At 45.1% G+C, this 61,171-nt stretch overlaps 1 protein-coding gene across 2 annotated transcripts; it reads left to right on the top strand.

The window, feature by feature from the left end:
- The first annotated feature begins 5,827 nt into the window (after positions 1–5,827).
- parp3 (poly (ADP-ribose) polymerase family, member 3) lies at positions 5,828–39,850 on the top strand. Of its 2 annotated transcripts, none has more exons than XM_060835775.1 (11): positions 5,828–5,896; positions 12,339–12,517; positions 12,677–12,802; positions 17,049–17,234; positions 17,934–18,069; positions 23,405–23,628; positions 24,384–24,542; positions 27,876–27,962; positions 32,918–33,095; positions 35,496–35,642; positions 37,754–39,850. In XM_060835775.1, the coding sequence occupies exons 2-11, from the start codon at positions 12,341–12,343 to the stop codon at positions 37,915–37,917; spliced, it is 1,584 nt and encodes a 527-aa protein (XP_060691758.1). In that variant the 5' UTR covers positions 5,828–5,896; positions 12,339–12,340; the 3' UTR covers positions 37,918–39,850. The 2 variants fall into 2 exon arrangements, with proteins under 2 accessions (XP_060691758.1, XP_060691757.1); XM_060835774.1 differs by lacking the exon at positions 5,828–5,896 and adding an exon at positions 7,249–7,366.
- Positions 39,851–61,171: the final 21,321 nt, after the last annotated feature.

Genomic DNA, 61,171 nt, shown 5'->3' with positions numbered 1-61,171 from the left:
GCCAATCAGCGTCGCATACCCGGTTCCGAGATTCGTCCGCGTGTTTCCCTGCGGCGGATGTTGGTGTTCGGACAGTTTTAGTGCCGGTGGAAGGTAATAACCGCAATATTGGTTCCGGGCTCCAGAGCCAAACTCAAAAACCTGCTCAGGGCTTCTGATACCATTCAACTAAGTTTAACAAGTTTGTCTGAAACTGTCTTCAGGGGCATTAGTTGCTGCCAGTATTGAAAAGAGAATGTTTGCATTTAATTTGCAATAACACTGCAGAGGAATTCAATTGTGGGCACATTTGGGCTAGTTGCTCAGAAAATTGATGGAAACCATTCAGTTCAGATTCCTGATTCCAAGAGGCATCAATGAGTCAAGTGATGAAGAAATACTGGGAAGGAGAAAGTGAGGACTGCAGATGCTGGAGATCAGAGTAGAGAGTGTGAAGCTGGAAAAGCACAGCATCTGAGGAGCAGGAGAATCAACATTTTGGGCAAAAGCACTTCATCAGGAATGCTGGGAGGGCCAACATAACATTCATTTCAGGGGGGATGAAATGGGGAGAAACATGAGAGATACTTTGTCCTGGTAACACTAGCTTAAAGAGACAGGCAGGAGGCTGGTAGAACACAGCATGCCAGGCAGCATCAGGAGGTGGAGAAGTCGACATTTCGAGTGTAACCCTTCTTCAGGACTGGCGGTGGGTGGAGGGGGAGCTGCAGATAAAGTGGGTGGTGAAGTGGGGATATGTGAAGACAGGCAATGGGAGGAATGAATTTCGTAGGTGGCAGGGAAGGGTAGAAAGAAGGCAGAAGGGTTGGGAAGAGAGTTGGGGAATGGAAAGGGATCTTATTTAAAATTGGAGAACTTTGTTGAGTCCTCCAGACTGTAGACTGCCCAGGCAAACGATGAAGTGTTGATCCTCCAATAGGAGCTGTGGTTTGTTTTGGCAATGGAGGAGGCCAAGGATGATCATGTTGGAAAGGGACTGATTGGGCAAATTGAAATGGGCAGTGACTGGGAGTTCCGGTCGGCCCTTGTGGACTCAGACGCGATGCTCGGTGGACCATTCCCTGATTTGGTCTCCCCAATGTAGAGAGGACCAGATCGGGAGCAGCTAATGCAGTAAACTAGGTTGGAAGAGAAGCAGGTGAACCTCTGTCTCACCTGGAAGGACTGTTTGGGGCCCTGGATGGAGGTGAGGGGGTTTGTGTACCAGCAGGTTTTGCATCTTTTCCGGTTGCAGGGGAAGGTACCTGGAGGTTCGTGGGGGTTAATGGGGAGAGTGGCGCAAACTAAGGACTGTCGAAGGGAACGATCTTGTGGAAGGCAGAGAGGGGTGGGGAGGGGAAGATGTTCTTGGTGGTGGGGTCGAGCTGCAGTTGACGGAAGTGTTTAAGAATGATGTGTTGGATGCGGAGACTGGTGGAGTGCTAGGTGAGGACAAGGAGGACTGTCTTCATTGCGTTGACTGGGGTTTAAGAGCAATGGAATAGGGAATGGGGAGGTGGTGCAGTAGAGAGCTGTCTGGACAGAGAGAGGAAAAGCACGTTGTTCAAAGTAGTTGGACATTTTGACTGCTCGCGAGTGGAATGTCTCCTTTTCTGAGCAGATACAGCAGAGGCTGAGGCATAGGGAGAACAGGATGGAGTTCTTGCAGGATGCTGGGTGGGAGGAGGTGTGGTCCAGGTAGATGTGGAAGTCCGTAGGTGTGTAATAAACATTCACTGTAGACTGTTGCCAGAAATGGAAATGGTGAGGTCAAGAAAAGGGAGGAAAGTATCCGAGATGGACCAAATGAATTTAAGGGCGGTGTGGAAGTCGTGGGTGAAGTGCATGAACTGCTCCAGTTCAGCCTTGTTGCAGGTCACTGCACCGATGCAGTCATCGCTGTAATGATGGAAGAGTTGGGACACAGTGATTGTGTAGCTACTGAAGAGGGATTGTTCGATATCACCAACAAGAAGGCAGGTGCAGCTGGGGCCCATCCAGATGCCCATGGCACGCCTTTGATTTGGAGGAAATGGAAGAAGTTAAACAAAAGGTTATTGAGTGTGAGGACCAGTTTGGCAAGGCGGAAGAGAGTTTTGGTGGAGGGGGACTGGATAGGTCTGTTGGAGAGGATGAAGCTGAAGGCCATCCTTGTCAGGTATGGACGTCTATAAGGACTACACGTCCATAATGAAGGTAAAACGCTGGGGGCCAGGGAACAGGAAGTTACTGAAGAGATGGAGGGCATGGTTGGTGTCATGGATGTAGGTGGGAAGTGCCTGAACTAAGGGGGAGAGGTTGGAGCTGAGGTAGGGTGAGATGAGCTCGGTGGGGCAGAAGCATGCCAATGCAATAAGTCAGCCAGGGTTGGGCTTGTGGATCTTGGGGAGCTGGTAGAACCAGGCAGTACAGGGCTGGAGGACTATGCATTGGAGGCAGTGGAGGGGTGATCACCAGAGGCAATGAGGGCATGGACAGTGAGTTTGAGTTTGGCCTGATGGGTCACGGTGGGGCGGTGGGGAAGGCGGAGGTAGAATGTGGTGTCAGAAAGTTGTCATTCGGCCTCTGCGACATAGAGGTCTGTTCTCCAGACTACCACCGTCCCACCTTTGTCAGCGGGTTTGATGGTGAACCAGGGTTGGTGTGGAGGAAGTGGAATGCTGCACATTCAGATGGGGTGAGGTTGGAGTGGGTGAGGGGGTGGAAAAATTGAGGCAGCCGATGTCACGTTGGCAGTCAGCAATGAAGAGGTTGAGGGTGGATACAAGACCGGCAGGGGGTGACCAAGTGTAGGAGGAAGGTTGGAGGCAGGAGAAGGGGTCCTCACAGGGAGGTTGGGAGTTTTTTTTTCAAAGCAGAAGGCACGGAGGTGGAGGCAGCGGAAGAGGAGCTCCACATCGTGGCCAGTCCGGAATTCGTTGCAACGGGGATGGAGGGGTACGAACAGACCATTCGGCCTCAGAGAGTTCGAGGTTGGGGAGGGATAGAGAATGTGTGACCAGATTTGGTGGTGAGGTTCTGGAGAGTCCCCAGGTGGTTGATGTGAGGGGAGGGGGCAAGTGTAATGGGATGTGGTATGGTGGGGGGGAGTGGGTGTGGGAGAGAAAGGAGATTGGGAGGGGGGCGTGGGGTGGGGGTCTAGGAAGGGATGCAGGGGGTGAAGTGAATAGGGAGAGGTGGAGGGTAAGGTGCATTGTGGGGGTGGATAGGTGAGGAGGGAGAGCTGATGTGCTGGTTGACTGTAAGTTGGCAGAAGGACCCAGGAATGACCCTGGGAAATGTAGTCCGAGACTGACTTGCAGAGTGGGCGGAGCCAGAGGTGGAGGCAGAAGCTGGAGGAAAGTCGACACCGGTCCGAGTGCTGTCATTGGCAGAATCTGGGGCAGCGTTGTAGAGGCTGCTTGAACACCCACCCCCAGTCCTGAAGAAGGGTTACACCCGAAACATCGACCTCTCCACTTCCTGATGCTGCCTGGCTTGCTGTGTTCTTCCAGCATCCTACCTTTCTACTTTGGATTCCAGCATCTGCAGTTTTTTTTTTGTCTCTAACCAAGTCATAGAGTCGTAGAGATGTACAGCACAGAAACAGACCCTTTGGTCCAACCTGTCCATGCTGACCAGATACCTCAACCCAATCTAGTCCCACCTGTTTGCACCCGACCCTTATCCCTCCAAGCCCTTATTCATATACCCATCCAGATGCCTTTTAAATGTTGTAATTGTACCAGCCTCCACCACTTACTCTAGCAGCTCATTCCATACACCTACCAACCTCTGCGTGAAAAAGTTGCCCCTTAGGTCCCTTTTATGCCTTTCCCTCTCACCCTAAAACCATGCCCTCTCGTTTTGGACTCCCCTACTGCAGGGAAGAGACTTTGTCTATTTATCCTATCCATGCACCTCATGATTTTATAAACCTCCATAACATCACCCCTCAGCCTGTGATGCTCCAGGGAAAATAGCCCTAACCTATTCAACCTCTCCCTGTAGCTCATATCCTCCAACCTTGGCAGCATCCTTATAAATCTTTTCTGAACCCTTTCAAGTTTCACAACATCCTTCCGTTAGGAAGGAGACCGGAATTGCATGCAATATTCCAAAAGTGGCCTAACCAATGTCCTGTACAGCTGCAACTTGACCTCCCAACACCTGTATTCAATACTCTGACCAATAATGGAAAGCATACCAAATGCCTTCTTCACTATCCTGTCTACCTGCGACTCTACTTTCAAGGAGCTATGAATCTGCACTCCAAGGTCTCTTTGTTCAACAACATTCCGTGCTAAGATTTGCTTTCCCAAAATGCAGCACCTCACATTTATCTAAATTAAACTCCACCTGCCACTTCTCAGCCCATTGGCCCATCTGATTAAGATCCTGTTGTAATCCGAGGTAACCTTCTTTGCTGTCCACTACACCTCCAATTTTGGTGTCATCTGCAAATGTACCTTGAAGAGACAGGCTCGTGATATCGTCACTATTGGATCATGGCTTGTGACCTGAAAGTGTTAAGGTCTCAGACTCCATCTTATCTGGAGCCTCTTGAAGCATGGATGCTGCTCTGTTGTCAACCGTAGCTTAGTATTAGCCGAGACACTTTTGTACCTGATAAATGTAATGTGTGGACATAATTGTTCATTCTAATCTCTGTTGAATGTTTAAATACTGTTATATCTATGTTCAAATTCTTATGTGACCATAAACATTGCTGTACCAGGTAAAACATTTGTTGGAGGCAGACTCACACCAGCTTCAATGAAATCACTGCTCATTCTTCTCTACACCAATGAGTTAAAGCCCTCATAAGACAATCCCTTCATTCCAAAACTTAGCCTAAATGTACCTTTCTTTGAATGGTTTCCCAGGGAGAAGTATATCCTTGTTATGGAAGGTGTCCAGAACTGTACATAACTGGAGATGACACAGTGATAACGTCACTTGACTGAAAATCAAGAGACTAGTCTCAGCAATGGTAAACATTAGAAAGATCACATCAGACTCAAAACATTAACTTTGTTTCTCTTTGCAGATGCTACCACAACTGCTGAGTTTCTCCAACTTTTTTTTATTATTACATGTGAACCTATCATCAAATTTGTGTAAAACCCACCCAATTCACTAATGCCAAATCCTCCACTCCACCCAGGTCACCTAAACTGAACTAGGCCCATTTACCTGTGTTTGACTCGTATCCCTCTAAACTTTTCCTATTTGTGTACCTGTCCAAAAGTCTTTCAGAAGTTGTAATTGTACCCACTTTCACCACTTCCTCTGGCAGTTCGTTATATGCATGCACCACCCTCTGTGTTAAAAGGTTGCCCCTTGGGTCCCTTTTAAATTTCTCCCCTCTCTCCTTAAGCCTATGCTCTCTAGTTTTGGATTCCCCTACCCTGGGGAAATGAGTTTGCTATTCGCATTATCTATGCCCTTCCTTAAGGTCACTTTAAATATTTTACAAGATATCAGTCGTTCTCTCCTGTGACCTGACCAACATTAATCAGTCATGAACACATCAAGACAGATAATCCAGCCATTCATATTATGAAGTTGAAGGCATATACTATATCTTTAAGAGAGAGTGAATGCTGTTCTGAACTGAGAGATTACAAGCACCTGAGTATATGACTAGATGGCTGTCCAAGAGTGTACTGGCAAATTGAAAATGTAATATTTGTCTGTGAAATGGATAGCTGAGTTTTGGTTCCTGTTTTGACAACAATTCGAATGTAACCAATCAGTTTAAATTATGGCCCAGGATACTTAAAGCCAATGGAGTCTGGATTTATCGTTTTGCCAACATTAACCAATGAGACAATCCCATGTTGGAGATATAAAACTGTGGACATTTTGAAAATTGGAGAGAGAGCAACTGCCATCGAGATAGATCCAAGAAATTATTGAACACTCTCTGTTGAAGGTACCTTTTTCATATGAAACACACTCGCAGTAAAAAGAAAGAAGACGACTCAGGGAATCCAGCGGCTGTATGGTTTAGAAATTAAGTTGATGCAATTTTAATAAGTTACTTATTGTTATGAAGCTGGAGGCAAGTAATAAACAGTTAAGAGAAAGGGAGATTAGACTCATGAATAGTTGTTGTTTAATGTTCACTTTTAGAATAAAAAACATTGATGTTATTTTCTTTAAGTAGTGAAATTTGGAAGTTCTGTCATTCATATTTTAACAGATTATGAGATGAGGTGAGCGTTTCTGCATGTTTGGTTTAATTAACAGAGGGCTTCACCGCTGCGTTGTAACATTAAGTCGCTGATTACTGTTTTGTGGGATCTCTCTGCAAAAATGGTTGTGATTCCTACATTGCAACAGTGACTATGCTGAAAAAAATTTAGTTGGGTATGAAGGATTTTCATGTTCCCTGAAAGGTGCTATGGAAATGCAGGTTCTCTCACTTCCTTATCAACCATAAAGGTCTGAGTGTGCTGTAGAGGCACGTTTTATTCTGCCGATCCTCTAAAGTCTGCTGCCATGGTGATGGGAGCCGCAGCAGTAGGAAGTAAAGAAATTTAGAGAAACACTCAGCAGCTCAGGCACCATCTGTGGAGGAACAGAATGTAGTCGTGAGATGCTTTGGCTGTAAAGTTCTCCCTCAGAGCTCTGTGATTCTGTCAGTTTGCAAGTGACAATGTTTATCCCAATTTTTACTTTAAGAAGTGGCTCTTTGTGCAGATGAGTTCAGTTCAGTGTTTCCCAATGAGTAGATAAGTTTTCAGTGCATTGTTTAAACATTGAGGCACTGGTCCCTGTGTTGAGATAAACACAGGGCTGCCCAGAGTGGATGAGGGGGCTACTCCAGGCGGTGATAACAGGGAGCATTGAAACTGGGAGCATGAGTAGGCCATTCGAGTCTGCGCCACATTTCTCTACCATCCCCTATCTTAATGTGATATTCCTGTTTTGTTCCTGTTCGTCTTGATATCTTTAATGTCTGAAAATGTGTCAGACTCTTTTTGGTTGAGGAGAATTGTCAATCTCAAACAGAATTTGCAATCCAAATAGGCAAGGCAGCCACAAATATCAGGAGAGGGGTTATTCCTCACATCAAACTGGGCAGTTCAATCTCTCAGCATCCCCCCCCCCCCCCCCCCCCCCCACCCCCACACCCCTATTCCGGGAATGATCGTGCAGAATTCCTCGGAATGCTGAGAATGGAGCTGAGCTCTCAGCTGGAGGAAGGCCTGGACAGGGTTAAGTGGGCTGTCAGGAGGAAGCTTTCTCCGTTCCTGATTGGAACGGTGTTTGCTGTGGGTGAGGCCACTTCCTTCAACTGCTGATCCTGCCTTTGCAGAGTCTCTTCTTCAGCACAAACTCTTGGAGTTCCTTCCCACAGCTCTCAGCCTAGGTAGCAGCCCAGGAACTGACCACTTCAGTAAGTATCAGGCTGGCCTTTTCAGGATGTGGGTGTTTGTGGCTGTGCCAGTATTCCTCCCCATTCCTAGTTATCCCGGATCTAAGTGGGGAGCTTAGACACTTTAGAGAGCAGGTCATTAACCCTGTCAGGTTATAGGCCACTTTTGGTAAAAACAGCAATTTTCCTTCTCTAAAGAATATTAGTGAATCAGTTGAAAAGAAAAGCTTGCATTTATATCAAATCTTGCATGGCCGTTGGAGGTCTCAGACTAGGTTTTAACTGCAGGGTAGTTTACTGTTGTTGGTTTAAATTACACTCCTAGCAGCTTCCTGGTTATTCTTTCTGTTGCGAGCTTTGCAATTTTTAAAACTGGATTTCAATTCCCCACTGACAGTGGTGAGGCTTGCAATCGTGTTGAAGTGTTTTCGATGAGTAGGTTAAATCTGTTTGCCTGAGATCTCTGAGCTTAAAATGCATGCACTGCTCTCCCCATGTCAAAAACCATTCCTCAGCCCCTTAGTCTTTCAATGGTTGAGCCTTGTTCTCTCCCAGACATCTCTATCCCTCTGATCTCCTCTAGAGCCACAACTCTGCTTTCCTCTAATTCCAGTATCTTGGAAGTCCCTGACTTTAACCTTTGCACCTTTGGCAGGCTGTGTTCAAACTCTCTAATCTAAGAAATTACCTCCCTCCATCTGTCTGCCCTTCGCCCCTTCTTTCAGTCAGTGTAGCACTGGCTCAGTTGGTTCCGTTCAGGTGTCAGAGTCTCAGATTTTGAGGTTTAAATCCCACTCCAGACCCTGAGCACTAAAGGCAAGGCTGACCTTCCAGTGCATAATGTGGGAGTGCAGCTCTGTCCTAGTCTGCTGGCTCAGGTGGGCATCCAGCTGTTTGGAAAAAGATGACCATGGGGCAATTTTCCCCAGATATGTTTTTCCCTCATTTGACACCCGTTGAAACCGATGACCGGGCCATTATCACTTTCCCGTTGGTAGGTGTTTGCTATGTGCAAATTAGCTATTATGTTTCTGAAACTACAGCAATAACTACATTGCAAAACCCACCCTTCATTGTCTCTGATAGAAACAGGAAGTGCCAGAGAAACTTAGCAGCACCTGTGGAGAGAGGAACAAAGATAATGTTTTCATTTTTTCTTCAGAGTTTACATCGGTGGTGAGATGTTCCTTCCTCAAAAAAAACCACAATATAAATACAAGTTTTTTTCCTTAAAGAAGATTTTTCTCTGACCCCTACCCTTCTCTGAAGATGAAGGTTCTGGGAAGTTGGGTGACAAACCATGTCTGTTAGAGTTGTGGTGAAATAATCTTCAGATGTGTTAGAATGTTAAAGACACTATACAAATGTGGACAGGCTTGTTCTCTCTCCTGTAGTCACCTCAGTAGCTTACTGCTAGTATCAGAAATGACCATGTTGTGATCGTGTGGGAGATTCTCAGAAATCTTTTGCCCCCTAAGGATGAAATGCCTACAGTGAGGAAACAGGCCATTTGGCCTAACAAGTCCACACCAATCTTCCAAAGAGTATCTCACCCAGACCCATTCACCTACCCCTATTACTCTACATTTCTCCTGACTAATGAACCTAGGCTACACATCCCTGAACACTATGGGTAATTTAACATGGCCAATTCACCCTAACCTACACATCCATGAACACTATGAGCAATTTAGCAAGGCCAATTCACCTAGCTTGCACATCTTTGGACTGCGGGAGGGCACTGGAGCACCTGGACGAAATTCACGCAGACACATGGAGAATGTGCAAATTCCACGCAGACAGTTGCCCATGGCTGGAATTGAACCCAGGTCTCTGGGCACTGTGAGGCAGCAGTGCTAACCACTGAGCCACTCCTGCTGATAGATTGAGGATTTTTGATCAGAGGTCACCAGCTGGGCTTTATCACAGATTGTCACCCAGAAGAATGAACTGACTCTTAACCTGTGATGTTTGTCCCGGGGAGATAGCGGGTGAAGCATTGAAAGGGACTTTGCATGTGTGACTCTGTAAATAATCACACAGGAAGCAATGAGCGTGTGCGCTATTTCTCATTGTAGTGATATGACATGCAAATGATGCGGTCATTCCATTCCCACCTCAGGACAGCACTGTCAGAGGGTCACTACTGAGGGAGTGCCACACTGTCAAAGTGGCACTACTGAGGGAGTGCAGCACTGCCCAAGATAGTGCCTTTTGGCTGTGATATTAAAACAAGACGAAAGTGAGGCCTGCAGATGCTGGAGATTAGAGTCAAGATTAGAGTGGTGCTGGAAAAGCACAGCAGGTCAGGCAGTATCCGAGGAGCAGGAAAATCGACGTTTTGGGCAGGAGCCCTTCATCAGGGCAGCGTTCGGTTGCCCTGAGCCATTACTGATGCAGGTTCAAAGCATGGGACTGATTATTTATTGTTTAAGTGGGTAAAACAAGGCCTCACTTGCCCTCTCAGCTAGATTTTAAAAAATGGTTAGAAGTCCTTCATTGACTCTGAGGCCCTTTGCGAAATTGTGAAAGGCTCTAAAACAGCCACATTTCCATTGCTATGTTTTTGCAAACAACATAATAACAGAAATTTTCAACTGTCACTGCTGAACTGAACATGTTTTTCAGTTATTGAAAGCTGTTTATTTGTTGAGTTAAACCTGTGCATTTATTTCTCCTCCATTCAGAATCCTCTTTTGTCTCCTTCCCTGTGATTGGCTGACTGGCACCCACACCCCTGAATATGATTGGTTGGTGCTTATAATTCTGGCTGTGATTAAGTCCAGTGCCCATACACCTGTAAGTCCTGGCTGAGTTTGGCAGTGATTGGATCCCAGATCCCACAGACCTGCCTGTGATTGGGTCCCAGTACTTACAATCCTGGCTGTGATAGGATTCCAGTGCCATCAGGCCTGCCTGTGATTGGTTCCCAGACCCCACAATCCTGGCTGTGATTGGCTGATTGGTTGTTGATCCTGAATATAAACAGAAAACACTGGGAAAACTCAGCAATGTTTGTGGAGAGAAAGCTGAGTTAACATTCCAGGTTGAGAGCCTTGATTTTTGGGGTATTTTATTGTTTCTCCCTTGGCTGCTGAACTGGATTTACAGCTTTTAGTTACCCTGAGCTATTAGTGATGCAGGCTCAAAGCATGGAACTGATTATTGATTGTTTAAGTGGGTAAAACCAGAGTCTCGCCTTTGCTTCTGAACGATGAAGAGAACCATGTATTGAGATGTTTCGGTGCGAGTGGAAGGGGGCAATGGTTGTGTAACAGCAGGAGGTGCAGTAACTTGGAAGCCTAAGGCTGAGTAAACATGGGGCCAAGGCTGCGTCAGTGCACCCTCTTTGAGGCTTGGTTGCTAAGATTGACAATCTCCTACATTTTATCTTCAGTGAACCAGCATTCCCTTTGATTGAAATCCATGGAGGTGGCAAAAGCTTTGCCTTTAATGGGAGGCTCATTTCAGGATGCCTTTGCATTTGACGTCAAGCCTCATTTCAGGCAAAAAGGCGGCTCTGAGATCCGCTAAATTTTCAATGAGTCTTCTCGAGATGTCCCACTTAACCATTCAAGATCGTTCATTTCAGATCAGGATTCCCATTCGAATAAAAGAGCCTTAACGATGTTTTGTTGGCCCAAGCTGTTTATTTTGAAATGTGCTGAGGGGTCTAAGTTTTCCTTTTTTGTTGCTGATGACTGCACTTCTAAAGCAAATGTTTCTGCCATGTACACTTGCCTTGTAGAATTGAATGTTGCTACCAAATCTGAGCTGGGCCAGGGTGTGGGTCACTGGAGGCTCATTGCCCAGAAAGGAGTCAGATGGTAAGTCTGGCCTGGACTAACACTGCTGATTCTGTCAGATCCTGTGTCCCGGGGCCCAGAGACAGGGTTTTTAGGACAATATGTATTGTTCGAGGCACCAGGAGCTGGATGGCTTCCTGTTGGTGCTGTCAGCCCACCCCACAGGTTTATGCCTTGACATCATTTTCACTGTGTGGGATACGTTGAAAATTAAACTTTATTTTTAAAAGAAAAGGAATCTGGTTTTTCCTGAATCCTTAAGTCATTTTTTTTTTTGCCCCTGGGATAGGTGTAGACACTCCATTCACATCAAGGTTTCAGTGAAGCTGAAATGGCCGTTAAAGCTGTGGTTCCTGGATAATCAGGGACCGTCTGTATTCATGAACCATCCAGTATGTCTCCCCCAGCCTCTTACACCCCAGCTCCTCCTTTTAACCATCCCATGTAGCCCAACTCACTGCGGAGTCAGGAAGGTGTCTGTTTGCGTTATGTGAAACAAACCATTGAATGTTTTCAAGAAGGACTTAAGTATCATTCCTTTGGGCTAAGAATGTAGATAAAGTGGAAACAGGGTTTTGAATTGGATGGTCTGGCATCATCCCCGGAGAGAAATCAGAGTTAATGTTCTGAGAAAGGGTCAGATGACCCTTATCTCCACAGATGCTGCCAGACCTGCTGAGCTTTTCCAGCAATTTCAGGTTTTTTTTCTGAAGTACAGCATCCACAGGGTTTTTAGAGTTGGATGGGAGTGCCTGAGGCTGTAGACTGTGAGAAAGATGGATACCCAGCTTCGCTCACTGTCCATTAACACTTCAGCAAGAATCCAATGGACCTGACTAATGAGAGACACCCTGAGCTGGAATCCAAGGTAGCTGGAAACATGAGGCTGTAGAAGGTGATTGCCTGAGCACCCGGGGTGTGCGACTGTGAGGATTAGGAGGGCAGTGGGTTGGGGGAGAGGAGTGAAGCAGCACATAAAAGTTTAGTTCAAAAGAGGCACTGGACATGATGCCTTTTTTTTTCCCAGAAAGTCCAGTTTCTCTTGCTCTTGCTGTCTCTCTCTCCCTCTCTCGTGCTCTCTCTCCCATAAACAAACCAGCCTTACCATGACCTCTTTCTCCCCATTCCTCGTCCAAACTCCGTGTTTCCCTCCCTCCCTTTAACCTGTCTGGCTCTCTGTTTTCCAGCCATGCCACCAAAAAGGAAGTCGGCGGCCACCAAATCAAATGCTAAGCAGAGAAAGGTCAAAGTTGAGCCGGAGGAAGATAATGTCAAATCCACTATCGAAGCTCTAAAAGCTGCTCCCACCGTCAAGGCCAAAGCCAAGATAGACGAGCACTGTCCACTGAGCAACACATCGGCTGAGGTAGGTGCCCCACACCCTCCTGCTAGGGTCACCCCATATTACCCAATTCACTTGTCTCTAAAATACAGTTAAGGCCAGACACAGATCTTTCCTGTGTGTATGACAGCAGTGAGGGCTTTTCCTATTACATAGGTCCTAATGCACAGCTTCCTGTTACAGATTCATGAGGACTATGACTGCATGTTGAACCAAACCAACATCGGAAACAATAACAACAAGTTCTACATCATTCAGCTGATCGAGCTCAATGGCTCGTATTACTGCTGGAACCGCTGGGGGAGAGTGGTAAGTCGCTTTGGCACTGAAACCTTTCCCCATCTCACCTGCCACCCGAATCCAGCCCAGAGGAACACCAGGTATGGAGGGGCTCCCTAATGAGAAGAGGTTGAGTTTAGACTTTAGTAGAATGGGAGACGTCTCTGTTGAAGTATCCAAGATTCTTAGGAGATGTGATGGGTCAAAGGGGAGAGATTGTTTCTCCTGTCTGGGAGAGTCCAGGACCAGAGGGTATTATCTCAGACGGAGGTGAGGAACTTTTTCTGTCAGAAAGGAAGTGATTTTTTTACAGTAGAAAGCTAGGTCGCTGAGTATATTCAAAGCTGACCTCAATTTTTAAATGAAGGGAATTCAGAGTGGTGGGGAAAAGGCAGGAAAGTAGAGCTGACATTTATCCAAACATTGATGAGCTCATTGAATGGTGGATAAGCCGCAAGGTCTGTCTCCCTGTCTTATCTTCACACTTAAACACTCTGCCTGCTTCCTGAACAGGGAGCAAATGCCTTTCTGATTATACCACTCGAGAAGGGCCTGGGATGGGGGACAGGGTGACAGAACAGGGTCTGGCCCAATAGTGGAGGTGGGGAAGAGTAGAAGCATGTAGTTAAATGGAGTGCTAGAGCTGTGCAGCACGGAAATAACCTTTGGTCCAACTTGTCCATGCTAACTAGATATCCTAAACTGATTTGGTACCATTTGTCAACATTTGGCCCATATCCCTCTAAATGTTTCCTATTCATGTCCCCATCTAGGTGCCTTTCGAATGTTGTTATTGTATTTACTTCTATCATTTTCTCTGGCAGCTAATTCCATACACGCACCACCCTCTGTGAAAAGTAGCTTGTTAGGTCCCTTTTAAATCTTTTTCCTCTCATTTTAAACCTATGGCCTCTAGGTGTGGAATTCCCCTAGCCTGGGGAAAAGACTTTGGTTATTCGCCCTATCTGTGCCGCTCATGATTTTATAAACCTAAGCCTCCCAAACTCGAGGGAAAATAGCTCCAGCCTATTCAACCTCTCCCTATAGCTCAAACCCTCCAACCTCGGCAATGGATTGGGTCAAGCTTTACTGAACCCTTTCAAGTTTCACGACATCCTTCCTACAGCAGGGAGACCAGAACTGAATGCAGTATTCCAAAACCGGCCCAACAAATATCCTGTACATGATCTCACAACCCGACATATTCCTGTTACTCCATTAATGGATGTATCTCACAGATTTCACAAAAATAACAGATTGTTGTTGTTTTTTTGGTCTCTTCATTCTGTTCCCTTGGAGAATATTGTGGAGAGGATTGTCAGGGTAGTTAACAATCTGACAAGCTGACATGGTTGTTTCTTTTATCTTCACACTCTCTTCATGTGCATTAGTGAGAGGGACTCCAGAATGATAGAGACAACCTGAAGTGAACGACCCTTGCTGTGACCATCATTATCCCAGTGCTTTGTCCTGCGCAGTGGCTGTGTGTATGTGCTGCTGTACCCAGAGGAAACGAGTATCCCATGTAATGTAAAATTCCCAGGTGGAATTACGGCCTCTGCTGTCTGGAACCTTCCAGAATGCGAATTGAATCATTCACGTTATGACTCGAATGTAGCACTGGATATGAAATCTGATTATTTGGGACCCAATGATCCGCTTGTGAATCCCTAGAAACACAGAGTAGGAGCAGGAGCAGATCGTTCAGCCCTTCGAGCCTACTCCGCCATTCAGTATGATCATAACGATCATCCAACTCAACACCCTGTTCCTACTTTCTTCCCATACCTTTTGATCCCTTCAGCCTCAAGAATTGTATCTCACTCCTTCTTGAAAACTGGACTGGGAGAATGCATATTCATTGCTTTACTTCTAGGCTGCTATATCCAGAAAGCACTGCAGAGGTTGGAGATCATCATCAGACCCAGCAATGGGATCTAACTGTCCCTTTGAGAAATGCTGTTATGCTCTCAGTTGATACTAGTCGGATCTCGGACTGAAATCTGGTTTGGGTACTTATATAAAATGTGCTGATCTTTTATTGAGAAACAAACAAGGTTGCAGATTTGGTTTCAGCAATAAAACACGAGTGATTTTGATGCAAATAGAATTAATATAAAATATAATGAGCCATAATATATCATTATTTTAAAGACTTTGAAACATGGTGAATTGCAATATTTCAACTATTCCAACAACACCCTTTTACACAAGCAAACATCAGAAAATATTCCTCTCTATCAAATCTATAGGGGTTGACTTAATTATTGCCGTCAATTCCTGGTCACGAGAGTTGATAGTATCTTCCCTGATTATTCATAGATTGGACTTAGACCTTCTCAGCTTCACAAACAGTCCAAAACTCTCATCTTTCTTCAGCAGAAACTGCTTTATACATCTAACAGTCACCAGGACTCCGTGAATTGAAACATTTAAAGCTTTCCAAGCAATATGTGCTTCCCCGAAACCAAACAAATTCTAATTCCATTAAGCTAAAAGCAGCCTGATGATTTCAATGTTTACTTTGCTCATAAAATCTCTCCACCACTCTCTGGGTGAAGATATTTCACCCCCCCCACCCCCTAAATGGACTACCCTGTATCCTTAAGTAAAAAATGAGGTCTGCAGATGCTGGAGATCACAGCTGCAAATGTGTTGCTGGTCAAAGCACAGCAGGCCAGGCAGCATCTCCGGAATAGAGAATTCGACGTTTCGAGCATAAGCCCTTCATCAGGAATAAGAGAGAGAGCCAAGCAGGCTAAGATAAAAGGTAGGGAGGAGGGACTAGGGGGAGGGGCGATGGAGGTGGGATAGGTGGAAGGAGGTCAAGGTGAGGGTGATAGGCCGGAGTGGGGTGGGGGCGGAGAGGTCAGGAAGAGGATTGCAGGTTAGGAGGGCGGTGCTGAGTTGAGGGAACCGACTGAGACAAGGTGGGGGGAGGGGAAATGAGGAAGCTGGAGAAACCCTGTATCCTTAAACTGTGACCCCTGATTCTGGACTCAGTCATCAGGAATAACCTTCCTATGCTTACTCTGTGTTGTCCTGTTAGAATATTATAGGTTTCTATGAGATTCCCCTTTATTCTGCTAATCTCTAGTGAATAGTCCAAGCAGATCCAATCTCCCAAATGTACCACTCCCTGTTTAAGAAGGGAGGGACTCCGAAGACAGGAACTTGTAGGCTGTTAGCCTGACCTCAATTGTTGGTAAGATTCAGAGTCCATTAGTAAAGATGAGATTGCGGAGTACTTGGAAGTGCCTGGTAAATAGGACTGAGTCAAGGGGAGGTAATGCCTGACAAATCTGATAGCATTCTTTGAGGAGCTAACAAGCAAGTTATACAAAGACAAGCCAATGGATTTGATCCAATTGGATTTCCAGAAGGCCTTTGACAAGCTGCTGCACAGCAGGCTGCTAAATATGGTAAGAGCCATTCGTGTTAGGGCAAGGTTCTGGCATGGATAGAGACTGGCAGAAGGCAGAGAATGGGGATAAAGGGGTCTTTTTCAGGATGGCAGTTGGTGACTAGTGGAGTTCTGCAGGGGTTAGTGTTGGAACCACAATTATCCACATTAAACATTAATATTCTGAAAGAAGGAATTGAAAGCGTTGTTGCTAAGTTTGCAGATGACAAAAAAAATACGTGTCAAGACAGATAGTGTTGAAGAAACAGGGAGCCTGCTAGGGAAGTGGACAAAGAAGTGACAGATGGAATATAATGTGGGAAAGTATGAGGTCATGCACTTTGGTAGGAAGAACAGAAAATAGTGAAGACTGCAGATGCTGGAGAAGTTTGAGCTGATAAAATGTGGTGCTGGAAAAAGCAGGTCAGGCAGCATTGTGGGAAAAGCACGGCAGGTCAGATAGAAGTGTAGATTATTTTCAATAGGGGGGAAAGGTTTCGGAAATCTGAAGCACAAAGAGACTTGGGAGACGTAGTTCAGGATCTCTAGAGGTTAACATGCAGATTCAGGTGGCGGTTAGGAAGGCAATTGCAATGCTAGTATTTGTTTTGAAAGGGCTAGAATACAAAAGCAGGGATATACTGCTGAGGCTGTTTAAGGTTCCCTCTCCTGATTCCCAATGAACCGTTTATGTGTGAGCAATAGTGTGAAAGGGAAGAATAGCACACCAGTTATAATTCCATAATAAAAACACAGCCAGTTGGAAACATAGTTGAAGACTGCCCTGAAAGCTTGGGACAGGCTTCCTGCAGCTTTGAGTGCCAAGTGAACTCTTAGTGTGCCTTGTTTAGTCTGCCTTTACCTTCTGGACAGGGAGAAGTTGGCCAAAGCAAACTGGGTTCTCCGGTCGCCCTGAACGTCGCTGTGAAAGATTTTGAAAAGAAGTTCAAAGACAAGACCAAGAATGACTGGGCAAACAAAGACTCTTTCGTGGCTCATCCTGGAAAATACACCATGATTGAAGTCCAGCAGGGCTACGAGGAAGCAACGATTGTAAAGGTAGGTCCATCTCGGTATGGCATTCACTTTTGACCTATTTTACTTTGTCAGATGCTGTGACAGTCTCCAATCTGCCAGAGTTAGCAGTGTGTTTGTTTTGTCCATGGAATCTAGTGATGTGTTTGACAGTGATCCTTGTTGAGGGAGGAGAGAGTCAGCAGCAGAGGAAAAGGTCTACCTGTGACAGAGCTCACCTCATGAATTTCCACAAAAGGCTGCATTGTTTTAAGTGGAGACTTTTGGATGGAAGTTGGATGTAGGCAAGGGAGCAGGGCTTCGAGAAAATGTGGCATATCAAAAAGTTTTGATCCCAAACAAATGGAGGATTGCGCGAGGGTTGGGTGAAGGTTCAAAACCTGTGGAAAGGTTGGGCTAATCTGGTCATGTGGAATTTATTATATTGAGAATGGAGGCAAACTGTGATATTTGAAACTTTAAGAGTAACCGGAGAAGTTTTTTTTAAAGAGAAGGGATGAGATGGTGCTAAAGAGGTATGAGATGGTTGAAATGGTGTATGTGAGAGTTAGGGATGAGACGGAAACTTGTCGGGGGGTGGGGGGTGGGGTGGGAGGGAGGTCAAGGCTAGGGTAGGAAGATTCCAAAAGGCAGGACTAGGTGAGGAAGAGCAGAGGACACTGTCCTTTTGGACTGAGTGCATAATGGGACAATCCTTATGCTATTTGGTTTGTTTGATTGCAGAACGACACTGTGGACGGAGGCACAATTGTAAATAAGAAAGTCAAACATTGCACTTTAGACAAACCAACCCAGGAGCTGGTCACTCTTCTCTTTAGCCACGATATGTTCAAGGAGCAGATGCAAACTATGAATCTTGGTAAGTTCGTCCTCTGAGTTCACATTCCACCCAGCAAGCTGAGGTGGTGGCTGCAGCTTGATAGACCAGAGGCTGAAGCTTCAGTTTCAAGAGAGTTCAAGATTGGAACCATTAGGCTTACTCCCTGCTTATGGTATTGGTGATGGAGCTGCCCAGATGGTATGGCTATCCACTCTGTACCTGCTGGGATGTCGTTCTTTCCCAAACTATAGCTTTGTAAAGGTATAATTTCACCCTTGGAGATTTAGATTTATTGTCACATCTATATAAAAATACAATGAGAAGTGTTTTCACGTGTGTTGTATACAAAGTGTCACGCTCTGGCACCATCTTGAGTATAATGCAAGATTTTACTGCAGCCGTTTATCTTTCTCTCCTCTTCTTGTTCCTCCTCTGCTGCTACTCCAGTCACTGCTTGACATCATCCTGAATCTCTGTAATGGGCTCTGGGAGTGTCAGTTACAGGCCTCTGCACCTGCTGCCACAATCACAGTTATTGTGTTTGAGCTGGAGCCAAGGGCCTGGGGAGGAGTGGGTTCCCCACCTCCTGTTTCCCCCATCCAGCGCTCCTCCAGACGCTGTCGCTGGTCATCGGTTGTCAGGTTCCTCTGCTGTCCCTTCCGCCCTCACTTCTGCTCCTCAGGGGCTGTGGCCTAGCCGTGGGCCTCCAGCCTCAGCTCGGCCTACCAGTCCTGGCCGGGTGGGACCTACTCCTCACTCGCCGGCGGAGCCCCGGCGAGGGTGGCTGGTTCATCCTGACGTTGCTGCAGCTGGACGCCTCCTCCTTCACCCACAACTCTACAGATTTTAAAGGAAGAAGAGAGAGGAAAAAAAAGAAAATAGCAAAAACCGAGGGAAAAAAGGAAAGAAGACAGATGGAAGTGGACGAGTCCCAGGCTCAGCCCTGTTGCTCAGCCCGCCATCCTGCAGGAAGGTTCCACTCTGCCCCAACCATGACACACTGAATGTAAGCCATGTTTCTGAGGCCTGTTCTCCTACCAGACATTCACAGGCATCCCACCTCCAGCATTAGTGGCGAGACCTGTTTATCATGTGACAGTTAGGTTGTGTATGTCATTTGGACTGGCTTAGATTGAGCACTGGTCACCAGCCCGTTGGGAGGTTGGCTCAGTCGGCAGTGCTGGTGCCAGTGAGGCTGGGCCTCAATCCAGAGACTCTGAACCGATAAAGTATTGAGGGAATGCCCTCACTGCCGGCCTCTCTTAGATGAGAAACTAAATGGAGGCCCTGCTCAGTTTAATGTAAAAGACTTCACAATCTGAAAGTGGAGTGGGATTGACTTTTTCTCTGTCCATAAGACCATAAGGTATAGGAGCATAATTAGGCCATTCAGCCCATCAAGTCTGTTACACCTTTCGATCATGGCTGATCTGTTTCTCAACTCCATTCTTTGACCTTCTGCTGATCCCCTTGCCAATCAAGAACCTATCTTATCTTTGTCTCAAATACAAACATTGCCACAGGAGGTTGTGGAGGCCAAGTCAATGAGTTCCACAGATTCACCACCCTCTGGCTGAAGAAATTCCTCCTCACCTCGGTTCTAAAGGGTTGTCCCTTCACTCTGAGGCTGTGTCCTCCAGGTCCTATTCTCTCCTAACACCAGAAATGTCTTCTCCATGTCCACTATATCCAGGCCTCTCAATATTCTGTAAGTTTCAATCAGATCCCCTATCATCCTTTTAGACTCCATTGAGTACAGAGCCAGACTCTTCAGCCACTCTTCATATGACAAGCCCTTCATCCCCAGGATTTTCCTTGTAAACCTCCTGTGGACATTCCAATGCCAGCATATACTCACTTAGATAAGGGACCTAAAACTGCCACAATATTTCCAAATGCTGTCTGACCAGACCCTTCTATAGCCTCAGGAGTATGTATCTGTGCTTGTTTTCTAGCCCCTTTGAATGAGAGCTAACATTGCAGTTGCCTTCCTAACCACCAACTGAACCTGTGTGTTAACCTTGAGAGCCCTGAACTGGGACTCCCAACTCCCTTTGTGCTTCAATTTTCTGAAGCCTCTCCCCATTTAGAAAATAGTCTACATCTCTGTTTGTCCAACCAATATTTGTAATGCCACATTTTCCTATATTGTATTCCATCTGTCATTTCTTTTCCCACTCTCCTAGCAGGTTCAAGTCCTTCTATAGGCACCCTGCTCCCTCAACACTACCTGTCCCACCACCTATCTTTGTGTCACGTATAAACTAAACAATAATACCCTCAGTACCTTTGTCCAGATTGTTAATGTATAATGTGAACAGTTGTGATTCCAACACTAACCCCTGTGGAGCTCCACTAGTCACTAACCGGCCTATAGTTTCCTGTCTTCTGTCTCACTGCCTTCTTAAACAGTGATGTTACATTTACTCACTAGCAATGCTTCCACAATTTCCTCAGTTTATCTTCTTCAGAACTCTGGAGTGTAGTCCATCTGATCTGGATGTTTTATCCATTTTCACATCTTTCAGGTTTCCCAGCACCTCCTCCTTAGTGGTGCCCATTATTCTCACCTTTGCCACTGACTCTTGAAGTTCTGTATGATCAGTGTCTTCCACTGTGAAAACTGATGTAAAGTGTCTACTCACTTCCTCTGTTATTTCTTTGTTCCCCATTCTACTTCTCTAGCCTCATTTTCCAGTGGTATAATGTCCACTCCTGCCTCTCCCTCTCTTACCTTTTTTAGATATCTAAAAGAAACTTTTGCAATCTTCTTTTATATTACTAGCTAGCTTCCATTCAGATTTCATCTTCTCCCCACTTATTACTTTTCATTTTAGTTATCATCTGGTTTTTGAAAGGCTTCCCAATCTAATATTCATCATTCCACCACAAGCAGTGAGCAGATGCTCTGATATTTATCAAAAGAAAGTTCCAGCCTCTCCTCATAACTGAAAATGTACGGACAGATTGGGTCCTGCATTTCTTGCATTGTGATGGTGATTACAATTCAAAGCTGCTACCTTGTCTGTAAAGTGGCCATATGAAAGATGCTATAGAAATACAGATTCTGCCTATTTTCTGGTGTAAATGAATATGCAGAATGCATGACTGATATAGTATAGAGTCATAGAGTCATACTGCACAGAAGCACACCCTTCGGTCCAACCAGTCCAACCACAATCCCAAACTAATCTAGTCCCATTTGTCTGCATTTGGCCCATATCCCTCCAAACATTTGTTATTCATGTAATTATTCAAATTTCTTTTAAACGTTGTAATCAGACCCGCATTCACTACTTTCTCTGGAAGTCCATTCCACCCACTACCCACTCCATATATATTTTAAAAAAGTAACCCCCATGTCTTTTTAAAATCTTTCTCCTCTCCTTAAAAAATGCCCCTATTTTTTGAAATTGCTATTCACGTTATCTATATCTCTCATGATTTTGTACACCTCGATAAGGTCACTTCTCAATCTGAGAAAACATTCCAGTGAAAACGTTCCAGCCTATCCAGGCTCTCCTAGTAAGTCAAACTCTCCATCCCTAGTAACATCCTGGTAAATTGTTTCTGAACCCTCTCCAGCATAATAATGTCCTTCCTGTAACAGAGACCAAAACTGGACACAGTACTCCAGAAGAGGCCTCCCTAATGTCCTATACAACCTCAATATGACACTTTGATCCCTATACTCAGTATTTGGATGCTGATGTTTGTTACGACACAGGGTAAAACCCCCTTTCCCTCTCCCCGTTTAATGTAAACCAGCAACACAGAAAGTATTTATCCCGTGCATTAATCTGTGAAAATTTGAGAGGCCAAGAACTATCCCAAAGATCACTATTTAAAGTAAAAATTAACAACTTCATTTCTTAAAATGTAACAGAGACTAATTAACTAACAACTATTTACAACTGTTTTGTCTGACCTATCTTTTACCTTCCCTCTTTTCCAATGCTAGTCCGATAAAACCCCTGATTAAGATTTACCAAAAATTCAAATTTCAAAACCAGCCAGCTTTCAAATCTTCTCTTTGTATCTCCCTCTGTCACATTTTCTTCTTTATACGGATTATGTTTTACAGGTCACTGATTGATAAAGGTACCTTTAAGAGAGCTATTCTGAGAGCAGTCTGCACATGCTGGTGGCTTGGCAGTTCTCCCCCAATGTTTAACTTTTCCCAGTCTTATACCTTCAAAGCATAGGATTATGTCATTGGCTTTTAATATTGTCAATACACTAAATTCAAACTTTATTGGAGTTTGGTATTTTTCGGGCATAATTTAAACTGATTGGCCTAATGTGATTTTTTTTTTGTCTCCAGGCAACCAGCTACACTAGCTGTTGGACCAAAAGGTTACATTATATCTTACTCAGAACACTTGGTGCTGTCAGGTAGTTCTGCTAGCTTTTAACTCTCTTAAAGGTACATTACACCCACATCTTCATAACACCTTGACCTCTGGGATGTAGGTTAATATTTAGCCTCTTATTCAGGTTAAACATCTGAGGCCTCTTAGCTCCCAAGTTAAGGGTGTTTAGACAGCTCCAGCATGTACAACACACTGTTATCCTAAGTTCAACACCATGGAACTTTTGAACACCAAATTAAAGTGAAGTCTCGTATGTGAAAGATCACACTGCATTATTCTGAATGGGAACGAGGGAGTTCTTCTCTATGTCTTGGTCGATATTTATTCTTCCGCCCACATTACAAAAACAAAATATTTGGTCATCTCACCCTCAAACAGAAGTGAAAAGCTGCAGCTGCTGGAAATCGGAAATAAATCTGAGAAAGCTGACTATACTCCAGCCTGTCAAGCAGTATCTGTGGAGAGAGAACTAGAGTGAATGTTTCTCCCTACTCCTCTCAGTGACCACTAGAACCTGCAGTTGCTGACTTCCTGGCCAGTGAAGTTGTTTGTCCTCTTTTTTTTTCTCTTTATTGCAAGCCCTCCACCAAATCTCCTCTGACGCTTCAAGAAGAAATGTTTTATCCCACTCAATTTGTTTTTCCAAAAGGCTTGGAATGTCATCTTCACTGGCATCAGTGACAATGAAAGTGGAATTGTGGAGCCCTAGAATGTCCTACGTTTGTTTCCTATCCCGTGCTCATCTGAGCTGAGGCACTCAGTGCTCCAAAGTAGAGAACAAACCTTTCAGTCAGAGTTTCTACCTTGCTCACTGCCTATTGCTCTTGTTATTTGGCAAGATATGTTTTAGTGAGGGTGCAATTATTCTTACTGCTGCTTCCTGGGAGTGAGCACGTAGAGAGATCAGTTGGAGAGAGTAGTGGATCAGGGTAAACCCTCTTGGGAGATGCTTCATGATGGGCTGTATAAATGATACATCTCTCTGCTGTTGGTCTGATCAGATGTGAAGAAGATGCCTCTTGGAAAGTTGAGTAAGCAGCAAATTGCCAAGGGTTTTGATGCACTGGATGAGATTGAGGCAGCCTTGAAGCCATCACCCAACAGAAAGCAGCTGGAGGAGCTGTCCTCAAAGTTCTACACCATCATCCCTCACTACTTTGGACGCAATAGACCCCCAGTGATTGATACTTCGGAAGTGATCCAAGCCAAAAGAGACATGCTGCTGGTAATTGTCCTTGAAAGTAGTCAAAGATTTGTTTGGTCAGAGCATGCTTGATGCTAGTGCAGACTCTAAACAAATATCTTGTTCTTATCCTCCCCAAAACAGGCACCCATTCCGTCGCCATGTTTTACCAGCCAATATTACTTGCCTAATATCTTGCTGCTGTGCCTAGGTTGTCCAGAGACAATCATCAGAAGCACAAATCCTTTTAAGTGTCCCAATACTATTGTTTAACCTGGTCCTTACCTCACCTAATGGCTTGATCCAACCTTCTCCCTATATCCCCTAATCAGGATACATAGCCTCTACTCAGTAACACCATTACAATGTGTAAAAATAGCTAGAAACTGAAGCTACACAGTGTGGGGAAGTCAGTGACATTCCCAGTGACTTCTTCAATAACCTCTTCTTGACATTCCCAATGTGCTTTCATTTAACATTTCAAGTGATTTCTCAATGGCATTCCCAGTGTGAGTGTAAAGAACATGGAGCCTATAGTCCAATGCAGAAATGATAAATTAATGTAAGACATTAGTCTCTGACTTCTTAGTCACTGCCATAGACACCCCGTCCCATCTCTCTCCTTCTCTGCACCCCCCCGCCCCCACTACAACCTCTTACAGGTTAAATAAAAAGATGGGTCAGTGTGGCGGAACTGAAAGAGAGAGTAATCTCGGGAAGGTGAAGAAAAGAGCATAGATTTCTGAAGACTCCATAGTATTCTGAGTTAAACTGCCGATGTCTGTCTGAATTGTTAGGTGCTTGCTGATATCGAGCTCGCCCAGAGTCTTCAAGCTGAGAAGGAGCAGAAAATCAAGACTGAAGTGATTGAGGAGGTTCCCCATCCTCTGGATGAAGATTATAACGTGCTGAAGTGTGACTTGCAATTGTTGGCACCCAATTCTGAAGAATTCCAGGTAAAACTAGGACTCTATCTTCTTTCTGGTCCATCACCTCCCAGCTCCCTCTGGTAGACTCCTCTCCGCTCCACTCGACCTCCCCTCCTGTACAGTTCCCTCGCACCTCTCTTCAGTACACCCTCCCTCGAGCACAGCCCCCTCCCAGCTCTCTGTGTACCTGACTACACGCCTCACTGCAGGGACCTCAACCTCCCTCTGCGTACCCTGCTTCCCCTCGCCTCACCTCCCCTCAATGCACCATTCCTCTTCTCTCCCTTAACTTCCCTCATCCTTCCTTTATCTACCCTACCACCCCTCCCCAACCCAATCTCTCCCTACCCAGCCCCTTCATCTTCCCCTCAGCCTCTGCTTACATCACCCTTACCTTCGCCCTCCATCCAGAACCCCCCCCCCCCCCCCCCCCCCCCCGTAACCCTCCCTGCCCATTGCCCTCCTCCAGCCCCCCTCCAGTAAATACTTGAGCAGCCTCTTTCAAGCAGGGACAGAAACAATAAATCCAAATCATTGAGAAACTTGCCTGTGTTATGAAATACAATGTCGTTGGACCAGCTCCGGATTACGAGATGATTTGTATACTTTCTAACCACTTGCCATTAAATGGTCTCCTGCTTTGAAACAAAGTCCTCAGAGGCTGGCAATGAATTTGCACATGCCCAGTGCTAGCAGAATGGTTAAACCTCAATATCGCAACTTGTTATTGTGAATAGCAGCTTCTAAAGTTATAAACACCTCCAATGTCGAAGTTCAGGGTTCAAATCCTATTTTAGGATACAAGCATAAAAATCAAGGCAGAGATTCCTGTGTTGTACAGAGGGAGCACTACATTGTCAGAAGGTGCTGTCTTATACCTGAATTGTTACATCAACTGACAAGCAAGGGACAAGATTAGGCCATTCAGCCCTTTGAGCCTGCTCCACTATTCAATAAGATCATGGCTGATCTGGTTTTAACCTTAACTCTACATTCTGATCATCCTTCATCCCCTTGGCCATCAAGAATCTATCTACCTCTGCCTTAAGAATATTTAAAGATTTTACATTCATCGCCTCTTAGTATAAAAATATATCTCTGTTTTAAATGGGGGCACACTTATTTTTAAATAATGACCCCTGGTTCTAGATTCTCCTAAAAAAGGAAACCCCCTTTCAACATTCATCTGGTCTACTCCCTGTAGGATGTTGTATGTTTAAATTAACTCACCTTTGATTTTTTCTAACCTGCAGAGGATATAGACCTTGTCTATCTTGGCTTTCCTCATAAGGCAAGCTGCACATTCCAGGCACTAGTCTAGCAAACCTTCTCTGAACTATGTCTAACACATTAACATCCTTCCATAAGAATGCGCTTCAGGTGCAGTCTTACCAATGCCCTTTATAACCAAAGGAATACACATATTCAATTCTCCTTGTAATAAATCACGAAGGTTTATGAGCTGAGTTGATTACTTGCTGTACCTGCATCCTAACCTGTCTGATTCATTAACTAGAATATCCAGATCTCTTTGTGCCTCGGAGCTCTGCAACCTCTCACCATTCAGATAACATACTTTTCTTTCTGCCAAATGGACAATTTCACACTTTCTTACAATTTACTCCATTTGCCACATCTTTGTCCACTTGCGTAACCTTCTTATATCTATTATGGGCTCCTTATGTGTGCTCCACAACTTGTTTTCCCAACAATTTTTGTTAAAAATCACACAACACCAGTCCAACATGTTTATTTGGAAGTACTAGCTTTTGGAGCGCTGCACCTTCATCAGGTAGCTGTGGAGCAGGATCATAACACATAGAATTTATAGCAAAAGATTATTTTGTCTAGCCCAGTCTAATACCGGCACCTCCACATCGTGGTAACAATCTTTGTGTCATTCACAACTTTAGCTACCATACCTTCTTTCCCTTCATCCAAATAAAGAGTTAAGGACCCAGCACCATTCCATGTAGCAGATCACTTGTGTCATCCTACCAGCCTGAGAAAAGACCCACTTATTTCTACTGTTGGCTTCCTGTTTACAAGCCAATCTTCTATCCATGCCGACATTTAAATAATAACTCTGAACATTTTCTCTCTGACAGATGTTAAGCTATCTGCCCTGTAGTTTCCTGTTGTCTGCCTCCCACCCTATTTGAATAAATGGGCTATTTTCCAAACTAAAAGAACCTTCCCTGAATCCAAAGAGTTTTAGAATAATAAATAAACAGAGATAGTGTCTGTCCTCCCAAGTGCCGATAAAGGATGATCTGGCACTATTTTAAAGACAGCAAGGGTATTTCTTCTTGCTTTCTTTGTCAATATTTATCTTCCACTTTACACCACACAGTGCAGATGATCTGCTGTTTTTTCACAGTGGTATTTTGGAAACTTGCTGTGTGTATATTAACTGCTGCATTTCCTACATTGCAACAGTGACAACACTAAAGGGACCTCGTTGTGGTAAAGTCATTGAATCATTCAGTGGTTACGAAAGGAGCTGGATGAACATTTGTTTTGTTTAATTGACTGGGACCAATGTATGGAATTTCGTTTGTGTCAGTAATTACCAGAGACAAAGCCCAAGGTTTAACTTTGAGCATGTTTGCTTAGATATCTAATTTAGATTCCCATCACTGCCCACTCTCATCCCTCCCTGCCCTGCACCATTTAGAGTGAAGTCAATGCAACTACACCCTTTGGGAATTTTTAGTCTGCTTTAAAGCTGAAACTGCAGTCTGTTTTCCAGATTGCTATGGCTGTCCTGGGAGCACTTGATACTGCTACTCGTTGTCTGAAATTAATTTCTCACTTCACAAACATTGTTCCTCACTATAATGCTAGAGTTTGACATTATAGACCGAACAATCTCTAGTCCAGTCCCACTTCAGCTCCAGCAGGATTTCACATGGTTTAGCCCAGACCATTCTAACCTTGTTGGGAGGGAGGAGGGTGGGGGTTCTTCTCTGATCCCTCAACTTTGCAACACATCCCTTCTCAGCACCGGGGCAGAGGGAACGAGGTTAAAAAACAGCCTGGGCTTTCTCACAAAGTATCTTCAGTGCTGTTCGGTCTTGTTTGCAAGCTGGATTGGGTGAGTTTGAAGACCACCAAGAGCTTGTCTCTTCACTCAGATGAGCAATGCTAGCCAGCAGTTTTCCCAATCACACAGTTAATCCCAGACACTATCCTGTATCTCTCTCAGTCTCTGCAGCCTCCTTGTCCTGGCCTTTTTAACAGAGGACGAGGCGAATTCCTTCCATTGTAATCAGTCCCGACCCAGCACCACCCTCCACTCAATTCTATCCAGCTTCCCCTTCCTCTAGTGGCACCCATTCAACTTCTTTGTTCTTACAGATGATAAAGAAATACGTGGATGCGACTGGATCCAGCTACAGACCAGTGAAAATTATCCACGTTTGGAAATTGAACCGGGATGGAGAGGTAGGTTTGCAGGCAGAGCAGATGTCTTTGATCAGACATGGTATTTGTGCTATGACAGTCGCTGTCGTCAGACAGAGAGTGAATTGAAGGCACACACAGATCAATGGAGGGGACTGCAGCCAAGGGTCATCGCTGCTTGCTCTCTAGACTGGGCTGATACCAGAGGACACCAGAGGCAAATGTAACAACTGTGACCCAACAAGACAGAAGGGAAAGAAAGACACGAGGCATGCTAGATTTCCAGAACAAAATCAAATCAATCAGACACTAGTTTAACAGGACATGGTATGTAGAGAGAAACAGGGTTAACTCTTTGAAGGTGAACACGTGAAAGGAGCATGGTCAAGAGACAAAAGGAGCCACAACTCAGTTAGACTGACTGTCTGTGAGCTGACTCTATCTATCATGTTCAGTTGTTCTGTGTTTGATTGTGAGAATCTGGGAACTGAACAATGTGCATAGCTGGTTATGCCTAGATGTGGACTCTGAGCACAGTAAATGGACACCACCAATGCTGAGCTGTGAGCACAGGTGTAGCCAGTTTGTTATTGTCAAGATGGTTTAAACTTGTAAATAAATCGGTTGTACTGGTGGAAACTAGTCTCTGCAAACTGGTAAGAAATCTAAAATAGACACTTGCCACTAATTGAATACGCCATAGAACATAGAAAAATACAGCGCAGTACAGGCCCTTCGGCCCTCGATATTGCGCCGATCCAAGCCCACCTAACCTACACTAGCCCACTATCCTCCATATGTTTATCCAATGCCCGTTTAAATGCCCATAAAGAGGGAGAGTCCACCACTGCTACTGGCAGGGCATTCCATGAACTCACGACTCGCTGAGTAAAGAATCTACCCCTAACATCTGTCCTATATCTACCACCCCTTAATTTAAAGCTATGCCTCCTCGTAATAGCTGACTCCATACGTGGAAAAAAAGTTCTCATGGTCAACCCTATCTAAACACCTAATCATCTTGTACACTTCTATCAAGTCACCCTAAACCTTCTTTTCTCCAATGAAAACAGCCCCAAGTGCCTCAGCCTTTCCTCATACGATCTTCCTACCATACCAGGCAACATCCTGGTAAACCTCCTCTGCACCCGTTCCTGTGCCTCCACATCCTTCCTATAGTATGGCGACCAAAACTGCACACAATACTCCAGATGCAGCCGCACCAGAGTCTTATACAACTGCAACATGACCTCAGGTCTCTGGAACTCAATTCCTCTACCAATAAAAGCCAGTACACCATATGCCTTCTTCACAGCACTATTTACCTGGGTGGCAACTTTCAGAGATCTGTGTACATGGACACCAAGATTCCTCTGCTCATCCACACTACCAAGTATCCGACCATTCGCCCAGTACTCCATCTTCTTGTTAGTCTTACCAAAGTGAATCACTTCACACTTAGCTACATTGAACTCCATTTGCCACCTTTCTGCCCAGCTCTGCAGCTTATCTATATCCCGCTGTAACCTGCCACATCCTTCCTCACTGTCAACATCTCCACCGACTTTCGTATCATCCGCAAACTTGCTCACCCAACCTTCTAGCCCCTCCTCCAGGTCATTTATAAAAATGACAAACCGCAATGGTCCCAAAACAGATCCTTGCGGAACACTGCTGGAAACTGCACTCCAAGATGAACCTTTACCTTCAACTACTACCCTCTGTCTTCTTCCAGCCAGCCAATTCCTAATCTAAACCTCCAACTCCCCCTCAATGCCATACCTCCGTATTTTTTGCAGTAGCCTACCATGGGGAACCTTATCAAACGCCTTACTAAAATCCATATACACCACATCAACCGCTTTACCCTCATCCACCTCCTTAGTCACCTTCTCAAAGAATTCAATAAGGTTTGTGAGGCACGACCGGCCCTTCACAAAACCATGCTGACTATCCTTGATCACATTATTCCTATCCAGATGTTCATAAATCCTATCCCTTACAATTCTCTCTAAGACTTTGCCCACAACAGAGGTAAGACTCACCGGCCTATAGTTACTAGGGTTATCCCTACTCCCCTTTTTGAACAAGGGAACCACATTTGCTATCCTCCAGTCTTCTGGCACTATTCCTGTAGACAACGAGGACATAAAAATCAAGGCCAATGGCTCTGCAATCTCCTCCCTTGCTTCCCAGAGAATCCTAGAATAAATGCCATCAGGCCCAGGGGACTTATCTACATTCACCCTTTCCAGAATTTCCAACACCTCTTCCCTACATATCTCAAAGCCATCCATTCTAATTAATTGTGACTCAATATTCACATCGGCAACAATGTCCTGTTCCTGAACGAAAAGTATTCATTCAGTGTCTCCCCAATTTCTTCAGCCTCCACACGCAACTTCCCACTACTGTCCTTGACGGGACCTATTCCTACCCTAGTCATCCTTTTATTCTTGACATACCTATAGAAAGCCTTTGGGTTTTCCTTAATCCTATCAACCAAGGGCTTTTCATGTCCACTCCTTGCTGCTCTTAGCTCTCTCTTTAGATCCTTCCTGGCTAACTTATAACTCTCAATCGCCCCAATTGAACCTTCACGCCTCATCTTTACATAGGCCGCCCTCTTCCCTTTAACAAGGGATTCCAATTCCTTATTAAACCACGGCTCCCTCACACGACTCTTTCCTCCCTGCCTGACAGGTACATACTAATCAAGGACACTCAGTAGTTGCTCCTTGAACAAGCTCCACATATCGATTGCACCCTTCCCTTGAAGCCTACTTTTCCAAGCCAGGCATCCTAAGTCATGCCTCACCGCATCATAATTTCCCTGCACCCAGCTATAACTCTTGCCCTGTAGTGCACACTTATCCCTCTCCATCACTAGAGTAAAAGTCACCGAATTGTGGTCACTGTCCCCAAAGTGCTCACCTACCTCCAATTCTAACACCTGGCCTGGTTCGTTACCCAGAACCAAATCCAGTATGGCCTCACCTCTTGTTGGCCTGTCTACATATTGTGTCAGGAAACCCTCCTGCACACATTGGTCAAACACCGACCCATCTAACGTACTCGAGCTATAGCTTTCCCAGTCACTATCTGGAAAGTTAAAGTCCCCCATAACAACCACCCTATTACTTTCACTCTTCTCCTGAATCATCCTCGCAATCCTTTCTTCTACGTCTCTAGGACTATCAGGAGGCCTGTAGAAAACTCCTAACAGGGTGACCTCACCTTTCCTATTTCTAAGCTCAGCCCAAACTACCTCAGATGGCGAGTCTTCATCCATCGTCCTTTCCACTGCTGTAATACTATCTTTGACAAGCAATGCCACACCTCTCCCTCTTTTACCCCCACCTCTGACTTACTAAAACATTTAAACCCTGGAACCTGCAACAACCAATCTTGTCCCTGTTCTACCCATGTCTCCGTAATAGCCACAACATCGAACTCCCAAGTACCAACCCACACTGCAAGTTCACCTACCTTATTTCGTATACTTCTTGCACTGAAGTATACACACTTCAAGCCACCTTCCTGTTTACAGGCACCCTCCTTCGAGATTGATGCCTGGTTCCTAACCTCTCTACACTCCAGGTCCTGCACCCTAAATCTACAGTCTAGGTTCCCATGCCCCTGCAGAGTTAGTTTAAACCCCCCGAAAGAGCACTAGCAAACCTCCCCCCAAGGATACTGGTGCCCCTCAGGTTCAGGTGTAGACCATCCTGTTTATAGAGGTCCCACCTTCCCCAGAAAGAACCCCAGTTATCCAGAAACTGGAATCCCTCCCTCCTGCACCATCCCTGTAGCCACGCATTTAACTGCTCTCTCTCCCTATTCCTCGACTCTCTATCACGTGGCACGGGTAACAAACCAGAGACAACAAGTCTGTTTGTTCTAACTCTGAGCTTCCAACCTAGCTCCCTGAAAGCCTGCCTAACATCCTCATCCCTCTTCCTACCTATGCCGTTGGTGCCAATGTGGACCACGACTTCGGGCTGCTCCCCCTCCCCCTTAAGGACCCGGAAACACGATCAGAGACATCACGTACCCTTGCACCTGGGAGGCAACATACCAAACGTGAGTCTCTCTCGCCCCCACAAAACCGCCTATCTGTGCCCCGAACTATCGAGTCTCCAATAACTATTGCTCTATTCTTCTCCACCCTTCCCTTCTGAGCAACAGGGATAGGCTCCGTGCCAGAGGCCTGAACCCCATTGCTTACCCCTGGTAAGTCGTCCCCCCCCACAAGTATCCAAAACGGTATACTTGTTCTTGAGGGGAATGGCTGCAGGGGGTCCCGGCACTGGCTGCTTCCTCCCAGTCCCCCTCACTGTCACCCATCTGCCTACAATCTTTGGAGTTACTACTTCCCTAAAGCTCCGATCTATGACCCCCTCTGCCTCCCAAATGATCCTGCGCGCCTTTATAGGAAAACAACTTACCCGGGTAAGCTTGTGCTACACCAGCTTCCGGGTCCGCTCCACGCTTTTCTAAAAAAAAAACTTCAAATTTAAACCATTAAACAAACGTCACCGAGCCTTCAAGCAGCCACTGCCAAACAGCCCTTATCTAGGCTGTTAAAACAGTACTTAGTTCAAGCTCAGAGTAAAGCACCTTTAACCGGGCAGCTGGAGAGGAATTAACCACCGAGAATTTAGTTTCTTAAAAGCTCCTAAGTCTGGCAGCTCCCAGTAACGAGTGCAGTCAGTTTTATAGTGGGAGTGTTGAATGTAAACAGTGCAATGGGATCTTTACTAACCCCATGCTGTCCCTGGACTGGGAGTATTCGATGGGGGATAGAGTAGAGGAAGCTTTACTCTGTATCTAACCCCATGCTGTCCCTGTCCTAAGCAGATGGAGTTATGGTGATCCATTGCTGAGCACAATGCCGAAAGATGAGGAAAAGAACAATGCCGGTGGAATGGATGAGTCAGTGCTACCAGGTTGAGGTGCTAGCCAGACACTAATGCAGATTCTTGGTGTGTTTCTAGGGGTCACGGTTCAAGTCTCACGATAACATTGAGAACCGGCGCCTCCTGTGGCATGGGACTAACATTGCAGTTGTTGCTGCCATTCTGAAAACAGGCCTGCGTATCATGCCACACTCGGGAGGGCGCGTGGGGTGTGGAATCTATTTTGCATCGGAAAACAGCAAGTCAGCAGGATACGGTAATTGAAGCAACCTGACTGTGTGTTGTCCTGATCGCCAGAATAGGTTTCTATTCTGACGATGCCTCTGACATGACTGTGATTTTACCTCAGCCTCGTTGTCATTGACAGAGCCCTCAGTCTTGTCTGACCCATCTCTCTCACCTCTGCCCTCACGCCTTCCTCTCCCACCCAGATCAGTGAGAGGATTCCCTTTATCCCTCACTATCAACTTCCCCAACTCTGCATTCAAAGGATCAGCCTGCACCACTTCCAGGCTGAGTGCCATCACCATATGCATCTTCCCTTCCCCTCGACCCTCAGCCTTCTATGAGAATTATTCCCTCCATGACACACTGCTCCATTCCTCCATCGCTCCTAACACTTCCTCGCTCCGCCATGGCACCTTCCCATACTATCATAGAAGGTGTAACACTTGCCCATTTACCTCCTCCCTCCCACTGTCCAAACATACCTTTGGAGGTGTAGCAATGTTTCATTTGTACTCCTTTCAATCTAGTTTACAGCATTCGCTGTTCCCAATGCAGTCTCATTTATACTGATGAGACCGAACGCAGTCTGAGTGACCACTGTGTGAGACAGCTCTGCTTCATCCACAGGAATGAGCCCGATGTTTCAGTCGCTTGGCATTTTTAAAAAAAACAATCTTGCTCTCACACTAGCATTTCTGTCCTGGGCTTGTTGCAATGTTCCAAAACCAGGTACATCACCCCATTTTCCACTTGGGCATTAAGGTCTTGACATTGAATTCCAAAACTCCGGAAATTGACCACATTTGTTTGTTCTGTTTTTCTTACATTCTCTCCCACTCACCACCACAGCCTTGTTTTGCTTGTTTTGTTTACTTTGTACTTATTAGAGACGACCGATTCTCTCTTCCTTTTGCACCTCAATGTACACCCATTTCACATCTTTTACCTTCTTCCTCCACCATTCACAAACCCTATATCTTTTACATTGCCCCTCTACACTGCCTATCCTCTTCCTACGCCAAAAAGTTTAATATTACCTATATTCCAACACCTTTCAGTTCTGAAGATGAGTTACAACAGATTCAAAATGTTAACCATGTTTTTCTCTCTCCACATTTGATGCCAGATCTGCTGAGTTTCTGCAGCAATTTCTTTATTTGCTTTTGGTAAACATAAGGAAGTCTTGCTAAAACTATACAAGGCACCAGATTGATCACAGTTTGAGTAGTGTGTGAAGAGTTTTATGCTCCTTATCTAAGGAAAGATCTACTGGCTTTGGAGGCAGTCTGGAGAAGGGTCGCTAAGCTGATCCCAAGCATGGAGGGAATATCTGAACGAGGAGAGATTGAGTAAATTGGGCCCAAAGTCCTTAAAATATACAAGACTGTGGTGGCCTTCTTGAAACGTAGAAGATTCTGAGGGGACTTGACAGGGTAGATGCATAAGGGTTATTTCCCCTTATGCAACCATCTAGGACCAGAAGGTATGACCTCAGAGTAAGGGGTCACTCAGTTAAGACAAAGATAAGGAGGAATTTCTATTCTGTGTACTAGAGGAGACAGATTTCAGTCACACTGAGACAGGAGAAGCTGGGGTTTTCCTGCGAGCAGAGAAAGCTCAAGGACAGGTTTAGTAGAGGAGTTCAAAATCAGGGGAACTGGTGATGAAAATAAATAAGGAGAAAAAGTTTGCAGGTAGACTCTGTAACCAGAGGAGACAGGGTTAAACTGTTGGCAAAAGAAGGTGAAAAGTATACATTGAGCTGTTGGATCTGCAGTTTGAAACGGTGATGGGGCAAAAAAAAGGTCCGTAATAACTTTCAAAAGGGAATTTAATAAATACTTGCAAGGTGAAAGTTTTTATTGTGGGGAAAGGATAGAAGGTAAAACTAGTCAGATGTCTTTCTCATAGACACCGTGGGCTGGAATCCCTTTCCCTGTGCTGAGTGTTTCCATGATTTGATGACAAAAGGAACGGATTTTCTAAATGTGGAGGTCAGTGGGATATTTGACTGTGTGAGCCACCACAGAGTTGACCTGATCTCTGTTAATCTCAACAAATGTAGCTTCTAGCAGTGATCCCCTGTGACTGATTGGGAACATGGTCACCTTGGCTGGCACCTCTTCTGGAGGTGCTGATGTGGAAGGATGGGAACAAAGAGAATGTTGGGATTTGGTTCCTGCTTGGCCTAGAGAGAAAATCAGTTCAGGGAAATACTGACTTTCTTGTCACTGTGGGCCAACTCGTGGCCTCAGGAATCTGGGTCTGGGTCAGGAGTCACTCTTACCCCTCAGTCGGAAATTTGCTGCTTTCAATCCACCATCAGTTTTAAAAAAAAACAGACAAATGCTCTGATCGCTTATCGTTTTATCTCCTGGGCAGATCCAGAGCTGACGTTGTGCTGAGATCATTCTTGTCTGTCTTGTAGTTGGTTTTACATCCAAAAGCATTGGCGTCATGTTCCTGACGGAAGTGGCCCTGGGGAAGGAGCATTATATCTTCCAAGACAACAGCCGCTTGAAATCAGCTCCCAAAGGCTTTGACAGTGTCGTGGCTCGTGGTAACACTGAACCAGGTAATGTCCAGCCCCACATTCCCCCTCCCACAACTACTGCAACTGTTTTCCCCTTTATCCCATAACTTGGCAATGCTTTTCTTCCGTCATCTTCTCAGCATCATTGGCCTCTGGATCCTGTCCCATCGGTCAGTTTTGAGTAGACAGAGCGGTGGCTGTTGACTGAATCCAACCTGGGTCCTTGGAGACTGAGAGATCGAGCCAAGGCTGACAATCCGTCCTGCAGTGTCTGTCCTAATTCAAGGCTCTCGGGTCTAGCTGAGTTGGATTGTGTCTGAGACTTCCTGAGTCTCTGGGTTTCAGTGTCTGTATTTAATTAAGTTCCTATCCAGAGGCAGAGTACAGTTTTACTGCTAATGCTAGTAACATCCAGAGATCCCAGTGGATTTTACCCCATCTCATTGCTGTATTGTAGCTACACCCAGATTAACAACAATAACTTGCATTCATATAATGCCTTTTGAAGTCAAATGACCCAAGGCATGTCACGGAAGTATTGTAAAACATATTCAGATAACTTGGTCAGGGAGATAGCTCTTAACACGGGTCTTTAAGTAAAAAAATAAGAAGTGAAGCATCTTTTGTGAAAAGTTTCACAGCCTAGGGTTATGGTAACTGAAGGGAACAGCAAATCAAATTCTTAAGGGGCTCAAAGCTGAGAAGTGCAGTTCTCTCCAGAGGGAAGCAGAGCTGGAGGAGCTGATGGGAATGGGAGGTGGAGAGGGTGTCTGAGATTTGAAAACAAAGGATGAGATTTTAAAAATGAGGCTTTGCATAAGCCCAAGCCAATACAGGGCCAGAGGGCAGAGGCAAACAGACTGGCGTAGAAGCAGTTGAGTTTTTGGGTGATATTGAGTTTAAAGAGGCTAGCATGGGGGAGATGGGCCAGGAGGAGGCAGGAAAAGGTAGATGTTGAGATGAGAAAAGCAAGGATGAGGACATCACTGAAGACGGATGAATGCAGTAGTGGACTTGGGGCGGCACAGTGGCTCAGTGGTTAGCGCTGCTGCCTCACAGCGTCAGGGACCTGGGTTCGATTCCACCCTCTGGCGACTGTCTGTGTGGCATTCCTCCGGGAGCTCCGCTTTCCTCCCACAGTCCAAAGATGTGGAGGTTAGTTGACCATATTAAATTGTCCAAAGTGTTCAGAGATGTGCAGGCTCAGTGGATAAGCCATGGGAAATGCAAGGTTACAGGGATAGGGAAAGGGATGGGTCTTGGGTGGGATGCTCTTCAGATCATCGATGGACCGTGATTTCACACTCTAGGGATTCTGTGAAATGGAAATATGCAATTTCCATGATGGGGAACAATTTTGAAATTTGCAGGCAACATGGAACTTGGCAATACTATGATCAGTGAGTGGGATGGTGTCAAACCTCAGGAAAGAAAGTACAGTGGTTGGTGAAATGGATAGATGGGTGACGGATCACATTTAATACAGAGAAGTGTGAAGTGGTTCATTTTGGTGCACTTTAGGAGAAAAAAGTGAAAAGGGAGGTACAAATGTCCAGAAGGGTGAGCAAGCAGGCAGACCTGGGCAGATAAAATCAGTGAAGGTGGCAGGATAGGCTCAGTTAATGAATTCGATTTGATGTCCTAGAATTTGCATGCAGCGTTACATACAAAAGTAAGGAAATTATGCCATCCCATGCAAAGCTCTGGTCCAAACTTGCTTGCATTGTGTCCAGTCTGGGCACCATTTTAAGAGGAACGCACGGATATTAGAAAGAATGCAGGAGAATGATTCCAGGGTTGAATTAAGTGGATAGCCTGGAGAAGGTTGAGAGGAGATTCCGATCAAGTTCATTAAAATCGTGAGGAGTTTGGACAGAATAGGTAGCGAAAAGCTGTTCCCATTTGGTAAAAGGGTTTAAAACCAGGGGGTACAGTTTGAGGGCTAAATGTCCTGCTGCTTTCCTGTAACCATTTGATGCATCAACTTTGACTACTAGTCCCATATGAGAGACTTTATCAAATGCCTTCTGGAAACCCGTACATGTAATATTCCACTGCGTTAGTCAGCTCTTCATGCATTGGGGTGAGGGTCAAATAGTGGAAAACTGGAGAAGAAAACCCCAACTCTTTGTGTTCTGTGTTTTCCTTTGCAGATTGTTCTCAGGATAAGGAGTTCATTCTCGAAGGGAAGAAAGTGATGGTGCCTCAGGGGAAGCCGGTAAATATCAATGTGCAAAGCTCCTTTAGCCAGAGCGAGTATGTCATTTACAAGGAGAGCCAGGCTCGTCTTCGCTATCTGTTACAAGTGAAGTACTGAGCAGCATGGGAATCCAACTCGTTTTCCAGGGAGCGTCGAGTCCCCTTCACTGAAGGATCAATATCATGTTTATTTTCTGCTGTGGTTTGGTTACCCCCACTGCACTATGCTAGCACTGGCTGCTTTAACCATTGTTGCTTCTATGCATGACAGACTGTAGTAATTTTAAAGAGCTTCTATCTGAAAAATATGAGATGAAACTGAACCTGAAGTGCTTTAGGTTTTGGGGTCCTCTTCCATTGAGTCAGCAGGCAGTTTGACTTCAATTGTAGCCCACAGTGCAGCCACTGTAATCCTTATACTTAGATATTGACTGAAACTATCAGCATCATGTTGGTGCTGGCTTTAAATGGTATACTGTATAATGACTAACAGGAGCATTACAACCCATGGCCCATTTGTCCTTTACTAAAAACTGCTGTTGGTGTCTAAGCAACGAGGAGAACTGACAGGCTTCGAACTCTACTCAATCCTTACCAAGTTCCACTGACAAACACCCTGAACTGACCGGCCTAGCCGCTAAGCCGCTCTCACCAGACCACACTGAGTGACTCATTGTTAGACTATGCCTCTGGGCCTGTCTCTCCGGGCTCCACTAAGTAACCCACTGAACTGACAGGCCTAGCCCCAGGCCTCTCTCACCAGGCCATACTGAGTAACTCACTGAACTGACAGGCCTAGCCCCTATGTCTCTCTCACCAGACCACATTGAGTAATTCACTGAACTGACAGGTCTAGGCCTCTCTCATTGGGCCACACTGGATAACTCACCGAACTGACAGACCCACCCCCTAGGCCTCTCTCCAGGCCCTGTTGAGTAACTCACTGACAGGCCTAGATCTGATGCCTCTCTCCAGGCCACACTGAATAACTGACAGAACTGATAGCTTGCTTGGTGAGGCCTCCCTCATGGGCCACATTGATGTGATGGGGCCACTCTAGCTCATGCATTCTGCACCACATTGGGAAATGGTGGTAAAAATCACTTTTGCCGACTGTAGGCTGACAGCATAAAAGCTGGACATGTCCCTCATTAGTATGAGTAACTTGCCTCTCGCTGGATTCTCGGTCAGATTTGACATGCGTTTCACCCCACCCTGCTTGGTTATGGTGTTGTTTTCTGAGGAACCAGTCTGCGTTCCCTAACAAACTCCCACAGACTCAAGGAGACCTGCAATTTATTGAAATGTATGAATGGGAGAATGAGGTGCTGCTCTCCCACGATTCAGATGAATTCAGCTGCAAATATTTTTGCATGAGAAATTCAAATACATGACTGACTCTTTAATTAATCCATCTGGATGGCAGACTGATCCCATCTGCCTGCAGTCCCTCACCCAACTGTTTGTCTGGAGAACTGGTATCTGCTGTGCACCACTGTAATGGCTGCTCAAAGCCTCTGTAAGAGTATACCTTGTCATTGTAGAACGGAGGTAGGATAATGCAGGCCCAACTTTGGACTGGAGTCTGTGATTTGACATTGGTCGCAATGAAAGTTTGGTTCCTCTGCTTCATTTGAGATTGTGGCTTAACAGATTCCTTCTGCTGTGGGCTCAGTCGCAGAAACTGAAGCTGTCCCCAGTCTACTGCCATTACCTGGAGAGGGGTGAAGGTTAAAGATTGGCCTTGTCTGACTGTGGTAAAGGCCTCTGTGAAAGGCAGTGGGGTTTCAATAGTAGATCTGACAGCACGTGCTCACTGTGTAAGGCATTGAACTGAGGTTGCTTTAGTAGAGAGTGAGTGACACAGAATAATCTCTTATCCTTGACCCTGTGACTCTATTGGAAGCTGTGATTCACCTTGCACTGTGGAAGATTTTTGATATAACAGATTGTATCCTCAGGGTTGGTGATTGTTACCACTGTGTTTACCTGAAAGTCCCAGTTTGCACTATTAAAGGATTCTATTATTCTGCGCACTACTCTAAACTGAATGAGCTGCCTCTTTTGTATTATTGCTGGATCCTCAAGTTCATAATCGGTGTGTTTTTGAAGAAGTGAAATGTATGTTTCTTAGCTCTGTAAGTGTGTGTGGCCAATTTGTGGGTTTAAGTGAAAAGGATTATTTATTCTTTTATTCACTCTGATCAATTTGAAAACTGTATTTGTCCCATTCTCCCTCGCGTGCTCTCTCTCTCTCCCTTGCGCGTGTGCTCTCTGTCTCTCTTGCACATACACATGCGCACGCAAACACATGATGCACAACTTTGTAAGAAACAGTCTCTTGTGGGCTTGTTTAAAACTCGATGTTTCACACCTGGATAGAATCAGCTGGTTACAATCAAGTCTAAATTCTTGCAGAGATCCCCTGCTAGGCACTTGTGGTTTGGATGTCAAGCCACTTTACTGATCGATGATGAGTTAAATTAAACCTGGAAGCTGCTGCACGTTGTAGAGAAGGCCTTGTTCTACTGCTCCTCTAAGCAACTGACCTAGTGTCACTGACTGTCTCTTCCTAGTCCTTGGGGAAAAAAATGAAATATTTGGCACCAGAAGCCAGTTTTGGTCAGGTCAGCAACTCGATCAACTCCCTTATCATCATCTGGGATGATCTGATGCTGTAATGATTGATACACATTGATTTGAGATTCTTCATGCTTATTTGTGATTAAACTGGTTCTTTCCCAGACTTTTTCGTCAAGTTGCACATTTGGAGACACAAAGTCCTAAAATCTGTAGTTTATTTTAGTAAACCATAAACCATGAGAGATGAAAATTCCACAGAGGGGTATCATCGCTGTCCTCGCCCAGGCTAATTCATTAGGAGCTTCCCCAGAGCTTGTCTTGAATATGCAGGCCTCATCTGAGACATGGCAGCCATCTTATTAACCTGTTTGGTGTCCAAGAGCTTGAAAAAGGTTAAAGTTGTGAATAGGGCCTACCTTCAGTGCACATTACAAGTACTTTGTTTCTTTTGGTTTCTACTTCCCCACCCTGAAGGTGCTGGTTTTAATAAGATTACCCTCTCTTCCACTTGACTTCATTCTAATGACCCATCTCCATGTGTGACCTTAATAGTGAGCCCAATACTATTTTAATACTGCCTTGTATGTCATAATACCATACAAGCTAGGAGTAGGTGTCGGCCATTCAGCCCCTCCAGCCTGTAGCACTATTGAATATGATCATGGCTGATCTCATCTTGGCCTTCACTTTCCTGCCAGCTCTCCATAACCTTTAAATCAGTTATTTATCAAAAGTTATCTCCTCTAAATTTACTCAATGTCCCAACATCCACCACACTCTGGGGGAGTGAGTCCCACAAATTCACCACCCTTTGCGAGAAGTAATTTCTCCTCATAGACACCGTGGGCTGGAATCTCCTCATCTCTGTTTTACATCTGTTGCCCCTTATCCTAAAACTTTGACCTCTCCTTCTAGATTGGTGCGCAGGAGACAACATCCTGTCTACTTTGTCAATGTCTTTCAGCAGCCCAATTAGATCTGCTCTCATTCTTTTAAACTCCAGAGAACATGGGCCTAAACTTCATCAGACAAGTCTCTCATCAGTCTCATGAATCCTGCTGAGCAGGTATGGGTTTCTGGGTGGGTTAGGAGTTGGGCCCCCCCAGCCTAGAACTCTTAATTTCTCTGTCTCATCCTTTTCTTCCATTGCACTCATTATCTAAGAGTGCCTCAGTCGGGAGCACCAATGCCTCGAATTCAGGTCGAGGTGAATTCACACAGCAAGGCTTGAACTGATAATCCAGGTTGCCCTTGAAGTGTGGCATTGAGGAAGTGCCGCAGTGTCAGAGGTGCTGATCCTTCAGTGGAAATGATAAACCAAGCAGTTCAGACGATGTACACGATCTCACACGAGCCCAGTATTTTACCACCTTGCAGCATGTCTTAATCAGATATTACCATTGTGGAATCTTGCTGTGCACATATTGGCTGCAATGTTTTGACATTATGACAGTGAGTGTTTCATTAGTTACTGATTGGATTTGAACTGCTTTTGGATGTTCTGACATCATAAAGACGACCAGATTAATACCTGGATGTTACAATAATCCCAATGGGTTGCAGTGGTTGAGCCCAGCTCTGTTTATGTTGCTCAGGGCCTGTGTATTTTCTGGTGTGGTTCAGCTTGTGAGCTGTTGCATATTTATTTACAGTGCCGGGTTACTGCACAAAAAACAAATTGCCACTTAGCAACCCCAAATGTGAATATTACTCCTCAGCAGTGGGCACACTGAACTGAACACTCAAATCTTGCAGTGCAGAAAGGGGAACGTTTCTAAATCATTGATTCATACAGTATCGAAGAGGCTCTTTGGCTCATTGCTTCTGTCACCCCAAAATGTTAATAAGCTCTTTTAAAGGTTGCTGTTATCACTGTTAATTGAGTTGAAGAAACTTGTGTTCCCAAGTTTTGGAAACAAACTAGTCAAAATGATCATGTGATTAACATAGTCATTGATGACAAGACAAGAAAATACCCAAAAGAATCACGGAGCAAAATAGTGCAGTGCAATTTAGAGTCATAGAGTCATAGAGATATACAGCACGGAAACAGACCCTTCGGTCCAACCCGTCCACGCCAACCAGATATCCCAACCCAATCTAGTCCCACCTGCCAGCACCTGGCCCATATCTCTCCAAACCCTTCCTATTCATATACCCATCCAAATGCCTTTTAAATGTTGCAATTGTACCAGCCTCCACCACATCCTCTGGCAGCTCATTCCATACATGTACCACCTTGTGTGTGAAAAAGTTGCCCCTTTGGTCTCTTTTATATCTTTCCCCTCTCACCCCAAACCTATGCCCTTTAGCTCTGGATACCCCCACCCCAGGGAAAAGACTTTGGCTATTTATCCTATCCATCACACCATAGCCTCCAACACTCCAGGGAAATCAGCCCCAGCCTGTTCAGCCTCTCCCTATAGCTCAAATCCTCCAACCCTGGCAACATCCTTGTAAATCTTTTCTGAGCCCTTTCAAGTTTCACAACATCTTTCCTATAGGAAGGAGACCAGAATTGCACGCAATATTCCAACAGTGGCCTAACCAATGTCCTATACAGCCGCAACATGACCTCCCAACTCCTGTACTCAATACTCCGGTCAATAAAAGAAAACATACCAAATGCCTTCTTCACTATTCTATCTACCTGCGACTCCACTTTCAAGGAGCTATGAACCTGCACTCCAAGGTCTCTTCATTCAGCAACACTCCCTAGGACGTTATCATTAAGTGTATAAGTCCTGCTAAGATTTGCTTTCCCAAAATGCAGCACCTCGCATTTATCTGAATTAAGCTCCATCTGCCACTTCTCAGCCCATTGGCCCATCTGGTCAAGATCCTGTTGTAATCTGAGGTAACCTTCTTCGCTGTCCACTACACCTCCAATTTTGGTGTCATCTGCAAACTACAGTTACTAACTGTAATTCCTAAGCTCGCATTCAAATGACAAAAAGTAGAGGACCCAGCACTGATCCTTGTGGCATTCCACTGGTCACAGGCCTCCAGTCTGAAAAACAACCCTCCACCAACACCCCTTGTCTTCTACCTTTGAGCCAGTTCGGTATTCAAATGGCTAGTTCTCCCTATATTCCATGAGATCTAACCTTGCTAATCAGTCTCCCATGGGGAACCTTGTCGAACACAATTTACTGCATTTCATTGCATTTCACTTTGCTCTGATAGGAGAAGATCGATTGTGTGTGGCTCTCTCTAATCAGCTCAGCATTCCTCTCTGACCTGACAATAGTATCTTAGCCTGCATTAGCCTGTTGTATGGTTCTCCACAGGGGAGAGCAGTGACAGTCGGACAGCACTGCTCCCCCACTCATTGATTGGTGCTTGGGAAGGTTGATGTTAAGCTGATGATGATAGTTCACAGGTAGTCGGCCCAGTAAAAGTGTGAATGGCTTGAGAAGTGCGATATCACAAATACAGTTCTGATGTCTGGCTGTAACTCAACGTCAAACATCAGTGACATGGCAGTGAGAGAGCCAAGCCCTGTTTGTGTAATGTCTCTCTCCCTATCACCACCTGTAAACTTCATGATATGCATTTTTGAACTCTGTGTGCACTGGTAAAGCTTGTTTTAGCATCATCTGAATGAAGCTCATGACTTTCAATGACTTGGATCCCATTGCCATGGTTGTGGTGGCAGTTCTGACACCTCCCACTCTTGGGTACAGTGCCAGTGACTCTTCATGTTTCGAGCCTCCAAATTGTCTCTTTGAAAAGTTAATGTTGGTGTCTATGGCATTAGCACAACCCCTCCTTCCCTTTCCTCTTTTAAAAGCCAAACCATACACACTCCATGCCCCCTCACTGTGGTTCATTTTCGTTCCTGCATCTGGGAAGTAGGAACAGCTCAATGTCAAGGTTAATGAGGGAATGGTTTGGCAGGTTTAAGCACATCTCATTTCTCTCTCTCTCTGTCTTGCTCTCTCTGTGTGTGTGTCTCTCTGTCTCTCTCTCTCTGTCTCTCTGTCTGTCTGTCTGTCTGTCTGTCTGTCTGTCTCTCTCTCTCTCTCTCTCTATCTGTCTGTCTGTCTGTCTGTTTGTCTCTCTCTCTCTCTCTCTCTCTCTCGCTCAGACTTGGAGGAAGGATTGTGTGGCTCTTACCCAGCCATCCTCCACCTCCATTCTGCTGACACTTCACTACTCAAGGCTGGTGTCCATGAGTTGCTACAGCTGGTGAAAAGATACACACACAAGAAAAAATGCAACTCATTCTTTTTCTCTTTTTTTTTCCATTCCGTCAAATACAAGTGTGGCACTCTGGGTGTGTTAGACTGCTGTGGGTCACCTAACTCAGACATGAGTAAAATATGGCCAGGCAGAATTATTTCAAAGCAAGATAATGATCCCAACAAGTTTTCACTTATATCAGAACCACTACCGTGCAGTGGTGTCAGTCAATGAGTAACAAAATGAAGTGGTGCTCACATGGTCGAAGGTCAGGGGTCACCTGGGTGGAGAGCAGCAATGATTAGCTCAATGCTGTGTGCTCCTGTACTCTTCCCCCTGCAGTAAATACTCCCTCCTCCCTTGCAAAGTGTGGCTTATCCCAGAGAGGGGCTGGAATGGGGGCTCTCTCTCTCACACCCATCGTCGGGCTCCTGTCACAGTGTTGAAGAGGTAAGGCCTTCCAGTCGCTGAAAGAGAAGGTAGTTATGTTCAAGGATCTGTTGGTCCAAGATTTGTTTCTACACTTGGACTAATTCCCCTCAGTACAAAACTGCCTGAAGACACATCCACTGTTCCTTCACTTGTTCCATTCCCATTCCTTTTTGCCTTTTCATTGTTTCATAGCGTCCTACCCTGCATCCTTTCCCACACCTTCGCTTCAGTTCCATCCATGTACGTTTCCCTGCCTCTTGTCCTCACTTCATGAGCAGCCATCTTGAAGTTCTGGGGAAAGAAGCAGCTTTCACCCATTCTTGTCACAACTGCAACATCCTCTTCCCACCCAAAATGCATGGCACTGTGGAGTGAATCCCTCAGTTACCAGGCTCCTGAAGCAATTGCAATCATTGGAGCTCTGTGCTAGCTGGAGACTGCAAGAGGCTGTGAGACACTTCATGGGCATTCTAAAGCATTCCTGATGAGATCAAACATCCCTCTGGAAGACTTTGGCTTGTGATTGACCAAACTGGATGGGGTTCACTCAGAAAGGCAGCCAGCACTCTGGGAGACTCTGTACGAGTCAAAATTCAAAGCAACGTAGAGAGCACAGAAAATTCCCAGAAACTCTTCCGCAATCAAATCGCCTAACCCTGCATGTATCAGGCTGAGCAGACCATACACTAGGTTGATCAGCAGGTTCAGACCCCATTGACCTGGAGTGAGAATGAGCTGTCCTCAAGATAAACACCACTTCCTGAGAATGAGCTACTGCATCCTTCAACCATTAAAATTTGTAATGGAATCAACCAACCAGAAACATTAACTGGGTTTCTCTCTCTCTCGCTCCACAAATATTGCCTGACCTGCTGAGTCCCTCCAGATACCACCAGCTTTATTTTACATTTCCAGAAACTATAGACTTGGGAGTTTTCTCTTCCTCTTGATAACAAAGGGCAACAAAAAGCACAGGTTGTGAACCTACTGCACTGCCCTTTTGGCAATTGTTCCCACTTTATCCACAAGGGTCCAGATTCTAACTCTTTCTGGTCTACAGGGAGATAGACATCTAGAGGGGTTGTAATCCAGCCTGCTACCTTCAAGATTCAACACTGCACACTGAGAGAAACTGTGAGATATTCGTCAATGCTGACAGCTCATCTTCCTGCACTAGGGGGTATGCCTAAAGACTTGATCTGTTTCAAAAATCCATCCTCTCTCACACACTGTACTGCATCTAACACCCCCCATCCCCCTCACACACACACCACACCCCATCTAATTTCCCTATACACACAGACAGTATCCCATCCAACTCCACACACACAATACCCAATAGAATTCCCCCCAACTCCCCCCAACACAGAGTACCCAGTCCAATTCCCTACCCCCACATACACAAACACACTGTACCCCATCCAACTCCTCCCCCTCACACACTGCACACCATCTAACTCCTCAACTTCACACATGGAGTATCCCCCCCCCAACACCCCATTTTAAATACACACACTGTACCTCCTCCAACTTGTCTCCCTTTCATTCACACATAAAGGATTGTATCCAGCTCCCCAACCTGACAGATGTTGTGTATCTTTGTGTCTGATTTCTGGGTCTGATTGATTGAGAATGCCAGAATATCATGGAGAACGTACCTGGATCAATTGCCCGGCCATCGAAATGCTGGGGAAAGAAGGAATTTTGGACACAAGGTTAGCTGCTCAGTAAATCAAATGGTGAAGTCTCTTTGAATCTACGTGATGACTCTGTTGCTCTATGCCGGTGTGTGTGGGCTGTCACCTTCTCACTGCGTTCTGTAGTATTTATTTTCACTCACGCCCCGCATTAAAATTGCAGTACAAGGGACAGACCATGTCCAGTGTGACATATTCCTGAATACTGACATTGAACAAAGCCAAGTGTGTGTGTGTGTGTGTGTGTGTGAGAGAGGTATAGAACATAGAACAGTACAGCCCACTACGAGCCCTTCGGCCCTCGGATGTTATGCTGACCTTTTACTCTACTCTAAGATCAAACTAACCTACATACCCTACATTTTATTACCATCCATGTGCCTATCCAAGTGTCGCTAAATGTCTCTAATGTATCTGACTCTACTACCACCGCTGGCAGTGCATTCCACACACCTACCACTCTCTGAGTAAAGAACATACCTCTGACATCTTGTGGACGGCACGGTGGCACAGTGGTTAGCACTGCTGCCTCACAGTGCCTGAGACCCCGGGTTCAATTCCCGACTCAGGCGACTGACTGTGTGGAGTTTGCATGTTCTCCCCGTGTCCGCGTGGGTTTCCTCCGGGTGCTCCAGTTTCCTCCCACATTCCAAAGATGTGTGGGCCAGGTGAATTGGCCATGCTAAATTGCCCATAGTGTTAGGTAGGGGTATGGGTGGGTTGCGCTTCGGCGGGTCAGTGTGGACTTGTTGGGCCGAAGGGCCTGTTTCCACACTAAGTCTAATCTAAATCAGGGGCGGCACAGTGGTTAGCACTGCTGCCTCACAGCACCTGAGACCTGGGTTCAATTCCCGTCTCAGGCGACTGACTGTTTGCACGTTCTCCCCGTGTCTGCGTGGGTTTCCTCCAGGTGCTCCGGTTTCCTCCCACAGTCCAAAGATGTGCGGGTTAGGTGAATTGGCCATGCTAAATTGCCCGTAGTGTTAGGTAAGGGGCAAATGTAGGGATAGGGGTATGGGTGGGTTTCGCTTCGGCGGGTCGGTGTGGACTTGTTGGGCCGAAGGGCCTGTTTCCACACTGTAAGTAATCTAATCTCCCTTAAGCCTTCCTCCAATCACCTTAAAATTATGCCTCTTCTGATAGCCATTTCCACCCTGGGAAAAGGTCTCTGGCTATCCACTCTACCTGCGTCTATCATCATCTTGTACATCTCTATCAAGTCACCTCTCATCCTTCTTCGCTCCAATGAGCAAAGCCCTCACTCCCTCAGCCTTTCTTCATAAGACATGTCCTCCCATCCAGGCAGCATCCTGGTAAATCTCCTCCACACCCTCTCTAAAGCTTCCACATCCTTCCTATAATGAGGTGACCAGACTGAACACAATATTCCAAGTGTGGTCTAACCAGGGCTTTATAGAGCTGCAGCATAACCTTGCGGCTCTTAAACTCAATCCCCCCGCTAATGAAAGGCAACACACCATATGCCTTCTTAACAACCCTATTAACTAGGGCGGCAACTTTGAGGCTTCTAAGGTCATGGACTCCAAGATTCCTCTGTTTCTCCACACTGCCAAGAATCCTGCCTTTAACCCTGTATTCTACATTCAAATTTTACCTTCCAAAATGAATCACTTTACACTTTTCCAGGTTGAACTCCATCTGCCACTTCTTAGCCTACCTCTACATTCTGTCAATGTCCTGTTGCAACCTGCAACAACCCTGCACACGATCCACACTCCATTGACCTGTCATCGGCAAACCTACTAGCACACCCTTCCATTTCTTCATCCAAGTCATTTATAAAAATCACAAAGAGCAGAGGTTCCAGAACCGATCCCTGCAGAACATCACTGGTCACCAAGCTCCAAGCTGAATATTTTCCATCTACCACCACCCTCTATCTTCTATGGGTCAGCCAATTCTGTATCCAGACTGCCAAATTTCCCTGTATCCCATGCCTCCTTACTTTCTGAATGAGCCTACCATGGGGAACCTTATCAAACACCTTGCTAAAATCTATATACATCACATCCACTGCTCAACCTTCATCAATGTGTTTTGTCACATCCTCAAAGAATTCAGTAAGGCTTGTGAGGCATGACCTGCCCTTCAGAAAACCAGTCTGATGAGCTCTAATCAAGCTATGCTTTTCCAAATAATCGTAAATCCTGTCTCTCAGAATCCTCTCCAATAATTTGCCCTCCACCGATGTAAGACTGACTGGTCTATAATTCCTGGGATTATCCCTATTCCCTTCTTGAACAAGGGAATAACATTTGCCACCCTCCAATCATCTGGCACTACTCCAGTGGACAGTGAGGAGGCAAATATCATCGCTAAAGGCGCAGCAATTTCTTCTCTCACTTTCCGTAGTAACCTTGGGTATATACCGTCTGGCCTAAGGGACTTATCTATCCTCATGTTTTTCAAAATGCCCAGCATACCCTCCTTCTTAACAACCCGTTTGAGCATATCAGCCTGTTTCACGCTGTCCTCACAAATGAAAAGGTCCATTTCACTCGTGAATACTGAAGCAAAATATTCATTATGCATCTCCTCTACCTCCTCCGACTCCCGGCACAGGTTCCCTCCACTATCCCTGATCATCCCTACCCTCACTCTGGCCATCCTCTTGTTCCTCACATAAGTGCAGAATGCCTTGGGGTTTACCTTAATCCTACCCACCTGAAGTAAGCTTCCTTCTTCCTCTTGACTAGATGTTCCACTTCTCTTGTCATACCATCCCTTCCTTGCCTCAGTGGGATAGACCTATCCAGCACTCACAGCAAGTGCTCCCTGAACAACCTCCACATTTCTGTTGTGCATTTCCCTGAGAATACCTGCTCCCAATTTATCCTCCACAGTTCCTGCCTAATAGCATTGTAATTCCCCCTCCCCCAATTAAAGACTTTCCCTTACCGTCTGCTCCTATCCCTCTCCGTGACTGTAGTAAATGTAGAGAAACTTTCTCACCCATATCACATACTGAGGTGAAGAGATTGGCTCAGAAAGATATAAATACACATCGAACAGTTCACAGACAATTGCTGAGGATTGTTTCTCTCTGCTTTGGTGGGCTTAGCGATTTCTAGTGAGTCTGATCTTGCCACACGAGGGGCAGATGATTTACAGATTCAGATTTTGCACGTTTTCAGTGACGTCTCTTTGTGTGTTTGCTGTCTCCCAAATCACAAGCCAGAGAGGGGTGTGAGCAGTGGACTAGGGTGACCACTTTAGAACAACTTCTGGGATGTCCTTCAATAATTGGTGTTATCCTCATGGGCGTGTCCAGCACTTAGGGTTTGGGTGAAACAGTGTCTTTAAGAGCCCTGTACCAGGTTTCTGGTCAGTGCCCTGCTCTGAGAAACCAGTTCTGAGGCACAAGTCACTAAATGCTACAATTTGAGCAAGGGGTCTGCTGTTGACCCACATTTCCTGCTACAGAATCTGGGGGATCTGGTCAGACATACCTTTTGCTTTCAGAGTAGGATACTGCATATAGAGAGATAGAGAAAGAAGCAAGTGCAGACAGACACAGGGGAGAGGGAGAGGGGAGGGTTGTAGGAATGCAGAGGGACAAAGGTTAAAGTGAAAATGCTCAGGTTCCCATTCCAGTACTGTGCAATCTGTATTTTAGCACAGAATCACAGGGTGGGACTTTAACTGTGGCAACTGATCAACTGAAAAAATGGAAAACAAAAGTACATTTGTTCATGGGAAACACACAGAGTGGATTTAGATATGGGCACATACTATTTAATAGCTGTGTTTTGGAAAACAGCAACAGGATCATAGATTTACAAAAGGAAAATCATGCCTGACAAACCGACTGGACTTTTGTGGTGAAGTAAGTAGCAGAGTTGATAAGGAGCCAGTGGATGTGATTTAGTTTGACTTTCAGAAAACTTGTGATAAATTCCCACATAAAAGATTAGCGTGCCAAATTAAAATGCATTGGGTTGGGGGTAGTGGATTTACATGGGTAGAGAACTGGCTGGTAGACAGGAACAAAGAGTAGGAATAAATGGGATCAGTGTTTGAGACCCCAGCAATTCACATTGTATATCAATGATCTACGTGTTGGTGGCACGGTGGCTCAGTGGTTAGCACTGTTGCCTCACAGCACCAGGGACCTGGGTTTGATTCCTACTTGGGCAACTGTCCGTGTGGAGTTTGCATATTCTCCCCGTGTCTGCGTGGGTTTCCTCCAGATGTTCTAATTTCCTCTCACAATCCAAAGATGTGCAGGTCAGGTGAATTGGCCAAGCTAAATTGCCCATAATGATCAGAGATGTCTAGGTTGGGTGCATTAGTCAAGGGTAAATATAGGGTAGGGGAATGGGTCTGGGTGGGTTACTCTTCGGAGGGTCGGTGTGAACTTGTTGGGCCGAAGGGCCTGTTTCATACTGTAAGGAATCTAATCATCTAAATGAGGGCAGGAGATGTGTTATCTCTAAAATTGCAGATGACACAGAGTTGATGGGAGGGTGAGCTGTAAGGAAGATGCAGAGATGCTTCAGTGTAATTTAGACAAGTTGAATGAGTGGGTAAATGCATGGCAGATGAAGTACAATGTTGGTAAATGTGAAGATTTGGAGATGCCAGTGTTGGACTGGGGTGTACAAAGTTAAAAATCACACAACACCAGGTTATAGTCCAACAGGTTTAATCGGAAGCACACTAGCTTTCGGAGCGACGCTCCTTCATCAGGTGATCGTGGAGGGCTCCACTATCACCTGAGGAAGGAGCGTCGCTCCGAAAGCTAGTGTGCTTCGATTAAACCTGTTGGACTATAACCTGGTGTTGTGTGATTTTTTTAACTTGGTAAATGTGAAGTTATCCACTTTGGTGACAAAAACATGAGCAGAATGAATGATGGGGCAGGCTCAAAGAGTCAAATGGCGTACTCCAGCCCCTGTTTCTCTCTCACACACTCATGTGCAGAGAGTGAGGACACTCCCACAAATATTGAAGAGGAACTTTTCTGTTAAGGTGTGTATAAGGCTCTGCTCACCTGGCTGAGGGACATGATTGATGGTGATTGATTTTTCTCCGCAGTGTTATCTCCCTCTCCTGGTTCCACTTCAGGCAGGGAACTGCTTTGAGAAGGAGGAACAGAAATGTTACTGAAGTTGTCTCCACCTTCCTAACTCTATCCCTTCAGCTTTAGCTCTTTGAAATGTTTTCTTCATGAGCAGTGTTAGATCTCACTCTAGTTTATTCAGAAATATTTCTGTGCTTTGCTCCAACCTCCCAGTTATTTCACTCCTGCAATTTTACTCCTTCATGAAACAACTCTGGCTCATTTCTGCTCCCTATGTACAGCATTCCTGATGAAGGGCTTATGCTCGAAACGTCGAATTCCCTATTCCTGAGATGCTGCCTAACCTGCTGTGCTTTAACCAGCAACACATTTTCAGCTCTGATCTCCAGCATCTGCAGACCTCATTTTTTACTCCCTATGTACAGCAGCAATTAAACTGTAAAAGCAGGCAAAATATACTCTAAGTGTAGTGCCTGCACTGAGTATTGAGCAGTTTGTATTGGGTTTACTGACTAAGGGTAATTATTATGAATTTTAGTGTTGAGAGTCCCAGTATTAGACTGACAGGAACACATACACAGATTAGAAATGAGAGTCTTGCTTTAACCTTGAACAGAATGAAACAGCTCAAGACATTTCACAGGAATATGAGGCAAGGCCACACAGTGATGAACCCACTGCCTGACTAGGAGTCAATGTCCTGAGCATTGGGATAATAGGGGAAAGGTGTAGATGGGAGTTAACACGTGGACAGCAGAGTTTTAGGGGGAATCTCAAGTTTTCAGGATAGAATGTGGGAGGTCCACCGCCAGTGGCTTCACACATAGACGGGGTGGAGAAGAGGGCATTTTGTACACTTGCTTTAATCATTCGGAGCATTAAGTACAGGAGTTGGAATGTCATGTTACTGCTGTCCAGGACATTAGTAAGAACATATTTGGAGTACTGCTACAAGACATCATTAAACTGGAAAGGATGCAAAATACATTTACAAGAATGGTCCTGAGACTGGATGATTTGGGTTTTGGAAAGGCTGGAACTCGTTCTCCCTGGAGCTTTGGAGGCTGAAGGGGGACCTTGTAGGGGTTTACAAAATTATAAGGGGCATGAATAGGGTGAATAGCCAAGGTCTTTTCCTCAGGGTAAAGGAGTCCAAAACTGGAAGACTTAGAATTAAAGTGAGAGGGGAAAGATTTAAAAGGGACCTGAGGGGCAACATTTTCACTTACAGAGTGGTGCATATATAGAATGAGCTGCCAGAAGAAATGGTAGAGGTGAGTACGATTACAACATTTAAAAGACAGTTGGAAAGATTTAGAGGAATACGGACCAAAGGCAGGCAAATGGGATGAGTTTAATTTAGGAAATCTGGTTGGACAAAGGGTGTGTCTCCATGCTGTTTACATCATTGTATCAGAATAATGGAAATCAAAAGGGAGAGTGTAGGTGTTTGCAACATCTAAGTTAGACAGAGGTAAAGTTAGCGATATTCCAGAGGTGGAAATCCATAATCTAGTCATCATGTGATTTGAAGCTCCCTTTCAGCCCAAATACAGCACCAAGGTTGAAGCAGACTGATTTCATCTCAGGTTGCCTGTAATTTCCTCCTTTAAGATGCTCCTGAAGGTGTGCATGTTAGATCCAGCTTTAGCTTGCCTGCCTTCCCGACGTGGTTCAGGGTCAGACTTCGCTCTGACAATTGCCCCTACGAAATTCATTGGGATGTTTCGGTGAAGGGTGCTACCGAAGAGCAGCTTTTTTTTGTTTTGGAGAAGAGGCAGAGATATTGAGGTGGAAATACAGGGCTTAGTAGAACCTTTTCCCCATACTTGAAGGAGGAAACCTGGGGAAGGCAGGCCGATAGTGTGGAAAGGGCAATTCCTCAGCCGGGTGTCTGACTGACAGGAGACCAGTGGGATCTCAATCAACCATCAGCACTCAGACTGCATTTGTACAGAGTTCTGGAAGCAGCTAGTTAACAGGGGAAGCTGTCAAGCTATGTGGAGCAGGATGAAATTTGATAGCATCTAATATCTGATGATGCAGACAGTCCCATGGGTGGCACTGAGAAGATAGGACGGTCAGGAATTCACTGGCACAGCATGTTTACTGAGGTCTTATATACTGTTATATACACAGAGAAGGGACTGTGATTTCCTACCTGACCTGGAGGAGGTGCTCAGACATCTCGGACTGTTTACAACACCAGGCCCTGCAAAGAAAATCACAGGGTGATTATTTACCAATCAATTAAATAAATAAAATCAAACACATCACACTAACATACTGAGGCTGTCTTTGTACATCAGTGACAAATTACTATCCACTAATATCTACAAATAGCGCTCGTTATCGAGACCAGACTGAGTATTTTTGTACAATTTGTAAAGGCCAGGGTGCGCAAAACAATCAGCAGGTCAAAAATAGCATGAATGGGCATCTCAGTGAGACAGAACTGAGAGAGTGCTGTGCTGTCAGTGAGACAGTACTGAGGGAGTGCTGTACTGTCAGTGAGACAGTACTGAGGGAGTGCTGTACTGACAGTGAGACAGTACTGAGGGAGTGCTGAACTGTCAGTGAGACAGTACTGAGGGAGTGCTGTACTGACAGTGAGACAGTACTGAAGGAGTGCTGTACTGACAGTGAGACAGTACTGAGGGAGTGCTGTACTGTCAGTGAGACAGTACTGAGGGAGTGCTGTACTGTCAGTGAGACAGTACTGAGGGAGTGCTGTACTGTCAGCGAGGCAGTACTGAGGGAGTGCTGTACTGTCAGTGAGACAGTACTGAGGGAGTGCTGTACTGTCAGTGAGACAGTACTGAGGGAGTGCTGTACTGACAGTGAGGCAGTACTGAGGGAGTGCTGTACTGTCAGCGAGGCAGTACTGAGAGAGATCTACATTGTCAGTGAGATAGTGCTGAGGGAAAGAGCTGCACTTTTGGTGAGGGAGTACTGAGGGAGTGCTGCACTCTCGATCAGAGAGCACTGAGGCAGTGCTGCACTTTCAGTGAGAGAGTACTGATGGAATGCTGCATTGTCAGTGAGATAGTGCTGAGGGAGTGCTGCACTTTTGGTGAGAGAGTATTGAGGGGGTTCTGCACTGTTAGTGAGACAGGACTGAGGGAATGCTGCACTTTCAGTGAGACAGTACTGAGGGAGCGCTGCACTGCTCGTGGGGCAGTACTGAGGGAGTGCTGCACTGTCAGTGAGACAGTAGAATCATAGAGATGTACAGCATGGAAACAGACCCTTTGGTCCAGCCCGTCCATGGCAACCAGATATCCCAACCCAACCCAACCTAGTCCCACCTGCCAGCACCTGGCCAATATCCCTCCAAACCCTTCCTATTCATATACACATCCAAATGCCTCTTAAATAAGTGCTGCACTATCAGTGAGACAGTACTGAGGGAGTGCTGAACTGTCAGTGAGGCAGCACTGAGGGAATGCTGCACTGTCAGTGAGACAGTACTGAGGGAGTGCTGCATTGTCAGTGGAGCAGTCCTGCTGGAGTGCTGCCCTGTCAGTGAGACAGCACTGAGGGAGTGCTACACTGTCTGCAAGGCAGTACTGAGGAAGTGCTACATTGTCAGTGAGGCAGTACTGGAGGAGTAGATTAGATTAGATTAGATTAGACTTACAGTGTGGAAACAGGCCCTTCGGCCCAACAAGTCCACACCGACCCGCCGAAGCGCAACCCACCCATACCCCTACATTTACCCCTTACCTAACACTACGGGCAATTTTAGCTTGGCCAATTCACCTGACCCGCACATCTTTGGACTGTGGGAGGAAACCGGAGCACCCGGAGGAAACCCACGCAGACACGGGGAGAACGTGCAAACTCCACACAGTCAGTAGCCTGAGTCGGGAATTGAACCCGGGTCTACAGGCGCTGTGAGGCAGCAATGCTAACCACTGTGCCACCGTGCCGCCCAAAAAATACTACCATAAAAATACTACCAGTACTGCCATAAAAAATCAAAGAAGTCCAAAAATGCTTTTGGACTTAATAATTTCTCATGTTTGTGGTTCTTGGACCCTTCCCCCTTCCCCCATCGCTGAGCAATTAACTTCACCTTGAGGGGCAGCTCCTGAGCAGTACTGCTAAAATCAAAGCTGCCATTGCTGAGGCCAATGTCAGGACCACTACAAACCAGGTGTCTGGCTTCCAGTATTCATCCAGCAGGGTCACTATTTTATTCACTGGCGTCCTTGTCTGTGAATAAAGAGAGCAGAAAACATCCATGATACTGATTAAAAAGACAATGGCTATGACTGTAAGTGTAATACATTCTCATTTCCAAACAGCATTCCAAAATATATTGCACATAAGGGTATTTCATAAGAACCCATGATGGTCAGGGTGGTGTTTTAGTTTGAATTGAGGATTGGCTTATAGAAAACATAGTTGTGATAAGGGAAACATTTTCTGATGGTGATGTATAAGTAGTGGAGTAACATAGGTGCTGGGTACCCGATTGCTTATAATATCTATTAATGAGTTAGAGTGCGGTAGTGAACTGAGAAAGTGCGGTAGACAGAAGAGAGAGTGGTGCACTGTCAGTGAGACAGTAATGAGGGAGTGCTGCATTGTCAGTGAGAGAATACTGAGGGCGTGCTGTACCAGTGAGATAGTTCTGCGAGGGAGTGCTGCATTATTAGTGAGATAGTACTGAGTGGGTGCTGCATTATTAGTGAGAACGTACTGAGTGGGTGTTGCATTATGAGTGAGAACGTACTGAGAGTGCTGCACTGTCTGTAGAGATTAGAGTGCTGCCTCTCACATTTGCTGATGAAGTTTATGTCACAGGTAGACAGGATGGCTCAGAAGGCATTTAGCACACTTGCCTTCAGTGCTCAGGCTGTTGAATATGGTTGAGGCTATACAGGATGTTAGTGAGGTCTCTTCTGGAGTGTTGTGTACAGTTCTGGTCACCCCACTATAAGATGAATATTATTAAATTGGGGAGGCTTCAGAAAAGCTTTACCAGGATGTTGCAGGGAATGGAGGATTTGAATGATAAAAACAGGCTGGATAGGCCAGGACATTCTTCACTGAATCGTAAGAGGTTAAGTGATGACCTTATAGAGGTTTATAAAATCATGAGGGGTACAGATAAGCTTCTTTTCCCTCGGGTAGGGGAGTTCAAAACAAGGGGGCACATTTTAAGATGAGGGGAGAAAGTTTTAAAAAGGACATGGGGGTAACTTTTTCACTCAGAGAGTGGTTTATGTGTGGAACGAACTGCCAAGGAAGTTTGTGGATGCAGGGATAGTTACAAAATTTAAACAGCATTTGGATAAGTACATGAATAGAAAAGGTTTGAAGGGATATGGGCCAAACACAGGCAAATGGGACTAGTTTAGTTTGGGAACATGGTTGGTGTGGACCGAAGGGTCTGTTTTCCATGCTGTATGACTCTATGACTCTATTACGTAAAAATAGGTGGAAAGACAAATAGCAAGGCTGACACAGGAGTCTGCAGGGGATATTGACAGTTTGAGAATGAGCAAAAGGTTGGTGGATGGGATATGATGTGAGGTTGTGATGCAGTGGTAGTGTGCTAGACAAAGAGGCCTACATTCAAACCCTACTGCTGCAGAGATGTGTAATAACATCTCTGAATAGGTTGATTCGAAAAGTAGGTTAATGAAAAATGATGTATAAAGTGAGGGTTATGAGTAGAAGAACCAGATATTATTTAAATGGGAAAGCTTCAGTACAGAGTGTTTTGGGAGTCCTCATGTATAAAGCACAAAAAACTCATATCCAATTTCAGCTGGTAATAAGGAAGGGAAATGGAAGGTTGGCCTTCATTTCAAAGATGTGGAGGTGCTGGTGTTGGACTGGGGTGTACAAAGTTAAAAATCATGCAACACCACAGGTTTATTTGAAAGCACCAGCTTTCAGAGTGCTGCTCCTTCCTCAGGAAGAGGATCATGAGACACAGAATTGATAGCAAAAGATTACAGTGTCATGCAACGGAAGTGATACATTGAACAAACCTAAATTGCTGTTAAGTCTTTCATCTTTTAGAATGGGTTGCTGGTATCTGTTCATTAATATGTAAATTTCACAACTGCTTTTAAGTCACATTCTCGAGATAACTGAAGGTTTTATAAAAAAATGGTGACATCTCAGCTCAGACAATGCATTAAAGGTGTGAGGATGTAGCCTGTCTGTATCCCAATTTTGAGTCAGACTGGTTCTATTTCCAAAGTAGGAATTAATAAAATATTACATGGATTGACTGCCATCTTTAACAGCTGCAGGTTGTGTGTTTATTCTAAGGGAAGATAGGCTGGCACATAATGCAGTCCAGAGAAAGTTCACTAGGATGAGTCTAGGTACAGAGGCATTTTCTTATGAGGAGAGGTTGACTAGGTTGAATTTGTACTCATTGACGTTTACAAAAGTTAGAGGAGATGCTATTAAAACATACAACATTCTTAGGGGATTCGATAGGGTAATTGCAGAAGTTCAGGGATGTGCAGGTTAGGTGGCTTTGCCATCATTAATGTAGGGTTATGGGACGAGAGTGGGGAGTGGCTCTGAGTGGCTCAGAGGATCAGTGCAGATTCAATGGGCTGATTGGCTTCTATCTACACTGCTGGGACTCTATGATTCTATGATCTGGGTCCAGATCAGACAAATCAGTTGGAGCTGCTGGTCCCTCCTGGGATCAGTCAGTATCACTCTGGGCAATGTTAGTCAATGCAGCTCCTCACTGGACCATTAACATTAACACAAATGGCACACACCTGAGGACTGCTGTTTATGGGAATGAAACCAATTGAAATTTGAGATTTACAGGAACTCAAGAATTAACAGCAGGAATAAACCATATAACTCGCCAAGTCTGTTTCACCATTTGATGTGATCATGGCCGACCTTTGACTCCACTCGCAATGCCTGGGTTCCTTCTGTTTTGACCTCAGCTGATGTCATGACTGAACAATTCCAATCCCAGGCTGAAACTTAGCTTAACACACCATATTTTTATTTCTTTTGGTTTTAATGAAGTGGTCTCTTGCCGAAACATAAGTATAAAATGCTGTAGGTTTTGCTTTAACCATAAAACTGAAGTTTATTAATAAAAGAAATGAAATTAAAATAGAATAAACCAAACAATCTGTTTATAACACAAATTCAAAGACTTTTACACACAGTAATAGCGCAATCCCATTAATCCCAAAATATGTCTTTATAAAGTGAAAGGAAAAATACCAGCTTTTTATCACATCACTGATATAGTTATTATACCAGCACCCCTGATTTTAACACCTCACTAGTCATAAGTTGCTTTGTGACTTTAACGTATTGACTGGAACTGTAGATAGAATTTTATAGATTTCTAAGACACTCCCCTGCTCATAAACCACCATAAATGAAGTCCCAAATGAACCAGTCTCTCTTCATATGTCAGTCCTGCCATCTCAGAAATCAGGCTGGTAAACGTTCATTACACTCCCTTCATTGTTGGAACACTCTTTGTTAGATAACAAAACCAAAAATGCACACAACACATTGTCTCTCTAAGGCTCTGTACAATTGCAGCGTGATGTTCCTGCTCTTGTTCTCGAATCCTCTTGCTGTGAAGGCCAACATATAATTTCCATTTTTATCAAGACCTAGATGAGGGCATAGAAGGATGGGTTGGTAAATTTACAGATGACATTAAGGTTGGTGGAATGGTGGATAGTGCTGAAGGATGTTGCAGGTTACAGAGGGGTAAAGATAAGCTGCAGAGCTGGGTGAGTGGTGGCAAGTGGAATTTAATGCAGAAAAGTGTGAGGTGATTCATGTCAGAAGGAGCAACAGGAATAAAGAATACTGGGCTAATGGTAAGATTCTTGGTAGAGTAGATGAGTAGAGAAATCTCGGTGTCCATACAGATCCCTGAAAGTTGCCACCCAGGTTGATAGAGTTGTTAAGAAGACATGCAGTGTATTGGCTTTTATTGGTAGAGGGATTGAGTTTTGGAGCCATGAGGTCATGCTACAGCTGTACAAAACTCTGGTGCGGCCACTTGGAGTATTGCTTACAGTTCTGGTCATCGCATTATAGGAAGGATGTGGAAGCTTCGGGAAGGGTTCAGTGGAGATTTACCAGGATGTTGCCCGGTATGGAGGGAATGTCTTATCAAGAAAGGCTGAGGGACTTGAGGCTGTTTTGTTAGAGAGAAGAAGTTTGAGAGGCGACTTAATTGGATAATCAGAGGGTTATGCCAAGAGACATTTTGGAATTGTAAGTGTAAAGTTACTTGTTCCCTACCAGTTGTTCCAATGAAGCTTTCATATTGTATATCACCAGATAATTCCTTTTGAAAAACCAGTCTCACTAGGTGCTGGCAGTTTATAATCTCCCACACTTACAGTTGATGGTGTAGTTGTAGTTGGTGTGGTAGTTGTCCAAGGAACTACATGGACAATGACAATCGCCGTGGTTGTCAGTTCAACTTTTGAATCAGCACCGTTACTGTCGGTGACCTGAATGAGGAGTTCAAAGGTCATTGGGTCAGAGATCCCATCTAGATTATACGAGAAGGTGTTTCTTGAGAACAGGGCACTGCCCTGGGAAATGAAGCGGTCGTTTATATTTCCTGGTGGGATTAAATAAATATAGTTTTAATTGAATATTAGAAAGTTGCAATATGTAGATGGGGCAAGGATAGTGCCTTAGAGACAAGTTAAATTTCACTCATTTCCCACCCTGGGAACAGTGAATTCTGACCTGTTATTAATAGTATTCTTTGACAGGCAGTTGATGGTGAGAGTGGAAAAGCAGACTGGCACTGAGTACCATCTGCTTCCACTGATACATTGCCAGATATCTGAGGTTTGACACTGGCACTACCGATCTCCATCAACACACTCCTGAGACACCAGAGACACTGGGGACTAAAGTGTCCCTAGTAACGCCTCCAATCCTATTGCCAGTTCTCCAAAGAATCATATTTCTAAATCTTCTTTCCCTATCTCATAATATCTCATGGGTAATACAATAGTGTAGGTTAGATGAGCTTCAGATTGGTTTCATCAAGTGCTGAAGGCCTGTACTACTCTGTAATGTTCTCTGTTCTAATGATTTTTGTATTGTTCTATGTTCTAATACTGTACTGAAGTATAGTCACTGTTGTAACTGAGGTAAATGCTGCAACCATTTTGCACTTGGCAGGCTCTCAGACATTCTGTCCTGGATATTCACCCAGAAAGGTTGCAGGTGCTCGGGCAGCAGAGGTTGAGGTCTCTCTGGGTGCTGCAGAGTTTTAATGCCACAGTGTGTGACAGATTTCCTAATCAGAGGTCAGCCTGATAGACCAGCTTGGCTCCCGGGTGGGTAAGGACATCCCTGGAGGTAGCTGCAGAAGCAGGCATGGCATGATCCCAGATGCTAGGCTAGACGTTGTCCAGTCCTTGGGAGAAGAG

The sequence above is a fragment of the Hemiscyllium ocellatum genome, chromosome 14, assembly GCF_020745735.1.
Source record: "Hemiscyllium ocellatum isolate sHemOce1 chromosome 14, sHemOce1.pat.X.cur, whole genome shotgun sequence".
Lineage (NCBI taxonomy): Eukaryota > Metazoa > Chordata > Chondrichthyes > Orectolobiformes > Hemiscylliidae > Hemiscyllium > Hemiscyllium ocellatum.
This window is presented reverse-complemented; position numbering and strand designations above follow the sequence as displayed.

Excerpts from the sequence above, each read along its gene's own strand:
- parp3 (XM_060835775.1), top strand. The coding sequence starts at position 12,341 with ATGCCACCAAAAAGGAAGTCGGCGGCCACCAAATCAAATGCTAAGCAG. Across the intron at positions 18,070-23,404 it reads GATGCAAACTATGAATCTTG|ATGTGAAGAAGATGCCTCTT; the intron begins GTAAGTTCGTCC and ends TGGTCTGATCAG. Across the intron at positions 35,643-37,753 it reads TCGTGGTAACACTGAACCAG|ATTGTTCTCAGGATAAGGAG; the intron begins GTAATGTCCAGC and ends TTTCCTTTGCAG.